The sequence below is a fragment of the Melanostigma gelatinosum genome (assembly GCF_949748355.1).
Source record: "Melanostigma gelatinosum genome assembly, chromosome: 13".
Taxonomy (NCBI): domain Eukaryota; kingdom Metazoa; phylum Chordata; class Actinopteri; order Perciformes; family Zoarcidae; genus Melanostigma; species Melanostigma gelatinosum.
Window position 1 is genome coordinate 8,352,395 of NC_136646.1, and position 70,423 is coordinate 8,422,817.

General features: G+C 46.7%; 5 protein-coding genes across 10 annotated transcripts in view; 2 read left to right on the forward strand and 3 right to left on the reverse strand.

The window, feature by feature from the left end:
• The window catches only part of prr36b (proline rich 36b), a 21,152-nt gene extending 11,626 nt beyond the window's left edge, over window positions 1-9,526 (reverse strand). The window contains exons 1-3 of the mRNA XM_079282174.1: window positions 9,446-9,526; window positions 2,160-2,807; window positions 1,548-1,626 (exon numbers count right to left, since the gene is read on the reverse strand). Of these exons, the coding sequence (XP_079138300.1) occupies window positions 1,548-1,626; window positions 2,160-2,778 (698 nt within the window). The 5' untranslated portion in view covers window positions 2,779-2,807; window positions 9,446-9,526. The remainder of the gene's footprint in view (window positions 1-1,547; window positions 1,627-2,159; window positions 2,808-9,445) is intronic.
• Window positions 9,527-21,192: 11,666 nt separating this feature from the next.
• On the reverse strand, window positions 21,193-30,449 carry mcoln1b (mucolipin TRP cation channel 1b). The gene is made up of 13 exons (XM_079282179.1): window positions 30,351-30,449; window positions 29,315-29,535; window positions 29,024-29,185; window positions 27,584-27,740; window positions 26,948-27,029; window positions 26,731-26,827; window positions 26,441-26,540; window positions 26,239-26,345; window positions 25,317-25,466; window positions 25,134-25,235; window positions 24,925-25,047; window positions 23,794-24,000; window positions 21,193-23,668 (listed from the first exon to the last, which is right to left on the reverse strand). The coding sequence occupies exons 1-13, from the start codon at window positions 30,391-30,393 to the stop codon at window positions 23,534-23,536; spliced, it is 1,686 nt and encodes a 561-aa protein (XP_079138305.1). The 5' UTR covers window positions 30,394-30,449; the 3' UTR covers window positions 21,193-23,533.
• Window positions 30,450-32,115: 1,666 nt separating this feature from the next.
• On the reverse strand, window positions 32,116-39,056 carry trappc5 (trafficking protein particle complex subunit 5). 2 transcript variants are annotated; one of them, XM_079282181.1, is made up of 3 exons: window positions 38,826-39,056; window positions 32,827-33,141; window positions 32,116-32,747 (listed from the first exon to the last, which is right to left on the reverse strand). In XM_079282181.1, the coding sequence occupies exons 2-3, from the start codon at window positions 33,094-33,096 to the stop codon at window positions 32,451-32,453; spliced, it is 567 nt and encodes a 188-aa protein (XP_079138307.1). In that variant the 5' UTR covers window positions 33,097-33,141; window positions 38,826-39,056; the 3' UTR covers window positions 32,116-32,450. The 2 variants fall into 2 exon arrangements, with proteins under 2 accessions (XP_079138307.1, XP_079138306.1); XM_079282180.1 differs by lacking the exon at window positions 38,826-39,056 and adding an exon at window positions 33,714-33,764.
• pglyrp6 (peptidoglycan recognition protein 6) lies at window positions 35,210-37,614 on the forward strand (the record flags this gene model as incomplete). Its single annotated transcript, XM_079282470.1, has 5 exons — window positions 35,210-35,304; window positions 35,543-36,349; window positions 36,435-36,645; window positions 36,732-37,026; window positions 37,594-37,614. Exons 1-5 carry the CDS (start codon window positions 35,238-35,240, stop codon window positions 37,612-37,614), a joined length of 1,401 nt encoding a protein of 466 aa, XP_079138596.1. The 5' UTR covers window positions 35,210-35,237.
• A 565-nt stretch (window positions 39,057-39,621) lies between the features above and the next one.
• Window positions 39,622-57,170, forward strand: wizb (WIZ zinc finger b; the record flags this gene model as incomplete). 5 transcript variants are annotated; one of them, XM_079282169.1, is made up of 17 exons in its annotated part: window positions 39,622-39,720; window positions 39,811-40,003; window positions 40,231-40,306; window positions 41,259-41,401; window positions 41,484-43,076; window positions 44,037-44,477; window positions 45,185-45,580; window positions 47,585-47,737; window positions 48,083-48,646; window positions 48,722-49,168; window positions 49,258-49,767; window positions 49,948-50,493; window positions 50,580-50,791; window positions 52,734-53,037; window positions 53,889-54,045; window positions 54,432-54,830; window positions 56,803-57,170. In XM_079282169.1, the coding sequence occupies 17 exons, from the start codon at window positions 39,622-39,624 to the stop codon at window positions 56,966-56,968; spliced, it is 6,399 nt and encodes a 2,132-aa protein (XP_079138295.1). In that variant the 3' UTR covers window positions 56,969-57,170. The 5 variants fall into 5 exon arrangements, with proteins under 5 accessions (XP_079138295.1, XP_079138297.1, XP_079138296.1 ...); XM_079282171.1 differs by having other exon boundaries at window positions 52,782-53,037; XM_079282170.1 differs by having other exon boundaries at window positions 48,104-48,646.
• Between the last annotated feature and the right edge of the window lie 13,253 nt (window positions 57,171-70,423).

A 70,423-nucleotide genomic window follows, 5' to 3' on the forward strand; every position in this document is an offset into this window, starting at 1 on the left:
TGTTTCCGTTCACCAGAGTCCCTTTAGAAAACCTCTCATTTTACTGCAGCGAGGTCTGACGCTCTGCTCTGCTCAGTCCTGATTCTGGTTCTCCCGTGCCTCCCTTCCTGGGTCTCCAGATCTTGGTCTGGAGGCGCCGCTGGCGTCCAGACTGGAAGAGTTTCTATCTGATTTTGCGCAGAATCCGAGCCGTCGGCATTAAGAGTAACTACATAGAAATGGCCGATCTTCTCTCCGATGGTCTCTTTCACTTATGTAGGTCATATCAAAAGGCTTTAGTTATACATAGACACAGCTTCATAACCAGTTAAAAGTTCCTGACAGGAACTAAATGGTGGTGAGGTTTCGTGCTCCACGGAGAAGTTGTTCAATTTGTCGGTAGTTAAGAATGAAATCACCACGCCGGTTCATACTGGCATGCAACAATGCGCGTTCTGTACCACAGTGGCGATTACTATCATGCTCTTGTGTAATCCCTTTTAATTAGATGTTTGCACATCAACCATTGTATAAAGCCGTAATCTGAGTGTAATGTCAACAATCCAACTGCTACCCGCGGCACGTGGAGAGAGTGTGTGTGCGCGACAACAAGTTTGCTACGAGGAGTCCGATCTGTTTGACGCAAGTGTTTCTGCCCGAACAAAGTCCCTACACAGACATGCCGACAACGCACACCGCCGTGGCGTCACAGGGGGGAAGAAAGAGGGCCACTGCTCTAACAGAAAAACAAACAGCGGAGGCGGGCGGGATGAACCCCCGTTGAAAAGGACGGGCACACTCCCGAAGGCTTCGGTCTGATCGCAATCTCCCCCGGCTCAGACAAAGGCCTCCTTCAGTCCCCTCTCCCGGTCTATCGCCGAGCCACCTCCGGACTCAGGTGAGGAACACGTGCTGACTCGCACAACGTGCTCACAACACACGCTGGTGTACAGAAACGCTCTCTCTGGGGAAACGACAACATTAAGAGCACTCCTTTGTTCGCAGTTAATTATTCCGACACCTCCCCCCCCCCCCCCCCTCCTCCTACACCCCCACTCCTTCCCAAAACTTAATTTATGAATAATGCTGCTGTATAAGGCGTTGCTCTGAGGCTTGTTCTGACATTGGCTCGTGGCTGGCCTACTTATGGCCGGCCCTCCCAGGCCTCTATGTGGGGGATCATTGTGCGTCGCTCCTCCAGGGTGTTTCTTTTCTCAAACAGGGTCGTCTTTCAACCTGTCGCCAAGTGACGCCTTTTTGAACATGCTGCGTCTCACTCGGCACTGCGCAGCGATTTATAATGCGGAACCTAGTCCACCGCAATTCTTATCTATTTGACAATTTACTCCGAGTTGCTGCTGTTCTGGAGCAAATTTGCCGGCAAATCAGTGGAAAGGCTTTTAAGAAAAGGTCCTCTTTTGAGAAGAGGACCAATTTCAGACAGCTGTGCTATCTACAGACACACCGAAAATCTCTTTCGGACGCGTGTGCACGTACATGTACGCGCGCACACACACACACACACACACACATGTGAGGCTTCAGTTCTGCACTAATGTCACACCTACCTGGTTGTCTTGGAAACAAGGGGCTTGGGTGAGGCAGTAGAGCTGGGCTTGGTGGGAGTTGCAGAGGTGGTCTTGGGAGCTGGAGGAGAGGAGATGAAAGGAGAGAAGACGAGAAGAGAAGAGAGGAGAAGTGAGGAAAGGAGACAGGAGAAGACATGAGGACAGAAGATGAGGAGACGAGAAGAGAGAACAGGAGAGTAGAGGAGGAGAGGAGAGGAAATGACAGGAGAGGACATGAGATGATAACAGAGGAGCGATGAAAGGAGAGGGGGTGAGAGGAGAGGACAGAAGATGAGATTCGAACAGTACGATATAACATAGTATACTATAGTTTATAGTAGTATGTATATCACAGATGTAGGTCATGTCATCAGGATGTAGGACAAATGCATTTGTAGATTACCAGCAGCCACTCATGTGTAATGTGTGTGTTCAATCCATCCAGTGTGCATGTATCCGCATGTCACCACATTACAGTGGACACTCCTAGCAGCAGAGCTGTGAAAGCATGTCATGCTACGCTTTACTGTGGAGGGGTTTTTATTCCCACACAGCCTACATTCTGAATTACACTTTGCAATTTCTCTGTGTTGTAGTGACATTTTAACTAACCTGGGGGCTTTTTAACAGCTGCAGCAGCGGTGCCGGTTTTGACACCAATAGCAGTGGCGGGCGCTGTCTTCTTGGCTGCCGTTGTCGTTCCGGTCATTGACTTTGCGCCATTGGCCGCCCCTGTGGGTTTCTTCTCGCCCACTTTGATCTTGGGGGCCGGGGCTGGGGCCGTGCCCGTTGGTTTCTTAGCTGGAGCCGGGGTCGGGGTGATCTTTTTCACCGCAGCAGGTGCGGTTTTCTTCGCCACCCCATTGGTCTGGGGCTTGGACACGCCATTAGAGAGGCGGCTCTGGGTAGTGTTGGGCCGTGACCCAGGCGTGGCCTTGGTTGGGCTCGTGGTGCCGGGTTTCGTCTTGGCCGTGGCCTTGTCGGTAGTCTTGGCTTTGGGGTCTCCTGAGGTTTTGTTGCCCGTCTTGGCCGCCGGGGTTTCCTTGGCCGGGTCCGCCTTGGGCTCCACCTGGCCCGTCTCTGCTGCAGGTTGCTGTGGCATCTCCTCCTCCGCCGGACTGGCCGCCTGGTTGGGCTCCTGTCCCGCTGCTGGCGCCGCCTCATTTACTGGGTTGGATTCCAACGTTTCCATGGGCTCCAGCGCCGCCGTGGCAACCCCATCCGGCTTCATCTCTCCTTGAGGCTTTCCGGAGGACAGGTCTAGAGAGCGACAGGAGGACAATGTACGGCACAGTTAGTCAACAGCAAGACCAGACATGAGAAGCAGTCTCTCCTATCAGTACAGCACCAGGAATGCTGTTAATCCTGTCGAATCAGATAAAGTGATGGCTTGTATCTTCTTGCCGCTTCAGCAACACACACACTCATACAGATATGTTTTTGTCCAACTGTAAGCAGAAAAACTGAAGTGGAGTAGAATTGTGTTATTGTGTCGATTGAGCCGCTGCATCAACCCAACAGAGGACTGAAGCCTATCTGGGCCAATGTCACACCCAGAGAAAGACATACATCACACATGACAGCTTCATCAGTCGTACTGGGAGGTCAAACAACTAGATCAACACGTTTGATGTCATGTTTTATGTCTCAGAATGATGGGCAGAAGAGGACACGTCTACTGCAGAAAAGAATAAAAAAACAACCACATTCTACAAATAGCCTCAATTATTTCCAATGCCGACTGCAGTGGAACCGGTCCCCTCTGTGAAGCTGAAAAGCTCAGTGACACACTTGGCCGGCGTAGCCGCTACGGGTTGGCTTCGTGTTTTTTTTCTTCATTGGTAACAAAATGGCCTTCGATTCACTCGTGTGGAAGACTAGCTTTCCGGGACAATACACTTAAGGGGAAAAGGGGCAAAAAGCTTCGGCACGCTAACCGCACACACGCATGCCACCTGTAGTGACGTTAAGACACGCGACTTTATTGAATCTGCACATGGGTGAAAAAGCCGGCTTCACACTATTCGGCCACAACGGCTATGAAAAGAAAAGCAAGGTGAGGTGGGAAACGCGGCTCGGGTGCGTTTGCTAAGTGGGTCGAAGGCGTGCACCATAGAACCCCGAAGACGGGCAGACGGTTTGATGCAAACAGAGAAGTTTGAAGGAGACATGAGCAGCCGAGGACAAGAAGTGAGACGTGAAGCATATGAGGCCCGATAAAAAGGGCAACCATCTGTAACACAGGCTGTCACACATCATCTGCGTCAACATTAGACAACTGTCTCTTATTTACTTTCCTCAGCTACGAAGGAAGGACGAGGGGAAACTGATAGGTTTTTAAAAGCTGGAGGGGGGGGGGGGAGAGTGGGGGAGTAGCAGGAAACTGGCTTGTCGATAGTTTACAAACAGAGCGAGGGGGGGGGGGAGGCTGAGTGGTGAGAGAAACTCTGAGGCAGCACAGGGGCCGGGGGAGAGGAAGAGGCTTGGCCTGTGGAGCATGGGAGCAGACTGGGAAGGTGGGTCAGAAGAGAGAGACAGGGAGCTCGATAAACAAAGATGTAAAATGAGCTCACTGTTGGCCGATCGCTGCTCGGTCCGACTCCAGACAGCACCAGTCATCCCGGTTTCCACTGACCTAAACGTGCACACTGTCCTACTACAAGGGCACACACATCATCTTTATGTCCGCTGGCTTCCTGGAAACAATTCCCTCATCTAATGCTCTCCCTCATCTTTCCTTCCCTCTTCCGTCATCCGTTACTCATCCTCCATACTCAAATCTCACATGTCAAAAAGCCTTCTTTCTTTTCTCACAAACATCACCCCTGACCCCCCCCCCCCCCCCCCTTTGATTTCTTCCCCCTCTCTCCCTTCATCCCTCTGTTCTCTGTTTTGCCTTCGCACAGATGGCTGGAGCAGCTGAGGAGGGCCAGAGGGGGTGAAAGTGAGAACGACAAAAATCGAAACATCCCAAATTAACACATAAGAGATATACACAGCTAGTGCAACAGGCCGCCACCCTCAAAACAACCCGAGGGGGAAACGACGGCTAGCAACGAGAAGACATTCGTGCCGCACCCTTCGGTCACGGGGGGGGGGGGGGGGGGGTTTGAATGCCATTGAGGCTACAGAATGTGGACAGTTGGCTTAATTGTGTTACCAGTCCCAGCTTTTGGGAGAGAGGGTGGACGCTGGTGCAGCAAGATGGAGAGTAAACACTGTTCACACTGTTTTAAGTTTGGTTTCGGAACAAAGGCAGTCTGAATCTCAGGTTTTCTTTTAATGCGTCGCTCCTTTGGGGAATAGCTCAGTATGTATTGTGAGCATAGCAGGCGGCAACCTCCGGTTCTGAAGAATGATTAACTCTACTTCTCTCTTGATTTATTACCTCAGTAAACATTGTGAACATGAGTTCAATCTCTAGTTTCAAGTCTTCTTCATTTTGATCATGATGTTCATTTGGTAAATTATGGTCCATTTAGAGCCAAATAGACCATAAAGCAGAATATGCTTTAGGGCGGGGCTAACTTGTGATTGACAGGTTGCTACCACGGTGTTCTGGGAGTTGTCTGTGTTATTGTGTCAGTACTTCAGTGTTATCAGTTTATGAAAGTTGATTTGTCACTAAAAAATGTCTGATTCAGCCTTCGGTTGTACACCTTCTGGTTGCAAAAAGCCAAGATGGCGACGGCAAAACAATGCCGAACTCAAGGCTTCAAAACCGCAGTCCACAAACCAATGGGTGACGACGTCCACTTCTTACATACAGTCGATGGTTCAGACCTAGCTGCTAACGTTAAGCTATCATCAGGGCCATTGGTTGGTTTAAAACGCCGTCTCCGGCTAACTTTTTTTGTATCAAGATATGATTTTTAGGATTTTAACACCAAATTATTGTCTAAGATCTATATATATCTCTATCTATATCTATATCTATCTCTATATCTATATATATAGATATATATATATATATAGATCTCTATGTAAGTTTTTACACTAAATACTCCAAAATCTCTAAAGCAAGCGTGCCACTGTTTGTGACCTTAAGCAAGGAACCAGGAAATAAGACCAATTACCATTCCGCCCTTTCTACTTCAGACTGATGTTCTGCTCTTCCCACCCTAGACTAAAACATCTGGCCTGGCTGTTCTATCTCACTGCTCCGCTCCAAACTACCCAACACTGCTGCTGTGTCTGTGTGTGTGTGTGTGTGTGTGTGTGTGTGTGTGTGTGAGTGAGTGAGAGAGAGAGATAAATCCTGATTGCACGGCCACAGCCAGAGGAACATTTCTCTTGCGAGTCTCCAGACAGCTGTGATATTGCACTTCTCTCTCTCTCTTTGGCTCCATTGCTCACTCACCCGGCCCGTACATCATTAGCACCATCAGTCAATGGTACGCGTAGACAGGCTAGCAACCAGGGCAGGAACACACTTTTGTCCCTCATTCCTGCGTCAGTCCCGACTGAAACATCTAACCCCATTAAGGCTATTACAGCTTTTCAATCAACCTAATTAGATGAGATTATTCCCTTAAAAACTGACGGAGGGAACTGGCTGTTACAGCTGGAAGTCAAACGATTTGCAGGTTCATTGTCACTTCAACTACAGCGGATTTACATTATTTAAAGGTTTCATACTGTTAAAAGGCCCATGCCCTGTGAGTAAACCTGAAACGTATGAGGCCAAATGTGTTCGTTTCCTCCCAGAAATCCTCTCCAACAGCATCTTTGGCACCACAACCCTCGTTTTCCACCCATAAGGGATAATGAACCCTATTCAGAGACATGATACATAACTGCTTCTGAGCTAGTGCACATTCCCAGCCGCTAATTCCAGACAGATGGCCGTGTCGGCTGCATTAGGTCCATATCTAAACATTTAGCAACAGTGCGTGAACTGTTTAGAACATTAAATGGCTTAATCTGAGGAGAATGGAGCTACATCAAGACGAGGCGGCCGCTCAGCTGTCCTGACCTCCTGCGACCCCGAGCAACACACACATGCGAACGAAGGCGGACTACTTCAACGGGCTGCAGTTGTTGTCCTCGGTGTCTACTAGCTACAAAACAATGGCTGCAGACAGAACAGAGCGGCGTGGAAGTGGAGTGGGATGTCCTGCGCTGTAAACAATTCTGAATGTAGTCGACCTTGCAGAAATGCGTTCGCTGGCCTTTGCGACGCATCCAAATCATGTGGTTTGAGCCAGCTTCCCACTCCAAATTCCACGCAAGCCTCAATGATGAGCTACACGGTAACCGGGAACAAAGGAAACCCCCCACCACACACACACACAAGCACACACACAAGCACTGGTCTGAGAACAGGATCGGGACCCCCCCCCCATCCTCACACAGACAAACACACACACTGTTTACATTCCTTGTATGAAGATGAATCAGTCTCATAGTTGGTGCGATCATCAACGAAAGGAACAGCCTTTGTTTCTACTGGTTTTAATGCTATTTTGCTGCTCACACTTGTTTGAATTAAATTCTTATAAACTTATACATTTACACACACAAACACACAGTACATACTGTATGCATTTGTGTAAGTACAGCATGTAGTTTACATTATTTTGAACCCATTCCTGTTTTTATATCATCATTACAAGGATTTATTATTCAAAGGCAAAGTTTATTTTTAGGGAAATGCCCTCTACTTCTGTTGTTGTTGTTGTTGTCGTCATTATTATTACACTTAATCGGCCTCAAGCGGTAAGCTAATGATGGCTAAGCCAGCTCTGCAAGGTGAGATCATCCTCCCTTCCTAATACCCACACTGGGACACAAACAAATTGTGTGTGTGTGTGTGTGTGTGTGTGTGTGTATCCCTGACACGCAACGCTGTCCGGGCCTATACTGTCAATAACTGGAAGGCATCCAGCTCCTCTGAGGGATCTCAGCTTCACCGACTAGACATTAAAAACACTGTTCTTGAATAATCAGGTCATCAGCATATTTAAACAGAAAACTGCTACTTTGACCCCATTGTAGTTTTTTGCATCGAGTACAACAATCTACTACTTTGTGTGTGTGCGTGCAGGGGGGGGGGGGGGACAACATGCACTGTCATGCCTGTTTAGAAAACAGCAGGAGGTCACATTTAAAGAAGTGCTCGCAGGATAAATACCATTCTGCAGATTCAAATGAAGCTTCTGCGGCGTGAGCTAAATGTTAAGTGAATGTCAAATCTGCTCTCGTGCCGTGGTGTGCGTGTTCACGTCTGATCACATCCACGGTCAGTTAGAAAAACAAGGGAGCGTCCTCTCGACACAACAGGCCCGAGTCACAAGTGCTTTAGCCGACCGACCGTCCAAGGCCACGAGCGAAATCGCCGCGGTAGAAAGTCGGCTGTGCTTTCACTGCACACAACTGTGTGCATGCATGAGCATTCTGTGAGCCCTCTTCTATCCCCGGGGCCTACTCTAAATAGCAGTCAAAGAGAGGGCTTGTGGGGGGGGGGGGGAGGCAGCGGCGGTAGGGGGTGGGGCGGTAGAAAAGATGCAAAAGAAAGAAAGTGAGCTTTTGTGGCCGATGTGACAATCCGCCCGTTGGAACTCGATTCAAGACGCAACAGACGCGTGACAAAGCACATCTCATAATGTGGAAACACAGCTGTTCATTTAATACAAAACGTATGTATATATCTTCACAAAGACAACAAAGTGTGGCCACTTATGATGGCTTAAATGCCTTTAATAAATGCATTAAATCCTTATTTGGAAAATGATTAACAAATGGACGTCTTGATATTAATAGAACACATATCTACATAATGAACATCAGTCGGACCTTTTAGATCTTCCCGTCTTGTTATCATCACAACGGCCCCAAACTGTCCCACAGCTCTGCGAGGTTAAAGCGGCGCCTCTTCCATCATTTACTCCTCTCGTGGGCTCAGATTTGACCTCTTTGTGAGAGGCGGAGAATGTTAGATTTAAGACGCCACATGCTGGCACGGGGCCCGAGATTGTCCATTCAACCTACTCCAAATCACAACAGTAGGCTCAGTCAACTCCCCACCCCATTCAGGGCTACTTAGACCCACGGTCTCTACATCAGTGAATCTCTGTATTTCAAATTATAAAAAATTAGCTGAACGGATGAGTCGACTGATTTCAGTCACTTTTTAAGAAGAAAATGCCACAAAAACACTTTGTTCAATGTGAGGGTTATCTGACCTTTTCTATTGTAAATCACTGAAGTGAATGTATTTGGGGTTGTGTAGTGATGTTCAGACTTTTTGAAGGCGTCACCGGGAAAATGATTCGGAAATTATTTTCACCACCATCTAACATTTCAGATACGAAACAATTAATCGACAAAGTAACCAAAGAAAATGATCAATAGATTAATAGTAGTATAACTTAATTGTATTGGCACAATACAATCATTTAGATTAAAGATTTGAAGTTGATGCCGTAGCACCTAAAAGTGAATGAGAACTGAGACGAACTGTGAGAAACACGATACTAGAAGGTGTCCCGCTACGTGAACGGTGTTGAGTAAAGAAGGCTAAATGTGGGAACACGAGTGCTGCTGGGGACTGTCAGAGAGAGACGTCTCGACTTCACAGAGATCTGCATCAAAAGGAAAAGATGTGCAGCGGAGACGCCCCACCGATGAATGTTTCATCTACTCTCAGCCAAATCTTGGCAGAAGACAAGGAACAGGCAGCTGCAGCAGCTACCGTCAGTCACGGGCGAACGCTGTTTGAGCACGTCGAGCACAACAAATTCGGAGTCGTCTCCAGCAGTCAATGCAGCCGCTTGTATGAGACTATAAACTGTCTACAAAGTGAGCTCTCTCCTCAGGACTCAACGTTGTCAAGGAGTTACGCAACAGCAGTCCAGGATCACAGGAGGAAAAAACCTTTCAAAGCCACTTCTACCCACCATCCCTGCCTCTCTCTCTCTCATGACACTTAGTGGGATGGTTTCTCTGCGCGTCACCACCTCTTCCTCTGCTTTCGACACGCATCACTGCGGCTCGCCGGTGATCTCCAGGAGGATGCCGAGGCCTCTCGGAGCCATCCGTGAGACTGGTTATTACCAAAGGAGCCCCCTGATGAGGATGCGCGTGTGGGATGGAGGAAAAGAGATGACGACGGTGGTTGTGGGAGTGTGCGTCGGACGAGGGGTGCTGAAGGTACACGACACCCGGTTAAATCCAGCTGGGGGTGCTGCCTCGAGGCTAATCACAGCTCACACATTCTCCAAACACCCCCGACCTGAGGTCAGAAAACCGCCTCTGTCCTGCACACAAATAAACTCCCAACAAAGCCCGCTGCTCTGCATGGCCCACATTCCCCATAGACTGTGGGAGGGCTGAGTGAGCAGGGGAGAGAGGGTGAGGGGAGAGGGAGGAAGCAACCAAGAGGGATGGGGGGGGGGGGGGGGCGGACAGAGAGTAGTATTCCATCACAATGGTGTGGAAAACTGTGAGCGACTGTAAATAATCTGGCAAATTATGTCACCCAGTGTCTTCTTCCACCTCTGCTGTATCGTTAATGGACTAACCCTACTTAAGGTCACCGAGAGGAACTCTTAACTGGTTATGAATAGTGGTGTCACGGATCGCCCCTCACGGTTGGGATCGCCCCTCACGGTTCGGATCGCCCCTCACGGTTCGGATCACTCGTGAACCACGGATCAATAGAGTATTTTTATTTATTTTTTTACAGTGTAATCATCATAGTGTGTAATAAAGTTCTACTGCTGCTGTTCCTTTTCAAGTAACAAGTCCCTGAATATCAATGCAGAGTGTCAGTGAACAGATATAAAGCAGTAGTGTGTTCACGTGAACGGAGCAGCTTAGAAGCATTTAACGGTGAAGTCATGGCGAGCGGAGGAACGTCAGAAGCCGCGGCGTCATTTAAGTCGCAAGTTTGGGAACATTTTGTCTTCCGTGTAACGTATAATGACGGATGAGGGTGGTGGACGAAACCGTTACGGTATGTAGGCGTTATTTAAAGAGAGACACACGAGAACGGCAAAACATCGGCATGTCCACACATATGAAGAGACACCATCCCGTCTGTCAGCGACGGGGACACTCCGGTGTAGAAAACAAAGGATTTCTAAATCTGGTTAAAATGCTTGAGCCACGCTACGAAATCCACTCACGCACCCACTTCAGTGTGAAGCTGTTCCAGGCCTCTATGAGACGGAAAAGACTGCAGAGACTGCTTTCACCACGGCGGAGTGATTCTTAGTCCGGCGCTGTAGACACGCCCCCTCTGTGAGCGTCACACAGACACACACCTGGTTCAGGTGCTGACAGAAGTATCAGAGTGAAGCTCGACAGGCCCAATAATATTCCAGTCACCACAGAAAGGTCGACCCTCTCCCCAGACAATGGAGATATTCTCATCTTTTTGAAAATAATGTCACAGTAATGTAACATTATTGTGTATTTGAATGGCATAACCTGACAGGAAGTAAACATAGACCCAAGTTGTTACTGAGCAGTTCAGTTCAGTGTAAACAGTGGAAGCTAGCTCACTGGCTGTTTCTTTCTTTCAGTATTGATGAAAGGACGAGGATATCAACATACCTCATGTTGCACTTAAACTTAACAGAATTCTTGAATGTATTATTTTTATTTATTTATTTCATTTTGTTTCAAATTGGACATCTTCAATATTTTTGTTTTCATGTAAGACCATAGCCCAAAGTTCTTTGCTTTAAGTGTTCTTGAAGTTCTTTGCTTTAAGTGTTCTTGAAGTTCTTTAATTAATAAATGGAAAGCAAAGTTATATTTGTCTCCTCCCCTTTTTCTTTGTTGATCCGAACCGCGACTCCTGAACCGTGATCCGAACCAAACCGTGAGGTTTGTGATCCGTGACACCCCTAGTTATGAAACCGTCTCAATTTAACGCTGATGCCTCCAGCTGACCTACAGACATCAACAAGACCATCAGCGAGAAGGCTTCGTTATAGTTACTCTCAATGCTCGTCATCGGCGCCAAAAGGTTGGCTGAAACCATGCAGGTTCAACAGAAACTCCTTCAGCTGGAGCCACCAGACCACCGCGGACGAATCCGCTGAAGGAAGAGAGGCACGGGAGAACCAGAACCAGGACTGAGCGGAGCAGACCGTCAAACCTCTGCTGCAGTAAAATGAGAGGTTCTCCAAAAGGGTGCTCGGAAACCACTTTCGTCCACAAAATCAACACAAAAATGACAGTTCCTTGTAGTAACTTAAAAATCCTGTCTAGTTTCTTGACAGAGTGATTGTATTTGCATTGGTACTCTAAAGAGCCCGGTGGTTATATTATATTGTCTCTAGAGGACAATATTACTAACTGTAATAAATCATACAGATTACAGTTCTCTCCCGTAAAAACAAGCAGAGGCGGTGTCTGCAACTCTTCCCTTCGGGCTCCATACAACCCCATCAACCTTCACCAATAAGGAGTGTGGCCTCAAGAGGTGCTCGATGGCGGTGATGATTGAAGGCTACTCAGATCAATATTATCCATCATATATCAGACCACGGTGGCCCGGCAGCACATTTCTGACATTTCCAATCAGGGGTGCGCTGATCTCAATTCGCACATAAAAATACAGGTGGATGGAACTTGAGGGAAGACGATGCCAACAGTTATCCAGACCCCCCTACCTTTTGCACAGAGCAGGGGGGGGGGGGGGGGGGATCAAAATTCTCACTGGAATAAAACAATGCAACAAATCAGCAACAAGACTGCACCCAAATGGCAGAGAATACCGATGCAGTCACTGCTCAGGGCTGCACATTGTGTGAGTCCCCCCCCTCCTCCTTTACAAGCACCTAATAAGTCGACGCACGCAAAACACGCATACAAACACAGTCGGCCTCATGTGTCCTAAAACAGTACACAGACACGGGGGAAAGAGAGAGAGAGAGAGCCACCAAGAAAGAACGTGGGAGGGATATGTAGCGGAGGCCTCGGTGTGTCCCAGAAACTTGACAATACCGTAGGGGAGGCAGGACTATAGGGACGGTCCGTCAGCCCCAAAAACGTAGCCCGGCTGCAAACAACAGCGAAGGGCCCCACTGCAAGCTTTGGCTCAGCTCCACCGCCTGCAGGGACGACCAGCAGGGCAGAGCGGAGCTCAACTGTGTGGATATTGATCGCACAGGAGAAAGTGGGGAGAGGAGGGGACAGAGCAAGAGAGACAGAGAGAGAGAAAGACAGAGAGACACGGACAGAGGAAGTGCATTAGTAAGGCAGGTTCCTCTGATGCTGTTAGCTCTCTCCCCTGGGAGATAAGAGAGATAGCTGTGACAAGGTTTTAAGAGAGGACAATGAAAAAGAAAGGGAGGGGAGGGGGGGTAAAGGGACAGAGAGAGAAAGAGCAAGACGAGGGAAGAGACAGAGGACCCAAACTGAGAGGCAGCGGAGGGATTAGGGCTAATTTGTAACTTGAAGAGCTGCTGGATCGTCTCCTTAATGGGCTGTCTGCCCACAAACGAGCTCCTCTTTGGGGGTAAATGAGATCAGCCCAGCCTAGGACCAGCTGGTGGCTCGGATCAATGGCACCCAGATAGAGCAGATACATGGAGACGAGGGGAGGAGGGCAGAACCGGGGCATCTGGACATGACGGCAGAAAACTCACCCTGGAGGCTTTGCCGTTCTCTCGAGATTTGGCCCCCGGAGAGGAGAGGGGGGGGGGGGGACATGGACACGCGCACAGCAAAGTACAAGCGGAACGACTGTGTCCATAAGAGGATTATGTCCTCCTGTTTGAAGTGGAACTGTTTGGTGGAATCTGATCCCTGCGCAGGGCGGCAGACAGGTCGGACCGTTTGACCAGATAAAGCTCCTCTAGCTTTCTAAACATACGCCACGCAACTGGCCGCAGATCTGCCAACTAACTGCCAAGAAGCTTCTTTCACCACATCCACAACAACCATGAGCATACATTTAGCACTTCACAAGAGAGTCGCCAACTAATACACGGTGACAGGGCACAAGCGGATTTAAATGTCACCGGGAGAAATTGATATGACGGAGAAATAAAATGGCCCCTACAGCTGCCTATGGCGAAGAGAGTATCATTCTGTCAGCACCACTTTCTGGCACAAATGCTGATCGTTCCATATGGTGAGGACAGCTTCTGACATAATCTTGACCACATTGGGCGCCGGAGTAGCATGTGTACGGCAAAACCGATACAAAGAGGGACCGAATATCTGTGAACTACAGGTGGCAGAGCGAAAAAACCTTGTCACTGACTCCAACGTTGCATTACACCAAACAACCAGGCACCGCTAACACTGTGTAATTAAAAAAAAGAAGAAGCGAAAAGTGGCCTTGAAGCCCAGCAACAAGGCCGGGAACCACGTATATTATCCGTCCTCCCACCAGAGGAATTCAAACGCAGCAAATTACTGCAGCTGCCGGCCAGCTGATACAGCCTCAAAACCACAACCGGCAGTTGCCGACTGCATGCCCTGACAACTGTGACAACCAAGGCCGCTATCACGACCGGGAGCGTGGACGGTGACGCCGGCGTTTCCTCAGGCCTCAATCACCCAGAAGACAGAGAGGGGAAATACACCCGGACATAGTCTCTGCTGATGACATCCAAACAAGAAGCTATTGTGCTGCCGTTGCAGTGGATTAAAGAACAAAAAAAAGGGGGGCTAGAGGTGATGGTGGTCATTTTTAAAGACGCCAAGAAGTGCAAGGGTCATGCGCTCAGTGTGATGACCAGAGCCACAGGCTTGCCCTTTTCACAATTGAGAAGTTCAGAGCTGGAGGGGGGCTTTCAATCTGAGTCACACACCCACCAAATGAGACAGTCTTCTCCCCTCTCAGGGCGGGGGCATGGGTCAAGAGGCCAGCTGTGTGTGTGTGTGTGTGTGTGTGTGTGTGGGGGGGGGGGGGGGGGGGGGGGGGGGCACGAGAACATTAGAATTTAAATTGACTTAAAATAAAAGCACATGAAATGACAGTCTGCAAGGAAGAAAACGGACTATTTAAAAGGCGTGTTTTGTGCATTCTCATTGAGAATAGAATTTAAGATTGTCATCTCAATTAATTGAGTTTAGCGGCAAATTAACACATGTTATCATCTGATCGACAGTTTTGTCATTTACTTTGACTAATAATATAAAAATAGATAAATGCCCATGATAACTCCCCAGAATCCAAGGTGGCATATCAAATTGCTTGTTTCATCTGACCAGCAGTCTAAAATCCAGATCGATATTTTGTTTTCCATAAAACATTCTCGAAAATACTCGCATTTAATAAGCTGGAACCGGTGGGGGTAAAAAATACTGAAACAGTTCTTTGATTATCTAAATAGTCGCCGATTATATATTTGTTGATTGGCGAGTCGCCCAATCGTTCCAGCTGAATAATAAACCACAGACAATAAAAAACTGATGTCTCAACAAAACCGAGAGACCAATTGTAAAATATATAAATCAAAGACAGACACGCATCTCTTTGCATTCGTGAACCTCTTGATTTACCATCCACTAATTAACTGATTGTTAATCATTATCAAAATTGCAGCTACTTAATAGTTTATATTTCAGCATTAGCAGCTTCCTTTGTAACCCCCCCCCCTCTGTGTTTCAGACACAATATGCTCTCGTACTAAGGATTCTGGCTCGACCAACAGAGTGACAGTGACAGCAGACAAAGTGAGGGCGAATGAATAAAGATGTCACTGTGGTCCAACCCGCAATGGAGAGGAGATTGTTGTGCCCAATTCTTTTCAAAATAATAATCGGCTTCATTTATTCAAGTATAGTTTCTGACAAATCCGGCCCACACACGAGATGCCTCAGGCAGTAAATCCGCATCCTCCGATAATCGTTTTAAATAACCATCTTAAATAACTTTAAAGGGTTTTTAATGGCAAGCTGAATTGAATTTCAAGTGATCGCATTAGGCCTCTGCCTGTCTGTCCTCCATTTCCCTGCCTCATCCACCAACACGGTGAGTCAGCTATTCTCTCATCCTCGCACCACGGAGGGTGACTAGCTGATGGCTTAGCCCACCTCTGGTCCTGGAGTGTCTCCAAAGCCCCCGCGTGCCGTTTCTAAAGTGCTCATATTCGTCGCCATCTCCTAAAAATGACGACATCAGTGCCATCGTGGTCGATATTTGACCGATCCGTGAACCGTGCGCGGACCGCAGAAGCTCTGAGACGATCTGGAATGGTGCTCTGTGGGCTGAGGTTAATGATTTTCAATGCTTGCATGTTTTTTGCGGTTGATTAAATGCTCTTGGCCAGGCTTTTTAGGAACTGGCAGTGTTTTTCCTCCTCCCCATTGTTCTACAGATGGGAGTGTAATCTTGGCTTGTTGCACTCAGAGAGAGCGAGCGAGAGAGAAGCAGCTACAGGGCCTCCACTCTCACATCACAATAGCTGATCACGGGGGAAGACATTAATCACCTCTGATTACAGGCCAGCTCGAGTCTGCGCACATCCATCTCGGAGATTGTTGCTTTTACACAATAAGTTAATGCTAATTTATTCGGTTTTGGTTGACATGCAAAACTGAGAGTGGGCATGAATTTAGTAGACCCCCTAAATGTGCCGGTTCCCCCCGCCCCCCTCTTCGCCCCCCGAGGCGACTGAAACATTTCTCAGCACTCGCACCATCGCAGAACAATGGGGCATCCGCGGTGGAAGATGGAGAAGGAGGGGAGATGAGGACGAGAAAAACAAAAAAAAAAGTTGAGCGAGGAGGGGAAAATACACACAAAATGGTCGCTTTAAAGACTGAAAACATTCTGTTTGTGGAGTAAAAGGAGCGTACGTTAAAATGACGTATATGATACGTTAGGTTAGTAATCTGTTGAGCACTCACAGACCACGCAGCCTGCCACCGCCCATCAACCCTTTTCAACGGGAATCACACAGAGTCTGAAACATAGCGGCTCGTCCACTAAAAGACGAGGTGACACCAAAACCAAACCGTTTAGACGTTTTCAACTGCGTGTTTAACGGAAATGTTCATTCACACAAAGAGACAGAATGATTCCGATACACTGTTTAGTGTTAGAATAGTACACACACGGGTAGTAGCGTTAAAACCGGGGCTCTAACGTCTGTGACGGGCGTTAATAACGTTCCTTTAGAAGCTTTGGTAAAACGTGAATTAGCCCGGCAGCAGTTACTAACTGACGTTAGCATGCTAGCTAATGCTAAGAGAATCTCGCCCTTACCAGTCGGTGCAGCGGTGAGCAAGCAAAATCCTCTCCAGCTACGCCCAGTGTCAGCAGTACAGCCCGGTGGATCCTCGAGTCAGGGGGGGAAAGAAAGTGAGGATGAGGGTGAAAATGGAGCCGGGAGGAACGGAAGGAAATCGCGGGAGAGCGAATCGAGCCGAGCGACAAGAAACTTGTGGGTCTCGAGCGCCGCTTCTCACAAGTGATGCACGTTCACTGAAAGGAAGAAAGGAGGAGAATGACGCTTCAGTCTACTCTTCCCCCACACACACACACGAGAGTAGACCGGTGAACGGAGGGATGGAGGAGAGGGCTGCCTTCAGGTGCTTCAGGAAATGTCGGAATAATGAGAGGTTTACATATGAAAGGCTCGGGATCATTTTTGAGCTGTTGTAAAAAATAAACCGCGACATTATGTACAAAAGCAGGATCCGACTGGCAAACTGGGGTTCTATGTGTGTTGTCGAGATGAAACTAGCTAAAAGTTAGAATGTTTTCATCTATTAAAACAAGCTAAAAAGTAATGTGATAAATAATGTTTTTGTTTTTTTAAATCACATTTTGGGAAACCTTCCAGAGTTGATGCTAAATGAGAATAGCCTAGCTCAACGACCGTGCAACGGCGGAACAGCTAGCCCCTGGGTTGTGCCAGACTATTCCTTGGCTAAGAAATAACACGAGTCATTAGCATTTTTTTTAAACATTTTATTGACCTAACAATTAATCAGTTAGTTGAGGAAACAACAAGCATATTAATTGGTAATGGAAATAATCATTAGTTGCAAAAATACAAAATATGGTCGAAATCAAAGCAGCAAAGGCCACGATATATAATAACTGATGTGGTTCATTTTTACAAAGCTCCCCTCAGAGCCACAGAAGACACTGCTACAATCTGCATTATGTTAATAAAGGCCGGGGCCTACTCGTGTCACTGTCTGTAAAAACTATAGGCTCCCTCCAGATGTACACACCATGGCACAGAAGAACTCCACATTTTATCACAATAAATGACAAAAGTTATTAAATCACATTTGTTTTATTTCAGAATCATTAAAACAATTTTTTTCTCTGTACAACTTCCAACCTCAGAAACAGGAGGCCGCAATGAGTCCCCTGAAGGCAGCATCCGCCACAACGGGCCGCGCCACGCTGGAATTGAAAGGGCTGAATGGCGAATGGCAGGGGGAACCTCTGCTTTCTCCAAACACAGCCAATCCCCTCCCAGGCTTTGGGGATTATTCAAATTAAGGATGATGTCACCTCTTGCAAGTCACCCCGCTCCCCATACCAGAGTTCCTCCCGGTTTGTCTGTTGCCCTCACTCTGTGGCCCCTGCAACCCCCCTCCCCTTTTTTCCCTCTCCTCTTTAAAGCCTTTTCTCCCCTTCTCCATGCCCCACTGCACACACACGCGCGCGCGCGCACACACACACGCACACACTTAACGTGCATTACTGCTGCTTCACATGCATCAAGTTGCAGGCATTGTCTGCCTCAATGTGACTGTTGCATCCAGGATTTAAAATCTCCGAACACATGTCAGACCTGTTGATTGCAGTTATTTCCCAATGTCAATATTTAAGGTTTCGGACATTTTTCTTTGTCTTAAAAGTCAAATTTCCTGCAATTTAAAAATCCCCATGCAGTTAAACATGCGCACCTGCCTGCCAGCTTAGTTGGTCACAGCCGGACAGAAGCCAGCACGCGATGAAGACAGCAAGGAGCAGCGGATACAGCGCGCCTCGTGTGTTGTGTGTGCTTTTCCTCTCGGTCACAGAAGGGCATTGTTTCACGGTTTCATAAGAACGGGGCTTTTCATCAGAGACGGTCTGGGTGGGCATGCCGCCTGCCCGTCTGTCTGTCGCTCTGTCTGCTGCTGGGCTGCTGCCGCTCAGCTCTTCCATAGCGGCCGCCCGCATGCCCCCCTGTCTACATGAGCCGGGCTTTTGTGCGCCGCTCTGTTGCGCACAGGCTCCTTTTCATGTCGAGCCCGCGGTGCACTCGGCTCTTTCCAAGTACTGGAGAGCAGGGAGAGTTGTTTGAGCTCAGGGTGGAAAATGTGTGGCACAAACAAAAGACATGTTATCTATTGGTCTCCCTTTATCATCCGCTGTCGGGTTTCCAGAGGATGTTTTGTCGGTGCTCCTCTGAAATGGAGCAGCCAATTCTTGCTGTTGAATCATAACTGAAGGTCAAGTTATTCAAACAGTTGATCCGACTTGAATTTAGTTTTAAAATGAAGTGGCCGTGCTGTGTGAATGCAGGTGCGTGCACAAGTAGTGAAAGGCCAGGAAGAAGGTGGAGACTCCCGGGGTTTGATGCCTGCTGGTTTGACGGCTGACAGACGTGTTGGCATGCTCGACCAGCCGCAACAAAGAGAGGAAGGTGTTTTTTCTTCTTCCTCCACACAGGCGGTAGTGGTGTGCGGCAGCGGAGACAGGAAGAGGTCGGGCTGTGTACCCCGCTGCACAGTTCCTGTGTTATTTATCTCATTGTTGTTTCCCCCACCCCATCCACCGGTACACAGTCCAGCTGGGGCGGCACAAAAGGGTTTGGCACACTGTCAAGCCCCCCAAAAACCCTCGGCCTCCTCCGGTCCAGGTGTGTGTGTGTGGGGGGGGGGGGGTCTGCTACCTTTGACAAGCTCTTACACAACACATTGGTTATTTAGAATCAGACACAGACATTGCGTTTCATGTATTCCAGTGTGTACAGTCATCTCCCGCCAGTTCGGCCCAAAACCACCGCACAAGAGAGCAGCCGGCATTGCGAGACACACCCAGCACATCGGGCGCCATCTTTTTTTGTAGAGGTCAATCAAACCCCTTTTAACACAATTGGCTTCAAAATGCATGAGAAACTCAATCATGTGTGTGTGTGTGTGTGTGTGTGTGTGTGTGTGTGTGTGTGTGTGTGTATGCCAGGCAGTTACAGGTTAGCACACACGGGTGCAGCCGCCCATGGACTCCCTAAAGAGAGCAATGTGCCAGCACAGCATATCATTAACATGCAGCAATGCCAGCGACGGGGCAACACGTGAAGAAGAAGGCCAGGCGCTGCATACATACGTCTATTCTACACAGAATAATGATGAAGATCTTTATGCAAATGCAGATAAAGAACCTCTGATCAGATTCCTGCTGTGTATTTCTTTATTCCAGTCATTTACTTATTTCTGGGTTGCCGTGTGAATGCAGTTAGCTAGGATTGGGGAAGCGGCCGCCATGCTGCACGTTTAACCAGCTTCACTCTGAAGGCTGACCAGTTCCTGTCGGTCTGATACTAAGTGCTTTGTCTCAGCCTCTGTTAAGCGTCCTTGAGTAAATAATGCATGCAGGTGCCGAGGGTATCGGACAGCCATGCCACTCCTCCGCACTAAGAGGAGCGAGTGTGCACGTGTCTGCCTTGGATCTTTGTCAGTTTGCTTTGGCCGGTGCAGCCGAAGACTCTGCGTCCGTTTACCTTCGTGTTGAGATGAAGGTTGTGGCAATGGTGGATTTGAAGGTTAAGCACTTTACTCAGGGTAATTCATCTTTAATGAAGGCAACAAACCGCTCCCTTTCTTAATGTATCACCCCCCCCCCCCCCTCTCCTCCTTAAGTAGCTGTTTGAGCTTTCTTCATTGGCTCTGGGTTGTATTGATTGGTTGGTTGGTTGGTGGCTGCAGACAGAGTCTGCTCTCCCCCTCTAGTGGTGCCAGACTACAACAACACACTGAAGGCTCATCGGCTTCGTGCAATCCAAGCTTGGTATCATTTTCTAAAGCAGCCTATCCCAGCACAACTGTACTACAGGCTCTCATTACGGCTAGCGCTCTCAGATAAGGCTTCGGACTATGGTTCGATCCAGAACCATTGACTTCTGAAGAACCCTTTTTGAAGACAGGTTATTTTTTTTAGAAAGGATCATTGAAAGCATGGCTGTTAAGAGTGGAACGCCCACGACCCAGCCCACGCACCCCCAAAAACTGTAATTGTGTACCATGATTGTTGTGGGCTCTGGGCACCAAATCAGCCTCGGCCCTTTAGGGTTCAAAATAAAAACCTTGGAATATAAATGGGTTCTCAGTTGAACTCCCTGGGTCGGTTCCAAATGAAACACTTGGGGTCCATTCAAAATTTAATAAATATAATTAAAACTAAATAATCTAATTTTTTTTTCTTGTGTATTTTTGCACATTGATCGTTTTATATTTCTTGAAAATGTAATAAACAAGTTTAAAAAAGCAATCCTCGGCACAATAACACTGGCCGGTTTTACTCATCTCAACAACATTGACACAATTTGAGTCTTTCCAGTTTATTGGATCTACAGGTACTTGCTTTCAGAAGCAGCATCTTCACAGAAAATATTTAATAAATGAGGGTAAAAGGCCTTCACAGAAACTGAGAAACTCCTTCTTCAGCCATAACTTAAAAAATAATTAAGACAGCATGCAAAATACAAGGAAACCAATGCAAAGTTACCATGAAATTTAATTGGCACAAAAGAACCTTACCACAAGGAGAACACGTTACATACACAGTGCTTTGCTCCCATGTGACACATTTAAATCAGTCTTCGTTAAGTGCAAATAACTATGTGTCAATAAACATCCATTAAAAGTAAATGCATGTTGTGGTTGTAAACAATAATCATTCATTTAACTTGGCATGTCAGTGAACAATAAATAAACTGTACAGTACCCTTTAGTCCTAAAACATCCCTCCTCCGTTGAGCAGTGCCCTCTTTTTCTTTGTGCAGCACGTTTCTAGAATAAGATATTCTGAATATTCATTTTTTCAAAAGGTGAATGAAGAACCGTTGGTTTGTAGATATGCCCTCTCGTTCAGATAAAAAAAATTAAAAAGAGTGATTACCCTCTCACACATGGCTTCAATGTCAGTGCACTGGCAGTGAGTCTGACACATTATATAAAATATTAGCAACTCTCTAAGCTGCCTACGTACAACCCTACAAAGCTAAATCACATACTTGGTCAATGCGTATCTTTTCAAAATTCACTTTAGAATTTAGACTTTCTAGATTAACTAGCTTAGCATAGTAGCCATACCTGCCGTCTCCGCGGGGGGATTTCCGTGTTTTTATGTGGTTAAACTACATGTTTATCACTTATTTACAGGTGTTTTAGTTGATTTATTAAACTAGCTCATCAGTTCAAATGGAAAAGACACCTGAAAAAGAATCAATAGCGTATTTTGCTTGTAGATGTGTTTTCCCTGTGATGGCTAATAATGGCTAAAATCAGCATCATAGAGAAGGTTGTATAATTCATACATCTTTCCCACAATTTGGCTAAGAGCCTTTACACTTCAAACATTATTTTCTCAGCTCCACTGTAGTTCTGTAGTTACTGCTCTCCGGCATTATAGACAATACAGAAACATTCAAAATGGCTGCCAGTTTAAAAGATAATTCTGCACGTTAAGAAAGTTCTATTTGGTCGTAAAACTCTTGGGAGTAATTACAAAGACTACACACCCAAAAGTCGCGTAAATGACGTCTCTCAATGAAGCTACGATGTCGGTGTGTTTTGTACCAGCATGTACTCGCACCAACAACGGGTCTCGCTCATTCTTTCGCTTCCCGGCAGATAAAAAGAGTCACATTATACACACATCGTATAAAATATCAACAACTCTCTTCGCTAAAACACATCAGGAAAGAAAACCCACATTTGTGCATGAATATAGCTAAGTTACCTAGCTAGCTGGCTAGCTACAGCGGCTCGCTAGCTAGCTAGCTAGCTAGATAGCCAAGGTAACGACCGTGTTGGTGACGTGCATCATGCGAGACGCGAGATGTGGTTTCACACAAAACTAAAGGATACTACGACAAATCGACGAAAAACTGCAACTTTCTTGACGTGCAAAATTATATTTTGAATTGACAAACATCAGATGTGTAATTCATGACACAATTCAAACGGGCTCAAAAAAAGATTTGCCTCTTGCCGTTGACTATGGTACATATTTGTTTCCAAAGTAAGGTCCCACGGGGGGACACCGGAATAAGCGGGACTTCACACCTCTCTATGGGGCCGCATTGTCTCGCACAACGTGCAGCTCATTGAGGTTGTTTGCATCCTGGATTTCTGTAGAAATGTGATTGTGCAGCGCAGCACTCTGCAGTCCAACAGTGAGAAGGCTCCGTCTCACAGCGCATTGCTCACAGCAGAAAGAGTTCATACATAGTGATGACTAACTGGCTGCAGGGCTCGTCCTTTCTTGTGGAAAGATAATGAAAACGGGGAGTGGAGGAAGAGCCTCGACTGAAAACGTTACAGGAGCTAATGCCGACGCTGCGGTTTATGATCCCCTCCTTTTTCAGCTTGCCTCTCCCTCTATTGAGTCCATTGTACTTTTACTATGTCAAGTCAGAGGAAATACACGTATTTACATCATCAAGAGGCAAAAATAAAAAAAATCCTGTCATCTAAGTAGCCACGTGGACACTTAAAAGAGCATCGTTCAAGTAAAAATGCACATCTTACTTAGTTGACCCTTAGTTGTCCAGTCTACAGCGATGAATATGTTTACTGGCATTACACGTCTACTGGTCATTAAAGCCCCAACAAACTGACATGTCAGAAAGAGACAATAAAATATTCACAAACTCTAAATGCAAAATGCTAATAGAGGACAACGTGGTCTAAGGTCAGTCTGTTCAAGGCTCGTCCCTGCTGGGTGTTTGGGGGAAAAGGAGCACAACTGTAGACAGCTAAAGTGGAAATATAGTGCTATATAGTACACACACACACACACACTGCTTGCTTACTCCCTCTGTACATCCTCCTCCTCCTCCTCACCACTCACAGCAGCAGAGGAAGGAGCACGACGACCCCTCGGGCCCACGGAACTTGCCAGAGCTGGGCGTGTCCGTGCACTCTGCAATGAACGTGTGCAGATCGCTGACTCGCACCTGCTCCTGCGTTTGAGCCTGTGGGAGGACAACGTACAGCTGAAACTTTCCTACGTACCAATCTCAGCACTGACTCACAGCAGTGTTAAAAAAACAACATAAAAAGGGTTCAGAAACGAGAGCGTAACCCGGTGAAACCGTACCATGATGGTGTCGTAGGCTCCGGTGATGAGCGCGATGAAGAGGGACAGCACCATGTAGATGAAGAGGGAGATGAAGGTGTAAAGGTAGACCTGGCTGAAGATCCACACCAGCGTGCCGCTCCTCTCCATCTCGTGGAACGTCACGAACATGTCGTCCCCGTTGATCAGAGAAAACAGGCACTCAGACACCGTGGACAGGGAGCGGAACTGTGCACGGACAACACAAACGCAGTGTTTGCACGAGGAAAGTACACTAACCCCAAGTACACAAGTGAGAGGACACAGCTTTATTTCAAGAAAGACGTTTAGAGGAAACGTTCCGACATTTTTTTGAGAAGATGGGTATCACTTCCATAAAATGGAGTGGTATCGATCTTCTCATCTCACACTTTGGCAAACAGCTAAAAAGGTGTATTTCCCAAAATGTAAAACTATTCCTTGAAAAGATTTACTCCCATTCTACATATGAAGTTCAGTTCAGTCTTCATTAAGAGGACTGATACTACTCAGCCTGTAAAAAGAGTTTTAGATCTATCTATCTGTATGTGTAAAATTACCCTGATGATGTCATCGGGGTTATCTTGGGCGTGGAACTTTAAGTTTTAACATGTAGATTGACCCATAATAGGCGCTAAAAGTCAGGATATCTTGGCCGAGCGGTCTCTCGTGAGTCACCTGACTTCATGGAAGTGCAACACTAATCACTGGAGCACCCCTTTCATTTCTTAGAAATGCCTTAAACCACCAATTTTGACATCAATCGTCGTGAAATTCAACTTTATTTCTGTCGGGCTGTGGATGTGTAGCTGCTCCTTTTCAATTCAAATGTTGTGTTTGTCAATTTTGTGCCGATGTGAAGTTTGATCTGCTCTCTTTCCACCAGACGACATTACACTGAGTAAAAACAATCTATCCACCGAATGTTGTCATGATTCATATTTAATGAATGTCAATTTTCTTCTCATTAATTATACACAGCTGCGAAGATGATACACGCTGGAGGGCCTTTTATGATCATTAGGCTGTTGAGACGGACTGTCCGGATGACTCATGCCTGCTCATTCCTGGTTAGAGACACAGCAGTGTGTGTGTGTGTGTGTGTGTGTGTGTGTGTGTAGATGTGTGCGGTACCTTGGTGTGATAGGGCCCCAGCACAATCCAGCCACAAAAGCAGTACCCCATGTAAATGACAGCTGCACAACAGCAGAAGCGGATCACGTTCGGAAACGCAGCTCTCAGAGTCACGATCAAGATCTGTGAGACGCAGAGAGAGTGAATAAATGAGTGAGTGAAATGTGTAAAAGAAAGATGAGCTTCATGCGTGCGTTTCTTTCACCTACATTGTATTTCTGAAAGAAGCTGAGGTAGCGGATGACTCCCACCCACACCAGCAGAGTGGAGGTGCCCAGCAGGATGCCGCAGATGTCGTACGACGACAAATTCTGCATCACAACAGCAACGTCATTTATGACCAGAAACTCAGCAAAAACAAGAGAAAATCTTTTTCTGTGACAATAGATTACCTTGGACTCGATCCCAATTTTGATGAAGCTGCCGATGATGGTGAACATGTCGCTGACGATGAGCAGGATGTACCAGCCGTTGATGAAGTCCATTCTCTCTCCCCAGCTCACGTTGCGGCCGAGACTGCGTTTGAAAAACTGCACGTACTCCTGGTGAGGGAGATGGAAGGCGATGACAAAGATGAGAGGCTGCGCCATGTTTTGTTCAAATCGACAAAAAGGGATTCAAAATGGAAGACATTTTAATCACAAACAATGATTCAGGTTGCCAATATGTCCTTCCCGCTGTTTAACAGCACGTTGTTACCATGAAGTCAGTGCAGACGAGGTGGTGGGAAATGACAAAAAATGTCAAGTTTTCACGCATCATTTGGCGAGACCGGGCTGAATAGACTGCAGCATCGTCGCCATTCTTGTGATCAAATATCATAATAATAGCATTGAAAAATGCCTTAAAATCTAAAAAGGTTTACGCTCAAAAGATGCATCCCTTAATTCCCAGTTCAATGTACCTTATTGAGTGTCTGATCACGAGGAACACTGTGGATCAACCGTTTTTATGAGTGGGTCCCTGTGTTGTTTGCGCGAGGCCAACGTGACACACATTCCTCCCAAAGGTCTCACATTATTACAGGATCAACTTCAAGAAACGTAGCAATGCGCTAGTGAAGACGTGGAGGTAAACAATGTTAGTTTCCAAATGCTAATTGAAAGTCTCTGCAAATCTTTTATGAAGAAGAAAATTACATTTTTTTGAAAGATAACTCCACGGAGCATCTTTTATCGCCTCATTGTCTATCCGTCCCTGCGCAGGCACCTCACCTCACCGATACCTCCGATGCTCCACCGATGACCAAAGTAAAATTCTTTGGGTTTTTTTTTTTACACCATAAACACACAAACACTTGGTCCGCTTTCTCACGTGTTGCAGGGCGATGCCTCTGAGGATGGAGCGCCCGCACAGCAGCAGGGACAGCAGGCAGACGAACGCCACCAGCACATCGAGGAACTCCCGGGCGTAGCTCTCCGCTAACGGAAGAGGAGGCGAATGAGAGGGATCAGAAAGAGGTCACAAAATGACAGATAAAACAGTTGAATATTAAGAGAGACAGGTGTTGGCTCACCGTGTCCAGACACGTTGGGGTCTTTGCACTCCTTTATGGAGGCCTGGTTCTGCAGACTGATCTTAACTTTGCCACTGTGCGCCTTGTTATCCATGACGATCTGACAGCAAAGAACAACCAGAGTAAATATGCAGCCTGTGGGCAATGTTTCCACAGCTGCATCGGTTTATCTCAACTTGCATCTCTACGTTTTGTCCTCATTTTAATGCAACAACTTGCACATTGCTATCCGTGCAGTGCTGTGATGCCGGGCGCTCATTCGAACAGGAATAATAGAAGAGACAGCGCACCGTGATGGCAAAGGTGTAGCAGTCAGGGATTTCATTGTTTATAATCGTCTGAATGTTGATGGCCTTCAGCTGGAAGTCAATCGTGACGTTGATCAGCCTGGACACAAACATGTGACAGTGAGACAAAGATAATTCTATTTCAATATTTCACACCATGAAGGACAAAAATTAAATTAATTTCCAATGTTAAAAAAATAAAAAAATAAGATCATCTGACTTGTAAATCTTGAGAGTGAAATTCCTGTAGTCACTGTTTCCTGGAGCGAAATTGTCAGTCAGTGGATTCAGTCCAATGCATTCTGGAAAAAAAAAAACACATTAGAGGAACTACAAAAATACCACGTGGGTAATTCTTTAAACCGTCTTTCTTTCCACACCACGTGAAGCAGGAACCACACTTCCTCAGAGCATTTCAAATGCTGCATCGTCCCCCTTTGGAGATTTCTACTTGTCTTGCTTTATTTCCGCCACAAGATTTATCACGCATTGCCAAAAGTCTTCTCTCTGCCAAATCAGCAGCTGTATGCAAATAACTCCTTTCCCAAGGCAGGGGCACGGCCTGTTGATTCTGAAGTATGTGGGGGGAAAAAGCCTTGCTGTTGCGGGGGAGGGGGGGGGGGGGGGGGGGGTTGGCAATAGGAACTATTTCCAAGCCTTTTAAACTGGGGCACAGTTGCAGGGCAACCTCTTGACATGTGTGGAGCAGCAGCACAACGACTCGCTGACACAGTCATTTCCTTGAGGGCCAAGAACAACACTGGAACTGAGTAAATAACAAGGCTGCCGGTTACCCAGAGACAAACTCAACGGACACTGAGGAGACACAATCTGAGAGATGAAGCTCATCGCCTACCGGTGTCGACATGGGGATCAATGTCAAAGGTGTCGTTGACGGGGTAGATGGTGCCCCTCCTGTAGTACCTCTGGCAGAGGGAGAGCGCACTCCCGTTTACGCCGACGCCCAACACGTATGCATACCGGCCCAGTGAGATCTGAGGTAGAGCCATGTACTGAGGGGGAAAAGACAAGCAGAGAATTACATTCATGCAAATAAAAAAAAAATGAACAACATGTTTCCTTTCTCTTCTCTTGTGGTAGTAATAGTTTATTTGATATTTGATCCTCAGTGCAGCTAAATTACATTTAAAAGGAGAAGTATGCAGGATTTAGTGACATCTAGTGGTGAGGTTGCAGATTGCAAAGAACTGAATACCCCTCCGTTCACCCCTCCCTTAAAGAACTATGCAGACCTTTAGGTAACGTGAAATCATGAAAGGCCCTCTCTAGAGTTTGGTTTGTCAGTTCTGGGCTAATGTAGAAACATGGCGGTCCAACATGGCGGACCGCGTGCAGAGGACCCGCTCCCTTATGTAGATAGCAAGGGAAAAGTTGTGTAATTGTGTCATTTCCATCAGCCTCAGCTGTATTTTGTGTTTGGTGCTAGTTAGTGCATGTTGTTATGCTAACAAGCTAAACGGATGTCATGAACATGCTAAATATTATACATGCTAAACATCAGCATGTTAGCATTGTCATTTAGAGCAGCTATTCTAAATCACTGTGTTGGGGGCCTACTGGTGGGCCTCAGAGCGCCATCTAATGGGCTGCGTAGGTACTGCCAAATGCAGAATTCACATAAATAATAAAATACAATGACACGGTAATTCAAAAAAGCATAATTTCAATGAGCAGGTAAGACACATTGATGAGTTTAGAGACAAACGTGTTTTGCCACTGTTCAGCTAGCTAGAACTTGGATTCACAACGCCAGGCAGCGGGTGACGAGTGAGGGGAAGCAGAATAGTTATTTTGCTCATTAATGTTACAGCTAACAGTGGCACAACACACTTTAGTTTTCCTTCCTTTTTGTATCAATTTATTAATTGTTTTTCCTCATGGATTTTTTTCTCCAACAATCAGAAGTGCTGCTTAAGTCACGAAAGGGTTGAGAGCGCCTCATTTAGAGCATGTTAGCATGCTAACAGTATTTAGCTCAAAGCACTGCGGTGCTAGCTGCTAGCATGTCTGTGGACTATTAGTCTATAAGTCTAACATGAGGCTACCAGAGGTTTGGTCTCTTTTTTCCATGAGTTTCAGCAGTAGTAAGTCTGCATTCATGAACTGTTCAGCGGGAAGTATGTGGTGTAAATGAAACGTGTTGCTGTTGAAAATGAACTCCAGAACTATCTGCATGGCCAGAGAAAATGTGTTTTTTTGTTGTTATTTTTGCTATTTTGGGTGAATCCGCCCTTTAAAAGGCAGTCCACGGATTACTCATTGTAGTTATTGTTACCTGCTCTACGGCGAAGTGGATGCGGCTGTACAGCTCCTCCTGCGTGTGGACGGCCTGCGGAGCTCCGTCCTGATAACCCTTCAGGAAAAGGTGCTTGAACGTGGCCGTGTTCTCCTCTTTGAATGTCACCACCATCTGGTTGCTCAGCCCGAACAGCACCAACTAAGACGCAGAGGCAGGGACGAAACAAACGGGCGACCGCAGGGAAAAAATCAGCAGTTGTGACACAACTGATCACATTAACTAATCATGTTCTGATGTAATCAAATCACAGCACAAAGATGTATCCACCTGCACAGTCACGATGATGATCTTAAGCAGCTGCAGGCCCAGTTTGAAAGGCTTGCGTCCTTTGGCGTGATACTTATCGCAAGGGCTCATGAAGAAGTACTTGAGCTTCCTCCTCAGGGCCTCCTCCTCCTCCTCCTGCTTGTGAGGGGCCTCGGAGCCCTCCAGAGCAGTGGGACGAGGGCCCCCATAGTTGGCCACGGAGGAGAGGAGCCTGTCCTTCTCTGGAGGAAACACAGATCATGATCGGCGTTAACGAAATATTGAAGGGGCACTCGAGTGATCTGGTGTAGCATTTTCATAAAGTGTGTGTGTGTGTGTGTGGGTGGGGACCAGATTGAAGCAGAAGACGCGACATATCGTGATTTTTGGACCCTGTTATGAATCAATCTCAAAAAAGATTTCCTGTAATTAGCAAGTTATTTGAATAAACCATGAGCTGATCGGGAGAATCAATCTGCAACTATTTTGACGATCGATTCATTTTTCAAGCAAAAATGTCAAACATTTGGTCCTTTTTTTATTTTAGTCCCCTGAATAATAATGATAATATTTTGTTTAGTAAGTTCTGTTGCATTTTGCACTGATGTTCGATTGACTAAAAACAATAAATGGTGCAAATAATCTGTCTCCTGCATGCCCACTTCTTTCATATTTTTAGGTTTCAAGATGATGACATCATCGGGGTTATTTTGTTGCCTCCATCCAGTCAGTAAACAGTGTGCCACCATGTTAACAAGTACGTTTCTCGCGACAAACCGGTGGACTCATTGTGTCTGTAAAACCACTCATTGTGTGAATGGCACGACCTTGAGTGTGTCGCTTTAACCGGGACCTGCTCGGTACAACGTGATGTAGCGGGAGGATCTATTTAACGTTTATATGAAACATTTCCAATACAAGACACGATATCTGTCACATATTGGCGCAATGGACACCACAGCAATAAACGGACACGTGAGCATTTTTGCAGCACTAAAAAAAAGAAAAGAAAGACGGAAACACGGCGCCAGAGACAGAGAAAGGTGTCCAGACAGACCTGTGGCCCCGTCGTGGATGCAGGTGTAGCTCGGAGATGCCATGGTGGTGTCGATCACACGGGGCAGATGGAGGGGGGCATTATCGGCACGGATATCGATCAGCGAGAGAATTCATAGATATAACATTTTAGCTTGAAAAATGATGCTCACCGTCGCAGTGTTTAGGATGACACATAAGGTAAACAGAACGCAGCTTCCGGGTAACCGCGTGACTCCGCCACGTGACGTCTGCGCTGAAGCCGCTTGGAGGAAAACATGACGTGCTCTCATCATTCGTCCTGTCAAACTTTCCAGGCAGATACCATGTCAACATACGTCATACATGTGTGTGGTAATTACTAGTTGTATTGACGGTTAACAGACAAATACACAATAAGCAGAAGGAAGCATTACGAGCAGGGCCGTAGACAGGCTTGTAGGCGAACTGAGGTCATGAGACCCCCGACACAACCCCTATAGTTCGACATTTTTGACATCACTCATGTCCGTTAAGATAAATACCACTAGCAGCCGCTTAGCATAGAGTGGGAACAGCTAGCCTGGCACATGTCCCCCGAGTAAAACCAAATGTTGATTTTACACTTTTTTTTGTAACGGATAAACAAACAAGATGTTATATTTTAATTAGTGAGCTCTTGAGGTGATGGTAGGCAGATCTTGTTACCGAAGGACAGAGCCAGGCTAGCCGTTTCCAGTCCTTGTGCTAAGCTAACTGGCAGCAGCTTCAGACTGGACATAAACAATAGTGGTATCAATCTTCTCATCTAACATGCATTCTTTTTTAGGACATACAAATAAGCAGATTACCTAAATGTCAAATGTCCTGGTTTTTTTGGGACAGTATAGAGACAGACAGGAAATGGGAGACAGGGCGGTATGTAATGCAGCAAAAAAAGCAAAATTCCCCAGCTGCAATCCAACTTGACACATTCTGGTAACTTGGTAATGTATTTTAGCCTCTTGGTCAGCAGGATGCCCCGGTCCTAACATACACCCCCCCCCCCCCCCCCGAAACCACTAAGTTCGGTCATTCATGAATTATTTGGATTTTTCACATTATATTTATGGAGTTGACTGTTGGACTATGGATAACATTTTCTGTGAATTTCCCAACCTGCAGGTCAAAACGGTGTTTCAATGCCTTTGTCATGCTGCCAGGAACAACATGCTGGGGGTGGTAATGCTGATAACATTTATTCACTTATTATTGTGTTGGCTTAAAAGTATTCAAATTTGTCAAGATGCCGAGTCTAAAGATATTGTATCCAACTTATAAAACACCATGTGTACATTTAGTTTAAGATTTTAAACTACCCTATGATAATAATAACCCCAAAGTCACACATAAGTGCATACACTAAATAACATAATAAGATATTAAAATAAAAATGTTGAAGATATGACCTCAGGTTCGTCAATGCTAGCTACTACGGCCCCGCTTATGAATCTATTTTACAAAGATGAAACACGCAGCTGTTGAACTGGAATGACAAAAATAAAACTTTGAGAAATAACCTTAAGTCTGTTAAATAAAATATTTTGCATTTTATGAACATTATATAAACCAGGGACTCTAATTATTTGGCCTCCATTCAGTTTGTTGACTTTGATCCTACGAGGCAAAGGCTGCAAATCAAAATGACTTTCATGATCAAATAATCTGTTGAGTATTTCTTTGATTCATTGTTACGTCGATATAAAGTGTAAAAGAGCCATCACAAATTCCCACAGCCCAAATTCAAGTTATTTTATGACGTCACAGTATTATCTAATATTTTCAGTTTTATTTACCATCTGTGTTGTAAAAATGTGATGTGAAGCTCACAAATAAAAAGTGATCTTGAGTAAACAATTTTGTGTCACTTCATGAGGTACAACACAACAGGAGCGAGATGATCCACAAAAAAACAACAATCGTGGAGGATTGAACCAACTAGCCGGGGCTCAGCATGGTGCAGTCATCCATCCATAAAGTCCCTCCCGTCTCATGAAGTCACCACAAGGAAATTCAGTCAGGAACAAACAACAGCCTGAACCTGGATGATTTAACTTCATCCTGTATTGATCAACATAACCCCCCCCCCCCCCCCCAGTCTTCCTTATCTGCCATCCAGAGCCTTGTCCCTGGCTATGACGGACTCGTTGAACTTGATCATCAGCGTGGTGCCCTTGTGCCAGTGGGCGGTCACCTTGGCGGGGAAGCCGCTGTGCGTGAGGATGGCCTCCACGATGCCCGCCGTGAAGGCGGCGCAGTTCAAGCTGCTGTTCTCCTTGGGCACGGAGATGTACGCGTTGATGAGCGGCTCCTTTTCTATGATGTAGTAAGTCTTGTCGTCGTCGTTGGCCTGCTCCAGCTTGTCGGCCTCCTTCCCAAACAAAGACTTCCAGACATTAACCTAAAAACAAAACAAAAAAACATTTAGTTTAAAAGTTACTCGACTCTAAAAGCATCGTCGGTGTTCTCCGTTTGCTTGCCTTGATGAAGAGCAGCATGTTCAGCACTTTGGTCTCCCTCTTGCCGTTCTTCTCCCTCAGCACCAGCACGTCCAGCAGGCTGGCTCCGACACTCTGGCCCATGTCGGCGAGGCGCGTCTGCAGCTCCGACACAGAGTACACACGGCTCTGACAGTACTGGACCATCTCGGAGAACAGGAGGGCGAACGCGCTCACGCTGACCTCGGTCTTGGGCCGGGTTAGGGGTCGCTCCAAGATGTTGGATTTGCCTCGAGTGAACCGTGTGTCCATTTTGCTGTCGGTGGGTGACGGCGGTCCACGGCCACGGGTCGGTATCTAGCAACACACATATGCAGATCATTTATAACTAGTTATAACTCCTTCATACAGATATCAGATCTACAGGCTACCTAAACTGAACAGGGCCATATTAATATTCCATTATTTATGAATCAAATGTGTTGATCTCTTTCAGATTAATGAAGATGTCAATTTACTCACTAATTTACCATAAATGACATGATAATAACCACACATCACATTCTCCATGGTGGTTTCATCCACTCACTAGAATGAGAGGAAAGTGTAGCTCGTGCTTATCGAGTTTTCCAATCGCAACAAATACAAGCGACACATTATTTAACCTCTCGTCAATCCACGCGGTCTGAACTACCCGCTGAGATCCACTCACGCCCCGTTTAAGCCTCGCAAACACAACAAATAGCTGATCACCAATAACGTTAGCTGTTAGCTACTTTAGCCAAACATGCTAGCTGGTACTTCCTGTTGAAATAACTGCACGCGAGCCCCTCCAACAGAGGACACACACACACACATGTTTTAAAAACATAAACATATAGTAGATAACTTGTTATAAATAATACTTATTTCTTTAAAGATACACAAACCTTGTTGAAGAATAGACGAGCGACTGTACAGCAGCTTCCGTCTTTTTCTTCTTCTTTTACTTTTTGAATGGTCTCAAACTGCAACCAGGATATAAATTGCACTCCGCCACCTAGTGTACGGGAGCGTCACTGCACAAACAAAGACTAACATTTACTATATAGTGAAAAAGTATGTTTTGGCTACAGTGTATGTAAAACAGTTAAATAGTTTATATATTTGTTTGTCTCATGTGCATTTTATTTCTTTTCACAAGACTATTCACAAGCTCCATCCATGTCTTATAATGACCTCATACCCCTACATTATATTTATACTGATTTTAATTGACAAGGTGTCCACTGATCAGCAGAGGAAATCATCGGCAAACTCGGTGTCTTTTTATCTCTTGTCCCTGGCAAAAATGCCAAGGTCAGCCTAAAATAAAACTTAAACAGGCATGTCTTATATAATCAATACAAACAACACAATAAAATGTGTATGTGCTTACAAACGTTCTACCTTTTTTTATTATTATTAAACAAAACAAAACAAAAAAGGATGTCCCCCCCAAATGTGTCTCCTAGATTGTGTTTGCTTGAAGAGCATCACTTGTGTTTTCTCTCCGAATTGTACCCAACGTGCTGTTTCGCTCTGAACAAATCTTGCTGAGCTGAGACGTGACACCCATGCTGGCATCTGAGCACCGTCATTTCTACGTTGTTTGCAAAATAATCACATTTACAGACCGTTAATCACAGCAGGTACCTTTAAAGCAACCGGTTATTAATGTCCCTTTGTGAACATCACCTTATCTTTCTTGTTCCTCCCTCTAAAAGCTATTTTCTCTTACAGATTACAGTAATGACACATTTATATCTTTGACCTTTGTTATTTGCATCCCACACCTTCCGCAATGTATTTCCCAGTTCACCCGCAGACTACGACCACTTCCTGTTCCCGCCATCACATGCCGCAGCCTAAACATTTGTTTCCCTGTGTAATTTGGTCTCAACAGTTGTTGTGTGCCTCTTCATCGCTGACTGAATAAAAGCAGCATATGCAGATATATTTTCTGTCACTGCTGCCCGGCACACACGTGATTCGTGGTTCTCCGACTTCCTCAGTTTTGCAGCTTGAGAACATCAAACAAGAACATGCTTATTGCCTCAGAGAGGACTACCGCTGATTTGATCAGCAGAGAGGAGTTTTGCCGCTTGCTGGTTTTATTCCCAGAAGGTTGTTTTTTTTCACAAGCGCCAGCCGCATTAACGGCAAACGCTGTGACCGAAATGTATTTCAGAACTTGTGAATTTCTCCAAAGTGCCCGTGTCCGTCGAACCGACGGCGTACGTGGGAAGACCTTGAGCGGTAAAAAAGGACATAAAACGACTGTGACTCACACTGCAGGTGTCAGATTCCCACATTGCTCAGTGGGCCACGCTAACGGGCGGAACCCAGGCGTATCTGCAGTAAGTCAACAGTTGCTGTATAAATGACAAGAGGCAACAAGGGGAGCAGACATTTGGAGCCGCTCACGCCTCAGGATGGATAAAGGCGGCTGGAAACCCGCCCTGGCTCTTGTTGTGGCGTTGCTCAGCACGTATGCAGAAGGTAATGGATGTACACACTAGTTTATTCATGTTTTTTTTTCCTGTTTAGTCAGAAATATCTTCAGCTGAGATTCTGTACAAGTGTGTGCTTTGTCAACTTTTACTTTCACTTACTTTGATGCTGTCAGACATGACCCACAGCTAAAATCGTCTGTATGAGCTCATGTGGGCGTCATGTCGGTCGTCTAGAACTAGAGACGTGGGTTTTCATCTGAATGTTTTCTGTCCTTGTCCCTTAGCTACGTCTTCCCTGCACATGGATGACTTCATCGAGGCGGTGAGGCAGGTGGAGGACGGCGACCCTGGGTCAGACCCATTGGCTGTGTTGAGGAGGCTGCGTGGGGCCGCCGGCCTCAACGACGCCTTCATTCGGCACTTCCTTGGCAGCGCCGACTCCGGCGGCCCCGAATTGAACGCGGGCCTCTCGGGTTACCTCAGCAAGGCCGTGCACCACAGGGTGACGGAGGACGCCAAGGAGCAAGGCGTGGTCCTGACGCCCGACGGCACCACCGTTGCCCTCGCGCCCCTCCTCCTGGGCATCGAGGCCGGTTTCCTCGCCAAGACGGCGGGCCGCGTGCGGGGCCTGTACCAGCTCACTCTGGCCAAAGACCTGGACAGCTCTCCTCTCCTGGGACCCGACGGCTGCTGGGACAACATCACCTCCCCTCAAGTCTTCACCCTCCTCAGCAGCAGCCCCTCTGCGCTCACCGCCGCTCGGGTCAACGGAGGCATGGACGGCGCGGTTCTCGGGATGGAGGTCTCCGCCAAAGACGGACGCCCTCCTGCGCTCAGCAGCCTGCTGACGGAGTACTACTGCCGCCCGCTGGAGAGCAAAGGACTGGACGCCGCCCCGCGCCTCGTCAGCCGGCGCCGCAGGGAGAACTTCAGGGGGCTGGCCGCCCCTCCGGTGCTGGCCAGACAGGTGGTGAAAGCGGAAGAGCTGCAGAGGAGACTGACGGGGCGCTCGAAGCTGGAGGTGAAGGAGAAGAAGCAGCTGTTGGCTTTGGTGAAGGAGGGAATGAAAGAGTTCGTCCATAAGTACATCGGTGAGTGAAAGAATTCTGAAAGCAATGGTCTCTAAAAAGGATTGTCATCCTGCATTTACACTAACCGGCCACACCTTTTCTTCAGATTGCCCGCCCGTCGTCCCTCGCTGCATGTGGGGCGCCGAGCCGTACAGAGGAACCCCCACCAACCTGTCTCTCCCGCTCTCCTTCATGTACATCCACCACACTCACACGCCGAGCCAGCCCTGCCTGACCTTCCAGCAGTGCGCCGCAGACATGCGCTCCATGCAGCGCTTCCACCAGGAGGACAGAGGCTGGGACGACATCGGCTACAGGTACGGTCTCGTGTCAAATGTGTGCCAAACTTAAGCACCGGACTCACAGAAGGTCTAAGTTTACCTCCCGTGTTCCTTTCAAAAAGCTTCGTCGCAGGCTCCGACGGGTACATCTACGAGGGCCGAGGCTGGCTCCGGCAAGGGGCCCACACCCTGGGACACAACTCCGTGGGCTACGGGGTTTCCTTCATCGGGGACTACGTCACCGGGCTGCCCTCCCAGCACTCCATGGGGCTGGTGAGGGATAAGCTGGCGTCCTGCGCCGTCGGCGGCGGGAGACTGGTCGCCGACTTCGTCCTGCAGGGCCACAGACAGGTGGTGAACACTTCCTGTCCCGGCGACGCGCTCTACGCCGAGATCAGAGGCTGGGAACACTTCGGGGTACGTACGTAGAGGGGGCACAAGGGGCGAGCTGGTCAGCTGACCTCCGACAGGAAACAAAGCTGGAATATCCAGAAGGAGAACTCCTGCTCCAAGAGTCTGCGGCCTTTTCTTCCATCAGGGCGTGGCGTCCCTAGTTAAGTCTCCTAATCCTTGTCGGGACAGACGGGGCACGTCTAATGAACGCTTTGGTATTTTGCACATCTGTTGGTTCTTACGGTGTTGTTGGCATACAGTTCTCCTTTTCGTGTCGTCATTGATCATCTCACAACCGCCCACCTTTGAGCTTTACCGTGAGACCCTTTAAGGGGGCCTGAGCCTTAAACTGTAAATCAAGTAGATTAAACGAGCTAATGTTACATCATTAATGCATCAGTATTAACCATCTAATGATGTCATATATTATAAATATATCAGTCACAATGGACATTTCACTGCAGAATAAGTAAGTTTACTTTAGGTTAATATTGCTGATAATACTGCTTTGTTAACTTTTACTTTCGTAAAAGATGTGAATACACTGCATTCCTGTTTCACTTGTTTCATTCCCTATTTCCTTCCCTTTAGGAGGTCAAGAAAGGAAAATGATCTGATTGGCAGGAGGAGAGCCTCGAGTGAACCAAATGCTCAACACAATAAATATTGGTTTTATTCTCATGTCCTGATTGTTGCTGCTTTCTTTTGAACACTAGGACGTGTGCTGCATGAAATCTGGTGTGATTATTAAATTAGTATTGATTAGTAACTAAGTACATTTACTGTACTTAAATTAACTTCTGAGGTATTTGTATTTTACTTGCTACGTTCAGCGGTAAATATTGTACTTTTTACTCCACTACCTTTATTTGATAACTTTGGTTACTAGTTGTTAGTTATTAAAACAAAATGTGATCAAAAAAGTTATTATGAAGTAATACATAAATCATATGTTATATTTTATTGGTCCCTGTGTGTAAATTCACAAGCTACCCAGCCGTATATAATAAAGTAACTAAAACCAGCCACATTAGTAATGTTTACACATTAATGCACCAACAATTAAAATCCAATTTGTATCACAATGCATTATTCTGCATAATGAGTACTTTTACTTTTAGTGGCTTGCTTTAAGTATATTTGGATGCTAATACTCTTGTATTTTTACTTAAGTAAAACAATTGTAATGCTATACATTTACTTGGAACAAAGTATTGTCTATACCGTGGTATTAATACGATAATACTACTATTAGAGTCAGTACTTGGTGTAAAGTGCCCTTGATGGTAGAAACACAGTTCCACCTCAGGCCAGTAGAGGGCGCCAGATGACCGCATATTAACCGGCAGTGAGGCGTTTATTGATTTACAACATTTAGAACATTTTATTACACGAATTAATGACACTAGTCCAGCTGTCCTCAGCTCAAAGCGAGGGGACGCATCTGGGACATGTTTTTATACACGTGCTATTTAACACGGTGGAGGACATGTGGACCAAACTGCTACTGTGACACTAAATTGGCACCAAATGACAATTAAAACGTTGCCTGTCTCCATAAAACGATGTCCGGCATAATTAAACGTCAGCACCGTGGCTTGTCAACACCGGCTAGTCGTATTATCTCGCAGAATGGAGTGTCGTCGTGACTCAAAAACGCGTTACAACCGAAAACCTTTCGCACACCCCGGCGTCAAAACGAGAATATAAACCGAGGAGCCGCTTAAAAAAAAAAAAAAAAAAAGTTGAACTTATTCAACTTGACTCTGGCGTTCCGACTCGAAAACTCTTTCTCCGTCGCCCTCCCCGTCGACGTTACTTACGTACGCAGCCGTGGCGTGCCCGCGAGCCAAATAACATGGAGTCCTCCGTCTGGCATCTTCAAGGGATCCATGCGAAAACCTGAGCGGCGGTTCGGAGGGACAAGTTCGTCTCCGCGGGAGCAGTCGAAGCCCCCGGCGAGCATCGTCTCGGGGCGGTGAAACAGCTCCGTCCTCACAACTATGACGAGCGGCGCTTGAACGAGCCAGCCCTTTTTTTCTACTGCGACCCGCAAAGCCAGGCCGAATTCAGTGAGTATTTGCACACAAAAAAAAAAACCTGCAGCTTTTGGGCGTTTTGTGCTTCCAAACGGCATCGTGCGCGGATGCATTGTTGTCATAGTCACCTGACAACCACCGGATCGGTACCAGCCACGTCCTCTGGAGCAGCAGAGGCCAGCCCGTTGGGACACCCTGGATGTACCGGGCAGCAAGGAGAGGACATGGGCCTGAGTGGAAAGGCGACTTATTTATGTGACCAGCTGGGCGCCCTATTTCATTCTTTAAGAGCAGGCATGTTGAGAAAAATAGGCCAGACAGTCCAAAAACCTGCAGCTGGCCAAAAAAAAGACTGAGGACAGATTCTGCAGATTCTTGCAGACATGTCATTTTAGATTCTTCCCACACAGTCTGCTACAGTAGTCTGTGAGTATAAAGGGTGAGTGGTGAGAAACTTTTATCTGGTTTGGTGTGTGTGTGTGTGTTCCAGAGGAAGAGGAGGCTGCACAATGTAGGACGACTGGTCACCAGTGGGACTCCATACTGCTCTCTGGGGGGAGGGGTGGGGGGGGGGGGGACCATGGAGCCAGAGGGGCGACCCCTAACCCCAGGGACCAGCTATGGGCCCGCACCCTCCACTTCAGCACAAAACCCCGCCTCCCTCGAATGCACCTTGCAGGTAAGAGACCCCATCGGGCCTCGCCATCGTTCGTCGCCGCCATTCCTGCCGTCAAACTACATGTTTGGTTTTATTATTATCGCCCTCTAGTCCTCATGCTCTCCAAATGTGAGGGACGGCCCGATGTCTGCCAAACGCTCTCGGGTGGCGCGGGCCGGAGATGAGGGCCCCGGGTCCGGGCCCAGCGCAGACCCAGGGAGGAGCGCCCAGAGGAGATGCAGGTCCTCAGCCTTTCCTTCCTCCCTAAGCTGGGACTCTGACTCCGAGAGAGAAACACAGGATGGTAACACATGGCTTATTACCTACTGGGACCAGTCGTGATTACAAGTAGCAGCTAAATACATGATGCCATTGTTGCCCCCCACACACACACCCCCCACACACCTGATTGTTCTCATTGTTGATTCAGTGAGCATGTAGTCAGATGTCAGTGTATCTTTGATATCTGCGGACTGTAACTGTGGGTTGATGTTGATGTGGTTGTGTGTTTTGTGTGCTGTCATGTGTCAGAAGAGGAGCTACAGCACTTTTCTAACCCTCACGGTCTGGCTGCTCACAGCCCGGGATCCCCTTCTTCTGGACTCAGGTGAGGAGGAGGAGGAGGAGGAGGAGGAGGAGGAGGAGGAGGAGGAGGAGGAGGAGGAGGAGGAGGAGGAGGAATGCCGGCTGGTTTAGTTCAGGAAAAACATCCAGACACACAGAGAGAGAGAGAGAGAGAGAGAAAGACATCACAAAAGGCAGATCGTTGGGATATTTGCATCGTAGTGTCTCTTGTTTCCAGTCTTCGTGCTAAGCTAAGCTAAGCTAACTGGCTTTAACACTCTCGGCAAGGAAGTGAAGACTGTTTCCCCAGGAAACCTGCCATGTAATCTTGTATGCAGGCCCATACTGTATAATATAGCTCTGTTTTCCAGACTTGAGGGTCTGTTTGAATATTGGCCGAAAATCTTCTATCACGACAACGTATGTCACAACTTGTGTTTTCTGGCAACTCAATAAATAAGTAGTGTATATATGAAATAACCACATGGCCTTGTATGCTGTTGTGTGAACTTAATAATTGACAGAAGTATTTTCTCAAGTAAATAAGAACTTTCGTTCTAAATGATCTTTTCTGATTTTCTCTTGTTATCAATTTATACAAAGTAATTGTGTATCACTGCAGAGCTGCAACTAACGATTGTTTTGGTTGTCGTTCGATGTCTATTTTATGATTTGATTGATCGATTAGTATTTTAGTCTATAAAATAGTTGAAAAAAACGTTCCCAAAGCCCAAGACGACGTCCTCAAAAGCCTTGTTTTGTCCACAACTCAAAGATATTCAGTTTACCGTCACAGAGGAGTAAAGAAACCAGAAAGTAATTACATTTAAGAAGCTAGAATTAGAGAATTCTTTATATTTTATAGCCAACAAATAGACAGATGAGAAATAAGAGCTCGCACATGGTCTGTCATTTTGACTTGTTTCAGGCAGAGATGCTGCTTTCCCTTGTTAGAGATGTCATGTAACTCTTTTCCCCTTTCCGACGCGGCTCAGGCTTCATAGTGAAGATGAACCTGAAAAACTGCAGCACTTGCATGGCGAGACAGACTGGTCTACTGCTGTGGCGGGGCACGCCGGCGACCACGAGAGCACAAAGACAGAAGAGCCAAATACGCCGCTGCTCGGCCCAACAGACTGTGAGTAACATAAGGACGAAACACAGAGCTGCCTGCACACTTGAGAGCGTCCATTCATAACTCCTCCGTTTTCTCTTCGCAGTGGCAGACAGCGACACGTGGAATGTATCCGAGCTGTTTCTGTCCAAAGGAAAACCAAAGGACGGTTGCCAAATGGAGGAGATGGAGGTGGGCCATAGCGAGGGAGAGAAGAGGCCCAAGGGAAAAGAAACCAAGGAGCTTGAGAGGGATGTGTATACCTTCCCAGGAGACTCGGACCCCGACAGTCCCCCTCCCGCCCCCTGGGCTCATTGCACATTCATTCAGCGGTGCCGCAAGAAGAGGGTGCTGCTCAGGCCCTTCTCCGGACTTGGCACCTTAAAGCGCACATCGCCTGAGGCCGGCAAACGGCCGACTGCTCAAAAATCTCAAACCACTGAGACGGCACAGCTCGATGGAGGTGCAGGGGTGTACGGTTTTGAGGAGGCTGGCTTCGGAGAGGCAGCAGTGGAGGAGCCGATGAAGTTTGGAGGGAAAGGGGACAATGAAGAAGAGGAAGAAGAGCCGGGTAAAGAAATCTTCACCTGCGTGGAATGTAGCATTTACTTCAAGAAGCAGGCCCACCTGCAGGAGCACATAGTGGAGCACTGTCAGAGTGACGCGGCCGGCGGCAGGCGTTTGGGAAAGGGCGGCCGATTTCGGTGTGTTGAGTGCGGATGGAACCTGACAAATCGGCTCGCACTGGCCGACCACCACAGGAGGCACCAGGAGTCTCGTCTAAAGATCTTGGAGGAGATTGAGAAACTGAACGGAAACGGGAAGGCGGGAGAGATTCAGAAGTTCGACGGTAAGACGGTGGAGCATACAATGTCGGACGGGGCTATTATGCGAGATGTGGGCAAAACGCCAGACCCAGAAACATCTCCGCCACTTTCCCCGGCCCCGGTTTCAACACCAGACGCAGCAGTTCTCGACTCGGACGCCGCTCCTCCAAATTCAGTTCGAAGTCCGGCTCCGGCCCGAGGTGTTTCCGCCTGCCGCCGCCGCTTCGTCTGCACCAAGTGTAACTTCAGCACAAGAACCTCCCAGGCACTGGCCAATCACACCAAGACCCACAACAGAAAAAAACCCGCTCGCCAGGCTGCCCCCCCGTCCCCTAGTCCACTATCGAGTTTGGCATCAACTTCCCTGGCCTGTGGTCATTGTGCCTTCCTGACCTCCAGTCAAACTGTAATGAGGGAACACCAGAAACTTGTTCACCCGGCGCAGGTCTCCATCAGTGGGGCGCTGGCTGATGAGACTGGCCAGCGTTGGAGGTCCGACATGGGCGCTCGTATATCAAAACCCAGCCTCGATTCTGACCGTCTCTCTGGGTCTGGATCTGGATCCTCGCACGATGCAACTCGAGGCGAGAGCCAACAAGGAGCCGCTGCTTCTGAGGGCGGCGCGACGCCAGAAGGTGCTGCAGCTCGCCCTGCGAGCCAGGTGGTCTTCAAGTGCGTTGGGAACAGGAGATTCAGCAGAAGAGGGAAGACTTGGACTGATCTGGCCAAGTTTCTGGAGGATGACAAGCTGACTGGGAGTGAAGAAGAAGAAGAAGAAGAGCAGAGCACAGAGCTCGACACTGAGTGTTCCCAACGAGACGCCAACTCAACTGTTGGAGGGAAACCGCACACCAGAGCACGGTCCAGCACAGGTGAGACTCAATGTCAGACTAAAGACTCCAATGCTAATGCTAATGCTAAATTATTATGTCACCCAAGTCGTATATCGATATTCTCAAATTGGATAAGACATCCATCGGATTTCTGCTTGCTCATAGCTTTGTTTTTGTAATTGTGCTGAAAACCTGATCATACAGAAAATATTAAAGCTGGCCATAATATTTTGTTTCTCATAAACAATGCAACAAATGACCATGAGAAAAATCCACTCAATCTGCAGTTCACCGTAGCTCTGCGGAGCATTTTAGCATCTTTAAGCTAATCGCTTTCACTTTACGGCTCACGATTTTTCGATTCACTCTAACCGCTCACATCGTGTCATTTCTAGACCTCAGCTTTGAAAACCTACTGTACGCTCCCTGCCCAACACCAAACAGCTGACGGTAAAACGTTAGCGATTAGCTTGTTTAACATAGTGGAGCATTTAGCTGCTAAAAAGCCAGATTTTCCATTCGGAGTTGGTGGAGACCAAAAACAGAGCTAAAAGTCGAGTGAATATTGGACTTACATTTGCTAGGAGGACTGAACACGACTACAAATGAATGCTAACGTTGCTCCGTGACTGCTGGATGTGTACGGCAACTGTTTGTTACACCAACAAGTAGCTTTTCTAGTACATAACCCTTTAAAAAAGCTGTTTGTGGGTTCGTATGAATTATCACATTTCTGTAGCAGAAATCTAGCTCTGTTAGCATCGTTATCTGTAATCCCTTTACCTGAAAGACTAATCAGATTAATGCAAAAACTGGGCAATAATCTGATTACTACACTGAATATAAACAATTGATATAGTGACTTAGGCCAGACAGACTTTAAGACTCACCCAAAACCTAAGTTTCACATGTGGTATTTAAGGGAAACATTTTGGTTAAATTTAAATAGGATTCGTCCGTTTATTCAGAATTGATTTTTAAATTGTTTTATCTTGATAGAGGACTGCTCAGCACAGCAGAGCACCACATTTTCGCTCCTCCCTGAGATGTGTGTGACGGAGGAAGACAAGCTGGAGGTGGAGAAAGATGGAAAGGTTTTCTTTCTGAGGCGGAGTAACCGGGTTACCGCTGTTCCCGCGGAAACTGACAGCGAAGAAGACGACATTGACATTGACGAGGAGCACGTGCGACGTCTCCTGTCGGAAGGGTTCTTGGATGAAGACCCGGACGAGATCGATGAGGACTCGGAAGTGCTCAAGAGTGTGGAGAGGAAGTGCCCCTACTGCCCCGATCGATTTCATAATGGCATCGGGCTCGCCAATCACGTGAGGGGCCACCTGAACCGAGTGGGCGTCAGCTACAATGTGCGTCACTTCATATCCCCCGAGGAAGTCAATGCGATTGAGAGGAAGTTCTCCTATCAGAAGAAGAAGAAAAAAGGTCAGCGGCTTGCGGCGTGTATCTCGCTATAGGTTGTGTAGAGATTCTAAAGCCCAGACAGTCGGTTTATGTTGTCTTTGTTTTAATACATGCTTGACACAATGACCCCGACGTGAGCCATGCGGTCGTTGCTTTGTGGATTCCTCTCTCTCGATAAATCTAATTTCTGGTTACCAGCTGGGAGCACTTCATTGTGAACTGCTTTTACAAGTGGTTACGTTAACATAAAGCAGTGGTTCCCAACCTGACGAAGCAAGGGTCATAAATCTGAGGGGTCGCAAGATGAAAACTGGAGAAATGAAAAGGTTTAATGCTTACCGTTTAAGCTTAACGTGCTAATATTTGCGAATTAGCACGAAACAAAAAGTACAGCTTGTCATCAAAGTCATCTAAAGAGGTATGCGGTCATCAAAGGGATTTTAATATATCCTGTGGGGAACATGAATCTATCCGGTATTTGTTGAGACATTTCACTCAAAATGACAACATTTTAACAATCTGTTGGAGCTAGAGGACAAGTCAGGGGATCACTAAAGTCAGCAGGATTCATCTTCAGGGGACCATGATTGTCTGTACAAAATCGCATGGCAATTTATCCAACTGGTCCAATAGCTGTTGGACCAGTCAGCTTACAGCTGCACTGCACATTCTGTCATATGTCTAAACATGTTGCCCCCCCCCCCCCCCACACACACACACACACACAGTTGCCAACTTCGACCCGGAGACATTCAGCGTGATGCACTGCGAGTTCTGCAGCGCCGGCTTCGACACCCGGGCCGGCCTGTCCAGCCACGCCAGGGCCCACCTCCGCGACTTCGGCATCACCAACTGGGACGTCACCATCTCGCCAATCCACATCCTGAGGGAGCTGTTCTCCAGCAGGCCCGACCTTACGATCCCCACGGCTCCCCCCCGGAGCACCTACTCGGAGGAGGAGGAGGAGGAAGAAGAAGAGGAGAAGGAGATGGAGGAGGAAGGGGAGGGAATCGTTGAGGTAAAGTTGGAGGGGGACACAAGCGAGAGCGTGGCCGTTCCGGATGCGCCGCCCTCAGCATCTCCTCAACGCTTGAAGGAGGAGGACGGAGTAGAAGAGAGTGGAGGTAAGTAGTCACTATTGATCCATCCTTAAAAGTAGGCTCGTAAAGCACCTGACTTATCCTGCTGGATGCTGATGCGTTTGATAGTTATTCTGGTGATCTGGCGCTTTGAACTTTAAACGCGGGGTATGTCACCCCAGTAATGATGCCTGGAGGGTTCATGGAGACTGTTACAAATCCATAGAGCAGTGAGTAATGTTGAGTTTAGATGTTGTTGTTTTAAGTGCATCTGCCTGTTTGCTTTTTTAACCTCTGAATAAAAAAAGGCCTTGACCCGGGTGACACCACTGTGCAATGTGTGAAGTGTTTGAATCAGGATGGTGGCTGTGGAGAAAACCAGCCTCAACAGAGAGAGAGAGAGAGAGAGAGAGAGAAAGAGAGAGATAGAGAGCGTGTGTGTGTGTAAGAGAGAGAGCAGTCACTGATACCCCGTGGTTGATGTGGCACTCGGTGCATTTCATCCCAACCTCCGCCTCCACTCGATTGGTCACGCCTTAGCTTAGCGGTGCGTATGGGGGCAAAATGGCTGCTTCCACCTCCCCGTAGACCCAAACAATAGCGGAAAAAAAACTGTCTGGCGTAGGCTGCCGGGGAGTCCGATGCACTGCGGTTGCGGACCGGTGAGTACCGCGCGCTGAAATTCCCGAGCACCCGCGTGCCCCTTATGGATCGCACGGCTGCGTATACGGCGCCGCGCGTCTCGCGCTGCATCCTCTTGTCACATCGTAGCCAGACGTTCAGCCATTAAAAAAAAAAAAAAGGAAAGAACTCCTCATTATCATGCGATACTTATGTATAGAAAACCAATGTCGCGCGCAGCCATGCAGGCAGGTAGCCCATGACACGGGTGTCAAATAGCTCACAAAGCGGGTCATTGTTATTGTTTCGGGTTGTTTCCCGTTTTTTTGCACGCGCGGATAAATAGTGAAGATTTTGGGGCTGTTGTGGTCTTGTTGTTACAGTTTGTGTTTCCGTAACGTCCGTGGATTCCTTTCTCTTTTTGATTGTGCACGTCTGGGATGACGTCCAGTATTTCCAATGCTGCAGGATCTGTAAAATTACCTACAGTTGCCCAATCCTCGCCATTTTACTTTGCTTTGATTTTTGATAGAGGACACGCTGTGCTTTCAAGTGCACGCATTTGTGCATGTTTTTTGTAATCAACTGCGTGCGAGATTACCCAGGAAACATGGTAACTTTGTAAGCCAGTATTCCAACTTATCCGGATCAACGAAGTATAATCGAAGTATCACTTTTTCTTTTTTTCTTTTCTTTTTTTTTGACTTGGAAGTATCAGCTCGCTCGTGTCACTCCGCCTTGAATGGATACAAAGTCAAGTTAGCGTGGTTGCTACTTTGATCCGTTTTTAAATAAATACTCTGCTGATTGCGTGGCATTGTCTCCGTTATAATAGACGGTGTTATAACGCTGCGCTCCGAGGTGTCACATCGCTCTTTTACAGGCAGGAGATGAACTGACAAGCGCAGAGCCGCCCACCAGACAAAAAGCATTGTCTGTCTCCGCGTCTCCTCCTGATTTACGCGATTTTGTCGCATAAAATGGCACTTTTCTATTTGTCCCAGGAATGTCTGACTGCGGGGGGAACCGAGACTGCCATGTTTGTTCCATACAGTAGTGCAATTATTACTTTTTTCCCCCTTTTCTTTTTTTTTTGACAGGGATTCATTTTTTGATTTCTTTTTCACGTGCACCTCCTCGCAGTATAGACGTTATAATGCGCTATTATTACAAGAGCTGCTACATAGGCAATGAGCTGAGGAGGTTTTCCTGCTCTGACTGCGTCTTTTAAATGTATTAATAAGCTTTCAAAGGCTGACTTATTTTAGAAGCATAGAAATTAAATGTCAGACACCCTTTATTACAATAGTTATTATCCCAGTCGCTTAATAGGCCTAATTAACATTGCATTTCTTCTCTTGTGCCCTGTAGTCTACTTATAACGGTACTATATTTTTTGTCTTATTCTTATTGTCTGTAATGTTTTAGGTGAGGAGGAGGAAGCAGCTGAGGATGATGAGGACGAGGAGGAGCCCCAGTGTCCAGCACTGGATGATCTGAGCTCAAGCCGGACACAGAAAGCCGGCCGGTGCAGCGTGGGCTCAGACGGCCTCTCTCCCGGGGAGGATGCAGACTCCAAGGGTGAGGGAGAGGGAAAAAAAACCCCGGGAACGCTGACCCTAAAGTGTTGACAGGGGGATTGGATTTGCTATAGCAGAGCTTTGCTGTGGCTGTCAGCGGGGAGCTTGTAAACTGACCCTAGGTCAGCGTTGAGTTGAGGGTTGTCCCCGGGGGAATCTGCAGAGGTAGACAAATGTATGTTAGGAGCTAATGAGAGCTCCTCCAGCACTTGGCAAGTGTTCCTGAAGACTAGGGATCTCCACGGCCTCTGAAGGAAGCCGAGCCACCTGCTCTTACTTTGCCAACTTTGTGTCTTTATCAATTGCATTGAAATAATGAAATAAGGCTTGTTCGATGTCTCACCAGCTGTTCTGGCCTCGTTCGCAGTCCACGATTTGAAGTGCGAGGTGTGCGGAGCCCAGTTCGAGACCAGGCGCGGGCTGTCCAGCCACGCCTGCTCTCACCTGCGCCAGCTGGGCATCGTCGTCTCGGAGAGCAGCGGGGCGCCGATCAACCTCCTCTACCAAATAGCCAAGGAGCGCCACGCGGGCGGCCAGATATCTCTTCCGGAGCCCCTGTCCGCCAAGAACGCCTCTGTCCCTCAGAAGGATGAGGAGCTAGGAGACATGGACTTAGACGAGAAAGCCATTCCCCTCTCCATCCTGGCCAAAGCGGCGAAAGCAGTGCCACCCTCTTCTTCCTCCACGCCGTCAGCTTCCCCCGGTGCTTCACCGGCTCTGCCTCACTCCGGCTCCCCGTCCTCCGTTGTGAGGAAAGCCCCTATATCCTCTCTGCTGCCCGTGTCTTCCCCCTTGCGCTCCCTTGAGCACAAGGCCGGGGGAATGAAAGGCTTGACCTCTAACCTCTCTGCCAACGTCACGACCAAACCCACCTGGGCACCGCAGGAGAATGACGCTCCTCTCAACCTCAGTAAGTGTCTCTGGAACATCGTGAAAAGTTCTTACGTTTGTTGTCTAAGTCTGGTTATTTCTTCCTCACGTGCAGCACTGGAGGTGGACCCCAACAAGGACATCGTCTGTCAGCTGTGCGGCGCCTGGTTCGAGACTCGGAAAGGTTTGTCCAGCCACGCGCGGGCCCACCTGCGGCACTTTGGAGTGGAGTACTCCGAATCCAAGGGCTCACCCATCGACCTGCTGAACCAGCTCATCGACACGGACGACTTCAAGCACAAAGCCGGCGCGCTGCGGCTCGACGGCCGCGCAAGGCCGCGGGGCCTCGCCACCACGCTTTCCGGCCCAAAGCGCTCCCTGCTCAGCCTCTCTTCCTCTTCCTCCCTCCTCTGCAAGGTGACTACAGCCGGCGGCGGGTCCACGCCCAGAGCTACCTCTTCCTCTGCCCCGTCTCTGCTGGGCCCACCCGCCAAGCGTCACAAGTCCTCCTCCATGAGGGTCTTCCGCCTCAGTAGTGGCGAGCTCATGGCCCTTCCACACAGTGAGTGTTGTTTCACGCGGTTGATGTTTCCAGATGAGGTGTTAGGCTTCCGTTTTAACACATTTCGGTTCACTTCTTTCAACTTCTAGGTGAACCTCCGAAGGAAATAGGCTGCGAGTTCTGCGGGGAGTACTTCGAGAACCGCAAAGGCCTCTCCAGCCACGCCCGCTCCCACCTGCGCCAGATGGGCATCACCGAGTGGACGGTCAACGGCTCGCCCATCGACACCCTGAGGGAGATCATCACAAGGCGGGGCCTGCCTTGTGCTCTTCCTCTAAAACCTCTCAAAACCCCACCCCGGTCCTCTCCGGGACCCCCTCGTTCGCCTCTGCCCACCTCTTCTTCCTCCTCTCCCTCTGCCACCCTCCTCAGCCACCTACCCTTCGCCTTTGCCCGCCCCTCCAGTCCCCCACAGTCCACGCCGTCTAAATCGAGCTCGGCTCCACCGACGTCCGCCAGCGGGCTGATTCTCAAGCTGAAACCTGAGCCGGTGCAGCTGGAGGTCACCGCGCCAGGAACCGCGGGGAGATCTGCCGGCTTCTCCGGCGAAGCTCTCAACTGCACTTGGAGCTCTGACAGTGTGTTCCCCCTCAACTTGGGTAACTTGGATCCTATGTTTGTCTCCAGGGTTAATTTAGCAAATCTACAGGAACTGTTCTACATTTTGGGAAACGTACTTATTTCCCAGTAATGTTTGTGTTTTAGTGCTCTCTTACTCTTCTTTTGATTTCTACTTACTTTCTTGTTCCGTTGACTTTCTCCCTCCGGTCTTTCCGTAGTCATGGCCCATGAAGTGGAGCCCACAAGAGATATTCGCTGCGAGTTCTGCGGGGAGTACTTCGAGAACCGCAAAGGCCTCTCCAGCCACGCCCGCTCCCACCTGCGCCAGATGGGCATCACCGAGTGGACGGTCAACGGCTCGCCCATCGACACCCTGAGGGAGGTCATGCACAAGAGAGGGGTGGGCCCCTCCTCTCACCAGGGAGTGAAGAAGGAGTCGACCCAGGGGGCCAGCAGTCCCCTGTGGGATTACACAGAGGGTTTGGGTGTTTCAGGCTACCAGTCCTCCAAGTTCCGCAAGTCTCCGCTCAGCTTGTTGCAGTCGGGGTCCAGGCTCCACAAGCAGGGCCTGGGGTCCACGTCTGCTACCCCGCCACCGGGGAAGTTCTTCAGACTCTCCCCACTGGGGAAGAGGCCTCTGTCTGAAGAGGCCCAGCCAGTGGAGACCGCCAAGTCACCGCCACATCAGCTCAAGGCTTTCTCACCGCTGCCACATGATTTCTCCTTCAAAAGAAAACCTTCCCCAGACAAACACGGACACCAGGGTGAGTTAGTGGTTGTCCCCCCCCCACCCCGTACTGATTGTATTCTTTGAAAGACGATCTCTCATCCCTTTTCCCGCAATTTTCAGATCCCAGTTGCGAGCTGTGCGGCTTCTACTTCGAGAACCGCAAGGCCCTGGCCAGCCACGCGCGAGCCCACCTGAGGCAGTTCGGCGTGACGGAGTGGTGCGTGAATGGATCCCCCATCGAGACGCTCAGCGCCTGGATGCGCAGCAGGCCGCAGAAGGTGCTGGAGATGCATCGCAGCTACATGCAGGGCAACCGCTCCACACTCAAGAAGGTGAGCAGAGGCAGCCCAGCTGCTGGTGATTCATTTGAGCGTGACAACTCGGGTCAGCGCAGGTGTTTTTATTCACCGAGCACGCTCACAGATTTTTTTTTCCTCTCACACTTCAGCGAAGTGTTTTGTTGCGAGTTTGTTTTTTCTTCTTCTCTTTCTCTGAGAAAAGATGTAACATTTCAGAAGAAGAACCTCCCACAAAGCTCAGCGGCGGCGATACAACACAACCTTCTGATCACAACCTTCTGTGCTACTCCTCTGACACGCTCTCTTTCCTCCCAGCGTCTTTGAATAGGCGCCTCGCTCCGAGATCTAACGCTCCTCAGCTGGTGGCGCGACAGACATTTTGTGTCTTGGAAAGCTTCAGAGACGTGTTGTCTTAACAGCTTACTGTAGACCCTGTGTCTCGTCACCCGCCAGAAATCACTGTGCGGACGGATGCCAGAACAACTGACTTGATAGTTGCCATAGTAACCAGGGTGCCTGGCAGCTTATGTTTCATCCTCAGATAAATGATGGCATGCTGTTGATAGGAGAAAACGTACAGGGCTTTTTTTCTCTCCCTTTGCTTTCTTTCCCTCCTGAATTAGTTTCTGGTGCATTTGCGTCACTGTCACACCTTTTTCCCCGAGCTGTGATGTGACACACATACAGAACGGATCACCTTTTAAACGTCCTTGTAATCATTACTGTAAAGGGAGGAACGAACCCACCGAAGCAGCGCGTGTTGTTCCGTGCTGCTGATTTAAATGCATGATTTAAAATAGGCCGACCATGTAGACCATTAATTGATTAGCCAATCAACAGAAAATTAATCAGCAACTATTTTGGTAATTAATTAATTGGCATCATCTTTCAGGCAAAAAAACAACTAAAAACGAAACACCCCCCCAGTTCCAGTGGCTCATGCTACTGTCTTTGTGGTAGCAAACCTAATATTTGGGGTTTTAATTAATTATTTAATGAATGTGTAAGTAATTAATCTGAAGACTCGTATTGGGCTTCAGGGAATTGTTGGGCATTATTTCACTATTAACTGACATTATATGGACCAAAAGAGAAATCGAGAAAATATGAAACATTTCAAAATATTGTTAATTGTACCCAAATGTATAAAAATGTTCCCTTCAATTCATCTAGATGCTCAGTGATTGCATTGGCCTCAGGTGTTTTTAATTGCAGCTGATTAGACCTCTGGGTCAGGGGGAAGAGGGGTGGAGCTATGAAGAGGGGTGGAGCTATGCTGGGAATTGTGTGACATCGACGAACTCTTCAAAGACCAATAAGAAGGTTGAACAGGATTGACAGGAAAGCAAGAGGCACATCAATCAGGTCGAATCAGGAAATGAGTGAAAACACCTGTGTGGGTGGACTGCTCTGTGCGTCGGGGCTTCAAAGTGCGTCGGGGCTTCAAATTAAAGGAATATTTTGGCATTTATTGCCATCACGCTGCTGTCTGTACGGTAAAAAGGGACGCTGCAGCCGGTCAGCTAAATTTACAAAGTTAGCTTAGCTCGTAAGCCGCTGCACCAACCAAGAAATGGTCCAGCACAGAATCCCCCGTAAAACCACAACATTTACCGTTCTGTGTTTGTACTAATTAAACAAGAAAGAGAGAAACAAACGTGTCAATTAGTGAGCTTTTAAAGTGCTGGTATGTGGTCGTCTTTATGCTAGGCTAGTTAGCTGCTGGCAGTTTCTTCATTTCTCTGAGAGGGGTATCGATCAGCTCATATGATAATAAATGCTGTCAATGTTATATGAAACAGAGTGTATTGATAGAGTTGCTATTATACGCATTATTTGGCCTCATAATGACCTGATTGGTATAACTAGTTATGTTTAATTTATTATCATGGTAATTACAACAGGACATGGCAGGACAAGTGTCTCTTGTTTGACATCATGCTGATTAACAAACCCATCTCTGTTCCTCTTCCAGAAGAGCAGCTCAACGGATTCTGATCATATCCTCCCCATCTCATCACAGAAGGCCTCCTCTTCCTCCTCCTCCTCCTCCTCCTCCTCCCAGTGGTCGTCTTCATTGGCTGTAAGCCTGGTGCGGGCCGGGCTGAGCCGCGAGGTCAGCCAGGGCTCTTCCAGAACCGCCGAGGGGGAAGCCGGTCCCAACCGCCATGCTCTGTTCAGGCCCGGCCACAGCAGTTCCAGCCCCTCGCGGCTCGCCGGCGGCCTCCCGCTCCAAGCACAGGTGGCGCGCAGTGAGCTTAACGTCCGCCTGCCCAGAGGTACGTCAGGGATGCAGCATATGGTTTGGTTCCCATGGCATATGCCTGCATGTGCCATTTACCCAATTCTGTACGTTTCTAGGTAGTGCTGGGCTTGGTAGGCCTCTGAGAAAACTATTTTAACAATTAGACTACTGACCTTGTGTCACGTTGGTTGGCCGCAATTAGCCGCGCTTTAGCGTTACGTCAGTTGTCCCAGACCGAAATATCTCAGTGCTAATTGTGTTTAGTGCTAATTAGCAAACGTTAGCATGCTAACACACTAAACATGGTAAAACTGAGGCTTATGGGAATGACGGTGCTTTTACAGGCATTTGGTCTGCTGAACATCAGAATGTTGGCGTTTGAAGCACCGCTGTGTCTAAGTACCGCCTCGCGGCGCAGCTAGCTGTCGATAAAAAGGGGGCCGAGTGCAAATACGCAATATTAGAGTTAAATTTGGGATACATTAGATGCAAGGCAAAGAAAAGTCTGTTATGATAAAAGAAAAAAAACAACACAGAAAATGAGGTGTTCCATCAGGGGAAGTAAATAAGCCACAGTACTGCGCTAGCCTTTGTTCTCAGTGAGGCAGTGAGTTGCCTTTTATCTTATTTTTTGACATTGAATTTCCTTGCTTTATTTATTTTATTTCTTTGAAAAGTAGTGATGTTTTGACGAATTGTTGTTCAGAAATTAACCTTGGAAGTCCAAAATTAAATAAGAAAAGAGAGAATTACTGCAGTTTTTAAGTCAGCTGGGTTTAACTAAACAAACAACCCCTAAAAGACAAAAATAGTGACATACAAGTGTTGTGGCTCAGCACAACTTTGCACCGACCCTGTTTTTCCCCCCATCCTCCTCTTGCTAAGGTTATGAGCGGCGGCCCTTGAAACACCCGTCGTTCCCAGACGGAACGGAGAGTCCTCCCAAACCCCCCCGCACAGGCACCGTCCCCGCCCTGGTGCCCAAACCGCCCTCCTACCCACTGGTCAAACTGGTGGGCAAGTTCTACACCCTGAAATGCCGGTGAGTGAAACCTGTGTGTGTTTAGCATTTGACATTTTAGGGACAGTAGCATTAATAGAACTGTCGGGCTAAGTTTTAAATAGTCCCGTAATCCCCATCCCCATCCCCTGCTGAGCAGCACTCCACTTGTAGCGGTTAATGAGCTATATTGAGAATCCTGAATCATTTGGGATTTTCAGGCATCATCAATGAGTGCTTAAGTTCTGATATGACTGCAGTACAAAAGTTCTAACAGAATCGTCTGCTCCCGAGGGAGGTGCTGAGTTTAACACCGTCAGTTTGTATTTGGCTTCTTTGTGTGAAAAACGTTGCTGCAGCAACAGAATATGCAGATGACTTGTCTCTGCATAATTCCATCTTTAATGTGTTTTTTTTTTTTTTATCAGATTCTGCGAGGTGGAGTTTCACGGCCCGCTGTCGGTGCAGGAGGACTGGATCCGGCACCTCCAGCAGCACATCCTCAAGATGAACTACAACAAGGCCCCCGCGCCCAATGCGGCCCCCGCCGAACCCCCGGCCCCGGTCGACGCCGCGGCCCCGGTCGACGCCGCGGCCCCGGTCCCTGTCCAAGCCTCTCCCCCGGCCTCCACCTCTACCTCCAGTACCACCTCCACCACGCCTGCCCACGCCTCCACCCTGACCCGCGACGCGCCTCCCGACGGCCGCTCCACCACGCCTCCGGTGGCCGAGTGTGCTCCGCCGGTCACTGCCACAGAGATTGTAACTGTCTCGGAGGAGCAGCCCACCCTATCTCCAGCTTCTATCCCCCTCCCCACCCAGACAGTGTAAGCTCAAACTCATCGCTGTCATTTAAACCCTTTTCTTTTTCCCTTTTAAAAAAAATATCTCTTCGTCCATCCGCTTCTTTCCTTTCGGCCTTCACAAAGTGTTGAGAGAGGATCGTTTCCCCTCCAAAGAGCCCTCTGAGCCCCAAGCACCTTTTGAAGCAGCTTTCTGGACTGTTACTAAGTCCCGTTACCAGGGGAACGAAGCTCTCCTGGCTCATCCGCGAGTTTGGCAAGTATGAGGAGAGATGAACTAGTGTTTTGTGATTGCCTTGTTTCTATTGAATGTCCAGGTGTTGACGCAGACCTTTGCTGTACATCTCTCCTCCCAGTCACCTGGGGATTTAGGGGTTAATGTAGCCCTTCAACCCTCCTGTCTGCTACAGTTTCGTCCCCCATTTCCTTGTATGAACAGACTTTGACCATTTCTATCAGCACGCCGGTTGCGCCGGCCTTCTCACCTAAAGGTCCCGACTGAGATTAAATGACATTTATAATCACGGCAGCCTCGCCTGGTGGAGACGTCAAACATGTGGTAACACTAAGTGTTCAAACGGGCACTTTCAACAGTGACATTGTCACTCGGCACTTACTGAAACGCCCATTTCAAAAATGGGCGGGATTTGACTAAAAGACGAATTCCAATTGGTTAAAGGAGCCAGAAATGGAAGCACACCCAAAAAGGGAAACTCCCCCTTGTTGGCTTTATAATGTAATTCTCTTTCCCAAAATATACATTTTGCTTGAATGTATCGTAAAAAGCACCTATTGAAACCTTATATGCACACAATCAAACATACGCCCCGTGTTACTGTACCATTTCATGATGTCACGGCTCCACGGGCCGCTGCTTTCAGCAGGTAGTAGCTTTTTTATTTTATTATTGAGAAGCAGGGCCAAGGTTACACTTTTTGAAGTTTTTTTTCCATTCACAGTGTTGCCCTTTCTCTTCCTGCCTTTTTACATTTAACCCAAGCTCTTATTTATTAATTATTATGCATCTGAATGTGGTAAGCTAAGTCATTCTAAAGCTAAAGTAGAACTTTGGAATGTTTGAAAATAGGTCAGCGGTGCACTTTTACACTGGTGCACACAATGTGTGTGTGTGTGTGTGTGTTAGTTTGTATGTTTGTGTCCATACATAGCAGATGTGCATTTGTCTCCCGGTTTAAAGAGAGAGACTGACGTTAACCCGCTGATAGGAAAGCGCCTCTCCTTAGGTCCAAGTGGACTACATGTGTGAGGCTGTCTGTGCGTGGTCTAGTCACGACTTGAAATGCATCCGTCATCGTGTGTTGGGATGTGCCAAAGAGTCAGTTTACTTCCTTGTCTTGCCTCTGTAAAAGCTGTTTACATTGGACCTGGTGGTGGAGGAAACTCTGCACAGCCATCGAGTTCCCCCGAGTTCCTCCACGACGGACTGAACCAGCCGGCGGTGTTGCGCATGCGCTAACGCGCACACGCCGGAGAAAAGACGACTCGGGCCCCCGGAGCCGCTTCGCGGGACTCCTGGCGATACTGCGGGGTTTAGAGGATTGCAAGTAAACACGAACCAAACAGGGCTCTTGAGAAGCGCCCAGTCCGAACACCAGAAACACGTCGGACCTCTGCGTCTGTTTCTTTTCGAACATTGCTTCAGAGTGCGTTCATAGCGACTCAGAACTGAAGCAATACCTAAAGGTGTCCATGTAGGCTGGCGATCCTAACTATGCCCCCCCCCCCCCCCCCCCAGACCCTTTTATGGAGTATAGATGCATACTATATAACTACATGTACTTAAGAAACTGCTGACGCTAGTAGAGCCATCAGCAGTTCTATTAGCGAGGTAGTTAAAAGAAAAAAGTAAGTGATCTTAATTCCTCTATCGTGATTTGATTTCAACCTTTTTGATGCTCTGTATTTTTTATTGCTCTGTACATTTCTGTATTTGCAGTCCTGCAAGGTGAATCTTTCGAGTATTTTTTATTTTTAGTCTCTCCGAAGCTGAAACTTTGGTGCTGGAGAAGAGTGTCGCGGGTTCGGGAGCCGGCGAGCGGCTGAATGCGAGGACAGTGTTTTGGAATGCGATGGTCACGTCCTGGTACGGCAGGACTCTAATACGCAGGGCCTTCACAAGGGGACCCCTTCACAAGTGGTAGCAGACACCGTGCATTGGAGTTCCCTTTAAGATTACCTGAAGAAGACTCAGCTTGTGTGTGTGTGTGTGTGTGTGTGTGAGAGAGAGAGAAAAGACGACGACGTTGGCGATGAAGAAGAAAAAGATGCAGTTGAGGAAAGAAACGTACTGTACACAAAAGGGTTTTAAGTGAATCAACTCAAAGAACAAACAATAAATGTGATTTCAATTTCAGAAACTGAATTGTCTCCTTCATTGGAACATGAGAGCGCGTCTTTGCACGCTGGTCCGATTTGTCGATTGTCTTCAGTTGTAATGCTTTTCTGGCCACTAGGGGGAGGTACAATAGCATCTTTATGTTGGTTACATGGTTGATTCCAAGCTTGAACACAGCCTTAGATGGATAGGAAAAACAGAAGTTAGTTAGGAACTTAATTGACCACAATGTGGAAATTGTCTCTGCCTTAATAACATGGCATGCATATAAAAAAACAACAATACAGTTAATAGAGTAAAGTAATCTAGAACAAAACAACAATGACTTTAAAAGGCCTCGAGTCAGAGTTTACAGCTTCACTCCCCTGGAAACAGAGGTTGACAAAACAATCTAACCCAACATGCATGAGAAGTCCTCAAAGTGCTCAGAAACAAACTGAAATGTAAACCAACTGAACTTTAGTTTGCTGATGAAGATCATGTGATATGACTGAAAGCTCCAGAGCAGCTGCTGAATGGACATTGTGAGGAGATTGTTTCCATGAAGGTAGTTATAAGAAACTGTTGATGGATTACATCGAGGAGCTGAATGCAAGTTTTAGTTCGTTAAAGACACATTTTGACAGCTGATAACAGAAGGTCACTTACAACATGAAAAACATTTATATCGCTCACTTACAGTGCCTTGTAAAAGTGTTTTTCCTATTTCATTGCATTACAACCTGGGATTTAGAGGGGGGGGGGGCTTAATCATGGAGGCAACAAAGAGCCCAAAGATAACCCTGAATGAGCCTTAGGACCACTTTAAGCTCTATGCTCCACAGACCTGGGCTTTATGTCTTAGATTTTTTGTTTTTTGTTTCATTTCACTTCCCCAATTTTGACTATTTTGTGTGGAGCCACTACATAAAATCCAAATAAAAATCCAATGGCTTCAGTCACACTGTAATTAGATGTTTAGTTTGGACTTAAAACAGAAGAGAGAAAGAGAAAGTGCAGCTGCAGAAGTCACAAAAACATCCACGTAAATTCCAGGTTGTAATGCAACACAACAGGAAAAACACCCGGACGGCGTGTACTTTTGCAAGGCACTATAATTGCACCTATGGTTTGCTTCTATTTTTATTTTACCATCTATTATTCATTCTTCTGTTTTCCTGTATCCGATCAGGTTTCAACACCACATGACTGAGAAAATAGTTTTTCAAGTATGCTTAATAATTTCAAAATGATTTAAAGCTGCAAATTAAATATTTTTCTATCTATAACGTACTACAATAGATCCAATGACATTGTGTAAACTACTCCGATAAACACCCTGTAAACTGTCCCAACACCAAACGGCAGACGGACACAGTTGGTGGAGACCAAAGCGGAGCTAAAAGGAGAATGTAATTTGGCAAGTCAGGTTACAACCTTCTATCAAACCAATGTTCAACTTGTTTCCGCCGCCCCCAAGTGTTCAAAACGATCAGATAATGCAGGTTTAACTTTCTAAGGAGATGCACATACAAAGTATTTTCTTTGAACCACAGAAGGCCATCAATCACTGTTGTCTCGTGTGTTGCTCTTTTGGTTTGACCTACATTCATTTCAGGTTGGGATACATAGTTTCAACGCCCTCCTCACAGACTCGGCCAACGAGCGTCATATCGTCAGCAAAAGAAACAAAGGTGCTAAACTGGTACCTTGTGGAGCACCTGTGCTTGTCGTCTGTTGGACAGGAAACCTGTGATCCGCAGGTTAAGAGCAGCATTACACTTGAATCCGAGAGCCTTTTCATCTGGACTTAAAAGCCTCACTAAAATCAACAAATACAGAAACGTCTGTTTGATGTCTCTGACTACAGATGTGTGTGGTCTCCACGGATGACTAGGCCGTAACTTTATTCCATCTTCTGTTCTTCACCCCCTGTTCACAGATTGACATGGCTTTGTACACACCATTACCGGTTCTGTATACTGCTGGCAGCCTTTTTCACCACCTCAGATTGGAAAGCTGATGCTTTCGTCTGAGGCAGAGCAGAAGAACCGCTATGTGAGTGCAGTGTTCACTCTCTTTTGATCTCAGCTAAACAATACAATATGTCTATTTAGCTGCTAAATTCCTCCACCATGTTCACCAGGCTATAGCTGCTAATTTTGGCCGTCTCTCAACAGTAAAGCATGCGGGACGGAAAAACCACAACAAATGAGCTGGAAGATGCTAAAAAGCACCGTGCAGCTGATGGGAACTGCAGACTCCTTTTTAAGAGCGCTCGCTCACAGCAGACGCAAATGAACTAGAAAGACTTTAATGACTTTCCTTCATGGTTTATGAAAGCAATCCCCTGACTCTGAAACCCTTTCCAAAATCAATTCTCAATAACCTGAGCAAAAGCGATATTTCCGATCAATGATGAAGTTAATGAGTTCTGCTAAAGTGGATGCACATCAGTGTATGTTTTAAGATGCTACGTTACCGGTAAATTGCTAAGGCCTTGTAACTTTCAGTCCTCATTGATCAATGTCAGTGGACTAACGATATATAGCGCGTCGATATAGTGGCCTATATTTCCTGTGAGAATACACTTAAATCCGGAGCACAGCTTGTGTAGATGCTGGAGCCTAAAGTGCTGTTTGTTTTACTTGGACATGCAGCTCCCACACTCATCCATGTGGACAATGCTGTCTGAAAACATCTGTGTGGATCGCGTTCCCCCTCAGTTCATTAAGTGATGGGAAACTGACTGAGATAACAGTGCGGGGACGAGCAAAGAGGCTCCACAAGAACAGAGTTCAAGACCTCCCCAAATACAGCCAGGCGGTCCTCATCGCGCTGCAACATCTGCAAAAATACATCTATTGTGTAGCTTTGAAAAAAATCTAAAAATCTTGGTTCATTCATTTGTGCAGAGCAATCCCCATTAGAGGGGAGTTGCACTGTGAATAGGTGTATATTTTGGACAAAAGGAGAAAGATTGCACCATGCTGGTGCAGCTGCAGCTGTCCCACCCCGACGTATACCTGCCAATACACAGACATCAAAGGGCTCTGAATCCAGACCAAGGCCGCAATCAAAGACAGTACAATAAAATCGACAGTAACTCTAATATTTAGCAGTGAGACACAGATGGCATCGATTACAGAACAGTTATTTTGTTCTGTAAATAAATAACTCCCTTGGATTCCAAGGAGAGGATGCAGTATTGCAGCGGTTCCCAAACTTTTTAGGCCGCGCACCCCCTTCTACATCCCGACTGGGTTCGCGCACCCCCCCCACCCCCACCCCCCTTAATAATAAAAAAAAAAAGAAGCAACAGAGCCTTTTAAGCCTTCATAGCCGCATAAGAATCGGACCAATGAGAGAACAGTTTGCTCGCGCGTGGCATTTGTTTACAAGATTTAGTCCGCTGTTAAATGTTGCAGTGTGAACACAAACCGAACAAAGGAGCAACTGCAACATTGTATCATATTAATCCCTGAATCAGAACAAAGCAAATGAACTGAAGGTGTGAAAACGCCCTGAAACACTGCAACAAAGTTTCAATAACTTTCAGTGACACAAGGCGTCACTTTTAAAGAGCAATACGGATGCGAGGACACACGCACAGGCTCAGAGGCAGATTATCACATTTAATTTACAATTAATGAGCGACTAATGTAGCCAGGATGTCTTCGGACAAAGCATCGATGCAGCGACACAGTGTTGTTGGACACCGGGATCATGTCCAACTTGTTTGCTTCTTTCTCCCCAATCATACATTCCACCATCTCTCTGGCAGCTGGCAAGCTCACGTCTTCGGCGATTGTGTGCGTTAGCCCCTTTCTCGCTATTCTGTAACCAGATATGAAGCCCGTACTGCGTCATTTATAGACCAACACATGAATGAGACTGCAGTTGTTTTTGGCTGTTTTGTAACTCCTCCAATTTTGATATAAACAATGTAAGGGGCTTTTGACTTGCACTGGCATGCTTGGTGTTCAGGTGGCGACGTAAATAAGAGCTTCAGACTGTTAGCCAGAACCTCACTGCACACCACGCACTGTGGCTTTGGGGAATCTGCGTTGCCAATCCAAGTGAAGCCCAGACACACATACTTTTCATCATATTTCCTCTTTTTTTCCCAGTCTGATGCTCACTCTCGTTTCCTCTTTTTCACCTTGACTCCGCGATGGGCCGATGTGCTCCCGATTTGTCTGTGCTGCACCTCTCCGTTCCCCTCGCCTCCGATTCCTCTCTCTCTCTCTGTCCCTCTCCTCTTTTACGACTGATAGCTTCAGATGTCCCACCTGACAGTTTTTAAATTAAAATTACATTTTTTTTAAATATTTAATATTATTACACCATCAGACCGCCATTACACTTTTCCTCTCGCGCACCCCCTAGAGGCAGCTCGCGCACCCCCAGGGGTGCGTGCACCCCACTTTGGGAATCCCTGCAGTATTGTATGCGATGGTGTAATGTGTCAAAAAACAGAATGTGAAAAGACACATTTTAGTGAAACATTTACAGTATCTGTTGACATCTGACATATGCTGTAAACATTCATAAATAGCAACATGATGCATAAACAACTCAATCCCTGAGCAATTGTATCACTGCGTGGCTGCAACTTTTTATTTTTTTTATTTTTGGTAAATTAAGATTCCGGACATGAATTCAGATGAAAGCATGAATTGTTCAAACGCCGAAAAAAAAGATGCTTGAAGTCTTTATCAAAAGATGTTCTGAAGGCACAAACCAAACGGGTGGTCTTCTGATGGAGCACAGCTTCCTGATTATCTTGATGTTAATCAAAGTGCGACAGAATAAATCTTGCTGTTTTCCTCAAAGTCCTCCGTCTTTGATCGCGTACCCAGCAGGCAGACACAAAACCAGTATTAGATCTGGCCGGAAGTCACAGGAAACATCTTTCCTGCTTCTTCCAAACAGGAAGAGGCAGTGTCATCTCCTCTCATCTCATCTCCTCTTTCTTCTTCAGCACATGTTGCTGTGACATTGCCGCCCAGGTGTTTTCCTTTGGTCCCTGACCCACCGCCGTTGCTTCCCTGCAGGCTTTTCTCCCGACAACCCCTGCAGGGGATTAGTATTGATCCCATCTCAGAGCTCTCAGTTGCTGTTTAATCTGCTTGTACAAAGATTGATAAGAAACAGCGCACTGACACCTCACTAAACTGCAGTCGATTCTACCCATTTCCTGATATCATTCAGCTACTTGGAATTTGGAGGGAATCGGAAGTGCAAAAATGCTGACTCATTTCTGGGTGAAATAAAGGCCAAATTGCCCCCCCAAAAAAAAAAAAAAAAAAAAAAAATGGACATCCTTACTGGCTAAGAGTAGACAAAAAGCCACAAAGCTAGAGCTGTTGACCAAAATTAGCAATTTGGGGCAGAGCCCCCATAATGTTTTCGAAAAACGAGACTGACTGGGCGTTGGCTCTTTATTATTGTCTCGTCTGTGCTTGTGAAAGGAAGAAAGTAATGACTGAGGAAAGAAATTGAAGGCTGGCAGCGGGTTGTTTGTTTGGGGTCAGCGGCTAGCTAGCTGAAGCAGAAGGCTTAATAGAAGCCAGCCCAAAAGATGTTCGGTATTTAAGTCTTCTAGTGTTGTTGTTTGTGGTTTGTCTAGCTAGCAGCACTGAACACACCTGGGCCTCTGGTAATCTCTATCAGCCTCCTACTTATCCTAACACGTAGAGGAAGTGTTCATTTCGGGTTATTCTAACTGTAATCATATTTCATCCCTGTTTAATTCAAATTAAAATTTGAGTCTTTGAATCACTTTAATGATATCAATAATGAATTTCATTGTTTTAATAGGATGCAGAATATTTCTCCAGGTCAAACTGGATTTAAGGCTATAAAGTTGCGTCAGATTTCTCCATTTGTGGTGCGAGAGTGAGAGATAATCCACCTTTTAAACTGTTTTCTGTTCGCACGCATCCAGTGAGCCACGCCGAGGGGATTAAAGCGTCTGGACTGATGGATCCAAATGTTTTAATTAGTTAATCTGTATCAGGATACACTCTGGCCCCTTTGGGCCTGCTTCATCTTGATACTTCCTGATTCTGTCACTGACATTTGTTTTGAATCTTCAGACGCTAATTCAGAGAGGAACACTGGGAAACAGGAAAAGTTTATATCTCCCTTTGGAGATCAGATCCCTGGAGCCCTGAGGTGATACATGAATGTCCCAACTGGACTTCTTGTTCGCCTGATTGATTCCAGTGAGCCAGCATGCACAATACCAGCGCCCTGGCCCTCCTAACTGGAACAGGGCCACATTTAATGTTACTAGTTACACCTGTGTTTCCCCTGCAATGACATGTCAAAATGGCTGCTGAGAAAAGGGCCGATATTTAACCCTAACCCTAACCCTAACCCGATATTTAACCCTAACCCTAACCCTAAACCTAACCCTAACTCCTCCTCCTTCGCAAAATACAGAAAACACAAATCTTGTTTAACAAGTCGTGCCCCAGTTGTTGAAAATCCATCAACCCGACACGTCAGTTGGAGCCTCATCCACACATTTATGAGGGGCTTGTTGACAGATAAAAGTGATGGATGACGGTGATAGAACAGTGCCGTCTCGGAGCTGTTCAGACCACCCGGAGTCTCCTCTGAGCTCACATCACGTTAGCACACACTGCTGGATGCTTTGGTACGATATTTTTGGTGCCCCTCTCAAGATGAATTGTAAGAACTTTGGTGATCCCTTCACGTCACATTTATGACCAAATCCCTGCAAAACGAATGACATTGCCAATAGCCTCAGCTGTACTTCGTGTTTACTGTTAATTAGCAGATGTTAGCATGCAAAACTAAAATGGGGCACATTATACCTGCTAAACATGCGCATGTTAGCATTGTCACTGTGAGCATGTTAGCATACAGTATTTGTCTCACAGCACTGCTATGGCTAACTCACAGAGCCGCTAGCTAGCATGACTCTATTGACTTTGTAATTCGTCACATTTTCCACCATTTTACTTGAGTATCCTGAATTTGCGTCCTATATAGTGCACACAAATTCCCACAGTGAAACAAAAAAGTAGGAATAATTCAACAATACTGCACGTCACATATAGATACAGTCAAACAAACACCTGAAACAGTCACTGATGACTCGAGGGTACTTTTCAAAAACTCTCATTATGGAGTTAACTACCGAGTATATAATATACTGTAATGAGTGAAAGTCTTGTTGAAGTACAGTTATCTGTATTTTTACCATCTTCATTGCAGAGAACTTGGATATTTTCCCTGCATCAACGATTTGATCCACTGTTGGGTGGAAAGGCCTATAAAACAGCATTTAGGCTATGGTGAAACCTATAGCACAGGGTGCTACATCCAGAGCCACTGGAAGTAGAAACTTACATTAATGGCTTTATACTGTATGTATACAGCCTTCTAAAAGAACACAGCAGCATAAAATACAAACTCATTTCTAGAAGTAATGAGTGTTTGCATGTGGTCATTGCCTCCAGTAGGATAGGATTTCCCTCATAAGTCAGCCTGAAACCGCAGTTGAATAAACAGATACATGTCACGGTTCATTTCTTCACACAGAACATATTTGAACTGCACGGTATGGATGAAATGATGACTAAAGCCCCTTCTGGATTTATATATAATCCTCATATAAAACAGTGTTTGAGTTGTGTGTCTGGTACAACCGTGTGCCAGGAAAACTTGTTCAGCTAATGTCTCAACATTTGCGCACCATATGTACAGTACTCTTCAGCTTACATGGAAGATATTCTGGGCTCGATTGAGGAAAATAAATAGACATTTCCAGTTTATTTCCAGTTATTCCATCTCTGTCTGTGCTGCTTTGGAACATGATTCAAAAGAAGTTCACCGATGTTGAATGCTTGGAAGCCCAGCAGATTATAGTGTGGGTGTGTGGGGAGGTGGAATGTGATATTCAGGTTGAATCTGAGGTAATGAGGTTAAAGTCTATATTTGGTATACACCAAATGAATGTTCACATAATCAATCAAAACTCTCACGGTTGGTCGGTCTGTCTATCAGCTTGGTCCAAACTGAAAAATCTCGGGAACGATTTGATGGTGTACAGACCTTCACGGTTCCCAGAGGATACAGCCCGGTGAACTTTATCCTGGGCGTTGTCCCTTGAGCTTGCCTCTGGCGTCACCACCAGATTGGCATTTGTCGTTCAGAATTAAATCTCTCAACAGCAATTGAAATTTGTCTCAGAGATCGTTTGTGTTCGGACACAGTTCTTACAGGATGAACTCTAGAAACATTGGTGTTATTTTAGCTTTCCATCTCGCACCGTCATCTGGACACAGTTTGAATTTGTCCAATACTTTGGTTTAACACCAAATACCCGCAAAACTAATTACATTCCCGTCATTTTTAGCCGGGGCCCACTGCACCTAAACATGCTGAGGATGGGTTAAATGCAGAGGCCGTATTTTTTTTATATATACATGTGACGATTCAAATAAAGTGTTTTTTTAAGTTCACTTTGTGTTTGGTGCTTTGGTGACTTCTCCAATCCAAGAAATAGTCCAGTGTCATAACTCCAAAAAGTACAACTGCAGCCTCCCTCACATCGAGTGACGCTATTTCAATTAAACTGTGATGCGGGAAGAGATAGCTATTTTCAGTCTTTTCAGCCCCTTGACCTGATCTGTCATCTTTTAAAATGAGCGGACTCGGAGACGCTGAGCAGAGGCTCAGCAGTCTGGCACCGTTCCTCCTCTCGACGCCTCCAGGATGTCGTTCATCATCACGGGATGTGTGAGGGGGCCGGACAGCACCCATCGAGATGTAACCCGCAGCTCCACTGTCTCTCCAAACCTGACCGGCTGAAGACTGATGGCTCACTGAGGCGGAAAAAACCTACTTCCTGTCACATTCGCGACCCCATTCAGATCACCACTTCTTGCAATATCCCTGTTTTATATGGTCACACAACAGTAAGAAAGAATACCTCAGTCGTAAACCGGCTGTGAGCTGTTATTTCTAATCTACAAATTCATATCATACACAGTTCCGTCTGTATCTGTCTGTGTTTGGCCTTGTTTATGCGGTCACCATGCGCCATCTGCGACTAGTGCTCAAAAACACGACTTTCGCTCCTGGAGAAACCGCGCTACTGTGAAATGTTTGTCTTTGACGTCCCTTTGGGAGTAGATGTGTTTACAGAGGGTATTTTGGAGTCTTAAACAGACTCGGCCGAGAAAACAGCGCTACATTTACGCGCACAGCTTCCTCGCTTTGTCCACGTTCTCATGTAAACAGCAGTTATCTGAACTGTATTTGAGAAATTGTCTAAACTTTTGACGGTGAACTTCCGGTGAATTCTGTTTCTGAGGGATGGACGCAGTAAGCAAGCATTACAGCTTTTAGCTGGAAAGAAATTAACTGCATGACTCGAACCAGGGACTGACATGTGAACATCTTTATAGCTGAGTGTTGATGGTTGTGTTAACATCTGAAATGATATGAATTGATTTTTCCTCATAATTAGTTTAGCGATGTGCAAGGTGCGCCCACAAATATGCAAAAAAAACAACCCCTTTCAGGTTTTCCATTTTCATTTTAGGTCTATGACCTTTTAAAGGTCTATCATAATATAATGTTGCTTACAACAGTCTGCAGAAGGTAAACCGTTCTTTTTAAGTTGTATATCGGTCGCCATCAACAGCAGGGATACATCCTTCAGATCTAATATGAAGGATGCATTGAGCATTTAAAGGAACAGTGAGTATAATTTAGGGGGGGTTTAGGGGAATTAGCAGAAATGGAAAATAATATGATATAACTGAGAGTCGTTGTGTGTTCGTTATCTTAGCATGAATCCTTCATATCTACCTAGGGAGGAAGTCTTCTTTACGGAGTCTGCCATGTTGCACCGCCGTGCTTCTACAGTGGCCCATAACGAACAAACCAAACGGTGGCTCGAGAGAGTAATTTTCCTGTTTTTACGTCAGCTGAAAGCCACCGTAGTTCTCTGACAGGGAGGGGTGAGGGGTATTCCACTAGATGCCACAAAATCCTACCCACTGCTCCTTTAATGTATTTACCCTCTGTAATACCTTTCTTTATAGCTGTTAGTGGTGGAGTCCGCCAGTCCCGTGCGAGATTAAAATTGCCTTCACACATGCGGGTTTTCACATCTTGTCAGGAGTGTGTTTTGTTGCACCTGCAGCCGAACCTATCGGTGATGTCACGGTGTACTGACACGCCCCACGGTACACTTTTACTTCACTGCTGCGAGGCGAGAAGTCAAACCACCGGACTTTTTCTGCTTTAGTTTGTGCTTTTTCACACAAATTCAACTTTATATACAATGAGATCATAGAGATACATTCTGTCATGTCAGCAGCACTGTATAGGTTCTGTATAGGTACTCGGATATGACAAACTTAATGCAACCTTTTGAAATATTTTGAAAATAATGTACAGTCAACAGGCAGCGATGATGGGAACATGTAGCGTTCCTGGAATGGGAAGCATCAGTGCAGCACCGTCACATCTTGCACGGGCAGCTGCTTCGGCCCGAGCCGGCACGTGGAGAAATGATGGTCCCCTTTCCGCTGCGGTAATAACCACCATCTGGAGAGGTGAACGCTGATCGACCGTAGCCAGTAAAGAGCCGAAGTCTGTGATCACTGGAACAGGCCGACGAGGAAATGCATTAGCATCTCATCGACTGCTTTAATGACTCCGTTAATGTCACGCGCTCCACAGAGAGCACCAAGGGTTGCGCGGTGTTCTCGTAACTCTTGAGTCACCACGTGGCCCTCGCTCCCATGAATTGCCAGCTGGAGATGTCCCATTAATGTGTTCTATTTCAAGGACAACTTTCTGGATTCAGGGCTGGAAATCTTCTGTCATCAAATCCTCTACTGCCCAGCTGGTCTTCGCTTGAAGTTACATTTTGTTGTTTTTGTCCGTCACAGTGTTTGCTGAGCTGATCAACATATGATATTTAATAGAATATATATGATAACAAAAGGGCAGAATTTGAAACTCAAATCTGATGTTTCACACAATCCGGAGAGGAATCATGCAAATTAGCTCTGACATTTTATAAATGATGCTTGCCGGCGCTGTAATTAAAGGTCAAAATGTGATGCTTTGAAAAGCCAGAAGTGCAGTTGCACTGGTTCAATAATGATGCATCTTGGGTCTTATTACTGACAGGCCTCCGTTATTCAAAAACACACACACTGCTCATCTGCTCTCAATGATTACAGTTATATGACAATGTCCATAAAATACTGGGATGGACCACACCAGTGTACTTGGGATGGGTTCCATCCTCATCTCCTAAAAATAGAGAAATTCTCTGGAAGGTTCCTCCACAACTTCGTCTGTTATTCCTCAGACCCCACTCGCAGTCTGTTGGACACCAGCCGTTATTTTCTGCAAAACAGTGAGTGGAGCAAACGCTTCACAGGACTTGATGAAAGTGCGCTTCACACTGGTGAACCGGAGTGTGAACCGCGCGGGATGAAAGTCATTTCCGTGTTATTTACAGACCTGTATCTAACAACAAGCTTCGGGCTCCGCCAGCCAACATTGATCTGTGCTGATGCTCTCTGAGGTCTGGGGATGCATTAGGAGGAGCAGCGCTCCCAGAGCCTCAGAGGGGAAAAAAAGCAAATACAGTGAAATGTTAATTACGTACCACAAGGAAGAAATAAGGTGATGCGCTCATAAATCTCTCATGAACAGTGTGCATAATTATATAACTCTGCTCAAACACTCCTTTTTTGGTAAATTATGAATTTTGTGGTTAAAACGTTCCTGTTGTTTTGGGCCTCTAACTACTGAGACACATGCATTATTAATATTTAAATGGTCGGAAATTAGACTACTAACAAACAACTACAGATCTTCCTTCTAAAGTTCGCTGAGTGCTTTCGTCAAGAAAATTGCAGAAACAAGAGCCAAAATGTGAGGAATTGGAAAAAACGTGTTTGTCTGCACTAATGTAAGCTGCAACTGTTAGCATGTCTGGCTAACTAGCTTGGCGCTAGCAGCGACTTCACCAAATCCAGCGGCAGTATACTGCATTCTTTTTTGGGGGTGACAGGTTATGTAAAAATAAAAAATTTAAATTTGTACACAACTTGCACATTCACTGTGTTGTATTTGTTGTGGTCTGGAGACCGTATCAGTGTGTAAGCTAACGTTAGTCGCTCTGTCCTGCTGGCTGACATTCATTTTTGTCGTGCAAAAAAGCCGACTCACTTCCAGGTTTTACGACTCATTCCTGCAGCACTCTATTGTAAGACATTGATGATATTCGCAGATCAAATTGCAAAAAGAACGAAGGGAGATGGATGCTTCAAATGCAGTTTGACTGGTTTAAAAGTCCACTCAGCCACTGTGGAGATATGAATGTCTAAACTCAAGAAAACTGATGGCCCCGCAAAATTTGAGGGCCTAGCTTTTAAAGCGTGTTACAGCAGGCTTATCAGCAGGCTATTAGCAGTAGGTGGGTGATACATGTTGATGCAGGGAAACACAGTGAATATTTGACCATTGCTGAGAACACACGACCCTTTGTCTCCTTAATGTGTCATATTAAGTGGACATTGAGATGCGGAACATAAGGACCCTGGGGACACAGACTACGCTCCCGTCCTGCTCTGTTGAGTATCTTTGAGGTCGCCAGCCAAATTCCTCACCCGGGGTAGTGTTAGATCGGCGAAACACACTGGTTATTATGAATCAAAAATACTTTTTCTGTTTTAGGCCTATAATGTAAAAGAAAATTAAGTAAACATGCTTTGTTGAGGTGAGGTTTGCCATTTTCCATCCCTCCACTGTCCCTCCTCTCCCCGTCACCTGACTGCCACACCCCTCCACACACCTGTTCCCACTTTCCCTACTCAGCTCTGCCTGACTTTCACCTGCTTCCCATTCCCTCTGATTAGATACAGCTCCACTCATATACCGGCCCAAATGCTTTGTTCTTTTGAATGAGTAGCGGCTGAACAGATACAATACTCTGATTATGTACCCAGACGCCAAACATGGGATTAAAGCAGGGGTCTCAAACTCATCTTCTCTCTGGGCCACATCAGCATCACGGTCGCCCTCAAAGGGCCGGTTGTAAATGTAACTACTCCGAACATATTGGTAAATAACTCTCTGCATTTGATTATTGTTTATTCAAGTGTTAAAATATTGTACATGCAGTTATATAAATGTAAAAATATATTTAAGCACATTTCTGTTATTATAACTTAAATCCTTTTAAGTTAGTGTTAATAAACCCACATTA

Bases quoted from the DNA above. Each gene is read 5' to 3' on its own strand.
- mcoln1b (XM_079282179.1), bottom strand. From the start codon at position 30,393: ATGGCATCTCCGAGCTACACCTGCATCCACGACGGGGCCACAG. The intron at 26,541-26,730 runs GTGCGCTGTCTC...CTTTGCTGTCAG, and splicing joins GCTACACCTTTGCCATCACG to ATCGTCATGGATAACAAGGC. The intron at 25,236-25,316 runs GTAATCTATTGT...GTTGTGATGCAG, and splicing joins AAATTGGGATCGAGTCCAAG to AATTTGTCGTCGTACGACAT.
- trappc5 (XM_079282181.1), bottom strand. From the start codon at position 33,096: ATGGACACACGGTTCACTCGAGGCAAATCCAACATCTTGGAGCGACCC. The intron at 32,748-32,826 runs GCAAGCAAACGG...TTTTGTTTTTAG, and splicing joins ACATGCTGCTCTTCATCAAG to GTTAATGTCTGGAAGTCTTT.